Genomic DNA, 72,089 nt, shown 5'->3' with positions numbered 1-72,089 from the left:
TTTTTTGCTAATAGCAATAATATTTTTAATAAGTCTAAAAAGTATTTTCTTTATATGTATAACAATAGTTAAAACTGTGTTTGCAAAGAGTCTTTGAAAACCAAAATGTATATTTGTATAAGTAAATCCATACTTAAAACTGTATTTGTAAAGAATCTTTGGAAGCCAAAATGTATCTTTGTATAAGTAAATCCATATTTAAATTGTTTTGAACGCAACCAAGCCCATGGTTTGTAGTGTGTGAGAGAGAGGGGGAGAGAGATAGAGAGATATTCCAGTTAATGTTTATAGTTAGTCCTATAACCGAACTATGTGACTGAATGTACCCTTACAACGCTTCATTGGACGTTGTAGTGATAATTGTAGACACTTATCACCCACTTCGATTGATCAGTCGAGGTTGTAGCTAGCAACCGCAGGTGGGGATGTCAACCCCGTATAGATCTACGTATGTATCTCGCTCCGAAGATTAATGGTTATAGTAGTGTGGGTATGCTAAGTGTTTAGACTCAACTAATGAATATTGTCTCACTAAAAAGCCCTTAAATAAAAAATATATGAATGACTCTCAGCCTTAACTTAATTGTGGTTAAGTCACTATGCATAATGAATTTCATTGTATAAAGTTTATAAAAGTCGAGTATGCTTGGTATATATATAAAAGTCTAATGTACTCACTTTTATAAAGATGCATGTTTCAAAGTAATGAACATATGTACATGTATAAACTTTATGTATTTAAACATATAAATATACATGAATAGTAATAGCTTGACTCTTTGAAATACTACAAAGTTTTATAACGTGCTTGTTATAATATACAATGTCACATAAAAATCATATATTTTTGTGTCATGCAACATTTGTTGTGTGGACTAGTTATTTCATGATAAAATAATCATAATACGCATACGAAAAGTTTATACTAGTTTATTTGTAACAATATGGTAAATTGTTAAATAATATTTTATAAACTAGATTTATTGTATTTTCGCATAAAGGATAATATATTTATATAAACAAAATATATAGGCACATGTATCCCCCCCCCCAAAAAAAAAAATATTAAAAAGTGGTCGTAAGCACTCATCCTTGAAGCATGAGTTTCATTTGTTCAAATTCGGTTACTTTTGAGAAACTGCAAATCCACGATTCTTGAACTTTGAAATACTCTCGGGATCGTTTCGTAACGAATTTAAACTATTGGGGACTATTTAATAATTTAATTAACCAAAGTAGTACTGCTTTGATTAAAATAATTCAAGGGAGGGACTGAAATGGTTTAAATGGGTTTAATGTTTGAGTCATAGACTAGTATTGTTAAGAAATCTCCATTGGAGGGGCTGTTTTGAATAAATGGTGTCAAAGTTTGGGGTTTGGGAAGATTTCTTAATGTTTTGTCAAATAAGGGTTCATTTTGTCATTTTTAAAGGAACTTAAAAGGGATTAGGGCTTTTATGTAAAGGAATCTCATGGAGGGACTGATTGTGTTTAAGTGGTCCAAACTTAATGTAATTAGGGCTTTATCCCCCCCGTCGTCACTTGCTGCTCGATCAAAAAAGAAACGCGAACGAAAGTAGATAGAACGAAGACGGCAGTTGAGTGGATGGGTGTCGAGTAATCAATCGGTCAAGGGGAAATGAACGAAGCGAAAGCTGCGTCGGCAGATGAACGAAGGCAGTGAGAAGGAAAATGCGAGGGCTCGCAGGCGGGCAGGCCGATACTCCAGGTGTCTTGGCCGATCGCGAGGAGGAGGGACGAGCAGGGGATGCAGGGGACGAGCAGGGGATGCAGGGGTCGAGCATAACAACCACCGAAGGTGTTTGGGGGTTCCGATGAGGTGTCGCGAGCAGCAGCAGTGACGAAGACGAGGTCTTCGGTGTGGTTTGCTCGACGGAAGAAGAAGAGGAGGGTGCGAGGGTTGGTTCGTCGGTCTCAGTGGGTGCTGCCATGAGGCTATTTGCGATCGGTGGTGACAGGTGCGTGGATAGGAATGCTTCAAAAGTTCCCGTGTTCTTTCTTCTTCTTCTTCTTTTGGTGGGAACAATGAAAAGGAACAAAGTATAGCGATCTATTGAGGTTTTTGTTTGATTTCTAACAGGAAAAGGTGAAGGAAGAACGAAGGGGGTTTGATGCTCCCTTGCTCACGGGGAACGCACAAGAAAACTGAAAATCGGGACAGAAGAAGGAAAGAAACAGGAAGAGTTCAAGAGTTTATATATTTATTTTATTTTTTTGTTTTTTAATCCGATCAATTTTTACGTTCAACAGGTTAGTTTTTTTTTTTTTTGAAATGACAAGTAATTATATATTTTTCATCTTTCTTTAGGATTAAACCAAAGACCTACTAGTCCCAACTTGTCAAGAGTTTAATTGTTGTTTGATTGTTTGTGAATCAATTGTTTATGATCAATACTTAATGAGTAGAAGCAATAATACCACATAGTAATTTTCTCATACCCGTGTGTGAGCTGTAGGGGAAGGAAAAAATAGTGAAGTGCAAGAATCCATTTCTTTTTTAGTGTGTCTTTATATAAGATGAGACTTGGAAAAAACTATTACTTTGGCTGTTCATAATTGATTTGATTATTTGATTGACTTTATGTATTATGTGTTTTCTTTGGGTGAAAATTGAAGCAAAGGCTTTTCCCATGTATTATGTGTATAATTTGTGTATTGATTTGTACAATTGATTCAATGGGTATGTGTTTGATTGAATTTGGGCATATATATATATATATATATATATATATATATATATATATATATAGAGAGAGAGAGAGTGAGAGAGAGAGAGAGAGAGAAGTTCAGATGTTTAAAGTAATTATTGTGTTATTGTATGCATAAATGTGGGTCAATCAAAATTTAAAAATAAATAAATAATCAAACAAATAAATACGGGTAATTTAGTAATTTGATAAATAATTTCTACAAATGCACTCCTATAATTATGGTAATTACTTTGACCTACCTTTATCCATTTTTAAAACAATAAACAATACTGTATTCTATCCCATTCGGTCCTCCCTAACCCTAGCTTCAAAACAGAAGATCACCACCACCATCATTTGTTGTTGCCGCCGAATTAGGGAGATTGGTGGGTCGATGGTGATTGATTAACCTCAAGGGTGAGGGGATCCATCGACACCAGCGACCCTTTGTGGGGTTGCCCTTCATCGTCTTCTTCATAGATCAGGAGAGGGAAGAATCGAGCGATCAAGCATCGAACAGAGGTGGTCTTGGTGGTGGCAATCGATCGAACCAAGTGACCATCTCCAGTTTTTGGCCGAACCAAAGGAAGGAAGGCACGAGGCAACGATATTCCGCTCTTTCTCCTCCGAATCAGAGGTGCGAATATAGGAGGAGCGATTTCAATCGGCGACAAGGGAGGTCGTCTCTGTGGTTTGACAAAGTTGAAGGGACGAAGGAAAATGGTGGGGTGTCGCGATCATCAGAAGTGAAGAAGTCGCGGTCCTCGGTGGGTTTGCTTGACGGAAGAAGAAGAGGGGTTATGAGGGGTGTTGCTCCGATCACTAACAGGTTCTCTTCCCTCTTCTTTTTGTTTGACTGTTAGATGGAAATCATTGGGGTGTTTGGGTTTATTTCATTTGATAGAAACCAATGGGTGTTTGGATCGGGTGTTTGACAGGGAAGGAAAGGAAACACAAATGTGTTCTTGTTTGCAGGTGTACTTTAGATTGATTTACTATAAACCAATGAAGTTTAATCTTCAAATGACTTTTTTTTAATTTGATTTGATTTCAATATATAGAATGGATGTTTTGGGTTGATTCTTTGACAGAAATCAAAGAAATTTTGGATGTGTTTAGGTTTATTGTCTAATTCTTTCAAGGTGTAATATTTTTGGTGAATTGAGAATTTGTTCTGATTGTCTAATTTTTACAAGAAAGTGAAAGTTGTTTTGATGCACACCAAACGCTCGCTAAAATGCTTCAACTGAATGATATTTCTTCGTTTATAGTATTCTATCAGAAAAGAATGTTTTTTATGATAACGATGAACATATTCTGTTAGAATTTACCGAATTAATATAATTATTGGTAAATGAATTCCAATTCTATCAGAATGGAATCACGAATTACAATTATGTTGGAATAGAATACGGATATTTTCTCACTAATTTATTCATTATATTTGTTTCTACAGAAGCTGATGCTTGAAGAACATACCACGAAATTTGAACGACGCCTCTTAGCAACATTATTCTATTAGAATGTATTAGTGTATTTGTTAGATTTTGATGTTTTTTTTCCAGGTTTGAAAGTTTTTTTTTTAGTTTTATTCTTTAAAAATAAATGTAATTCTTAGCAATTGTTACATGTATTCTATAAAAAATAATGTAATTTTTGTTTTAATTCTTCAATTGATGGTTCGAGAATTTTGTTATTCTACAAGAAATTTTTAAAGTCATGATCAAAAAATATGTTTAAGAATATTTTTATTATTTTATGGTTCAAGAATATTTTTATTTTTAAACATACTCAAACATATTCTGTCAGAATGTCCAAATTAAAAACCTTATAATTCGTAAAATCGGATTTTTAAAATTAATAGAATCTATGATCCCTTAGAATATGCAAAATTTCCTTTATTAAATATATATTAATTGACTAAAATACCTTTCTAGTTAAATTAGATGGTATTTTTCAATTATATTTAATTCAATAATATGAATTAATCACTTTCTTAAAATAAGTAAAATGATTGGCCCACATTTATGCATACAATAATACAATAATTACTTTGAGTATAATAACCTAAGCCTATATATATATATATATATATATATATATATATATATATATATATATATATATATATATATATATATATATATAGATTTTGTAATATTGTGTGTGTATTTGTTGGAGGCCTTTTATGACAATAGCACGTATAAAATAATCATACACTCATATTATGAGTTTATTATGTGTGTTTGTGAGATATGTAAAGGTTTCGAGATTTGTACATAATCAATGTCCAATTTGTCATATATACTGTTAATTGAGATTTGGAAATTTTACATGACATGTATAAATATTTATATATTTAGTGTTGTTATATAATTTTAATTATATAACATATAAACATTATGATCATTTAATGTTTATTGATACATAAATCATTGTATGATTTATAAAATCTATAACAACTTATCTATAGTTGATCACAAGTTATTAGTTATGTATCAATATAAATGGTTATACATGAAAATAAAATCGACAAATATAATATATAATCTACCCCTAAACTAAGACCTAAATCCACCTACATCCATGATGAGACTTGAACCCTCGACTTCAAGGAGGGAGGACACCACCTGATACCGTTGGGCTAAAGGCCCTTTGGTATAATGTTATCTATATCGTTAAAACTCACATTTGTTGGATTGGATAATAATATATTATTTCTATAATATATTGCCAATAATTGAAATCATATCGAAATCAATAGTTTAAGGTTTCTCGATTTATTGATTCAAAATGTTTGATTTTTTTTTTCTGACTTTTATAAATACTTTTACTAAAAATATTTCAAATATGAAATTAAATATTAGGCTATAGCCGGAGTCCAACAATGCTTTCAAAATTTCCATTTGAGGTGTGTAAGTCCCTCAGCAGATAGAAACGGTTTTAGTGATTTTAAGAAAATCAGTATTATACTGGTTTTGAATTTTTAAAATGGTCGTATCTTTTGCATACGAACTCCGTTTTGGACATTTTTTTTTATATTTTTGGAAATAGGGAAACATGTACTACTAGACTGGAATGTTTGTTTTGCTCACAACTGCTTAATACATAATTTTAGTTTTTCAGACGTATTCTTAGGGTTGCGGTTTGAATTGTTTGATTTGTTTGTCAGACTATATATTTGGAAGAAAGATGTCATCTAGTATCTTATAATAGTTGAAATGAACTCATTTATTTCACATAAGATTCACTAAAACTCAATGAGTCAAATTACCAAAATATTTATTGTGAACTTGACCGTTCACAGTCTTAATTTGACCTAAATTCCTGGATGTCACATAGGTTATTAGCTTTGTTTTAATAGTTTTATGAAAAACGATTTTGATCACTTAATAGCAGCATTAGTTTGCTCAGAAATAGCAATTTAAGCAGCTATAATGGAAAACAGTTTTGGTTTTGTAATTAAAAAATGTTTTTTTTTTTGCTAAAAGACAGATTTTGTCTTGCACAAAAATAGTTTTCTAGCATAAATTCTTGAATCAAGTTTGTGTATATTTAGTTTATGTCTGAGTAAGAGGCATAAATATTTTATCTAAAAATAGTGAGTCTAAACACTTATCTTTGGACTTACAAAACTTCAGAATTTGTACCACCTGTAGTAGCTATGATTTCCGAACTAAACTTTATAGATGCTAACTCTAATGAATGATGGATTGATACGGGTGTTACCTGTAATGTGTGCTCAAAGAGGGAGTTTAAGAACTTTAAAGTTCTGCATAACTATTATTTCTGTCTAAGTTGAGGTAGAAAAATACTCTTAAAATTATGATTCTAAACACTTAAATTTGGTGTTTAAAATATTTCAGAAATGATATGACCTATAAAAGAGAAATCTCCCAATGATGTGTTCCAGAGATTTGGAGGAACTTAGTCTTTGGATGGTTTTGAACAATCATGGATTTTGCTTGGTGTTTGAGTCCAATAAGTTTGTGTTTACCGAAAGGATATGTTCGTAGGCAAGGGCTATGCGGATGGTGGAATGCTCAAATTCCATGTAATGGCTAATAAGCCAAGTATCAATGACAATAACCCTTCCACGTACTTGTTTGATTCTTCTAATGTGTGGCATGCTAGACTTAGACATGTTAATTTTGACACATTAAGATGGTTAATCAAATTTGAACACACACATATAAGTCAAAATATTGATGCAACACATGTGTTAAATCAAAGTTAACATGGCAATCATTCAAGTCCACTGAAAGGACATTGAACCCCTTGGATTAGTTCACACATATATGTGTGATATGAAATCGAATCCCCCTAAAGGTGGTAATTAGGTAATAAGTTCTTAATCACTTTATTAATGATTTCACTAAACTTTGTTATGCTAATTTACATAAAATTAACGATGATGCAATATAAAAGTTGAGAGCGTATAAAAGTGAAGTTGAGAATCAACTCAACAAAAAGATTTAAGTACTAATAAGTTATTGTGGAGGTGAATATGCATCACCATTTGAGTAGTTTTGTGAAAGGCCTGGTATTAAACATGAGCTTAAGTCACCTTATTCACCATAACAAATGGCATCATCGAAAGGAAAATCATATCTTAAATGAAATGATGAATGTCATGTTGTTGCTTATGTTTTAGGTTGCCGCACTCAATGTGAGGGGAAGTTGTGTTATCAACTAATTACCATTTAAATAAGGTACCCCAAAAGTAAACGAATAAAACACCATCCATGTTATGGTCGGGTATAAAACCATCTTAAAAATACATTCAAATGTGTGAGTATCTCACAAAGGTTATTTTACCTAAGGTTGTAAGGATTGGACACTAGATTGTTAATTTGCATATTTATTTGTTATACACAGAACAATAATGCTTAATGTTTTCTTATACATGACTCTAGAATAAAGGCATAATAACTTAATCAACGAATTCACCATACTTTGCAAATGTGTTTCCATATCGTGATAAATAAAGACAAGTGCTCCAAAACAATTGGGCATAAAGAATCCTCTCAAGAAGAAGAAATGGATGAAGAAATAGATCATGATGGAGTAATATGGTACAAGTGAGAAATCATTTAGAGATGCGTAACATCCGGAATTCCATATATCATATTTTAATTATTTATTTTTGTCAAAAGAGGGACTCGACGAGTTGACGTCTAGACTCGTCGAGTAGGATCGTGATTTGCTGACTGGATTAATGAAGGGACTCGACGAGTCCGCGCTGTGGACAGAAACCCTAAATCCTCGGGTCCGTGCCCTATTTAAGGGATCTTATGGCCCTCATTTGCGGCCACCTTCACCCTTGAGAGCACCAGAGAACCTGAGAGCATTGTGAGTGAGAAAAGAAGCCATTTTCATCATTTATAGTAGGATCTTGCCAGAAAGAAGGAAGGAGGGCAAGCTAGGCAGATTGAGGAGCTCAGATCTACTACCATTTGATCAGAAGAGGCTGCTAGAGGTATAAATCTATGCTCATTCTCGTGTATATGGTGATCTACTTGAATCTAGGGTTTTCTTATGCCTTCTTTAGCTTGAATTCGAAGCATATAAGGTCCCAAGGTGGAATTGTTCTTAGATATGGACCTTAAGAGGTCCAGAGAGTCCTATATATCCTGCTTTATGCTATTCCATTGGAGATATGAACCTAGGTTGTCATTTTAGAAGCTATTTCACCAAAAGAAGCCCTATGAGTGTTGCATGAGTGTAAAGGTTGGACCTTTACGTGATTATTGAGCATTGGGAAGTCAGATCTATAGGTTAGAGAAACAGATCTGAGCTCAGAAGGTCATTTGAGTGTGGCTATTGAAGAAACTCGCCAAGTCCATAAGAGAACTCGACAAGTCGAGTCGGGGTTGCCCCGCGATTCATGACCAGTGGTAACCCGTCGAGTGGAAGGTTCACTCGACGAGTCGAGTGAGGCTTTAGAAGGATTCGGAGGACACGCGTGGACTCGCCGAGTCACCCAAGTGCACTCGACGAGTCTGGTCAAAGTTTGACTGGTGACTAGCGTTGACCTTAGGGTTTTGTTCAAGCTGGTTCAAGAGAGGTTAGAGAGGGGTAGAATGGTCTTCTACCCATCCTTTAGAAAGTGAGGACATGAGAGGATTTTGATTAGAGATGTTATCCTGTTGATAGGAGGAGGCTAGGTCGGGATATTCGAGCACGAGAGTTTATCCGACTTCATACGAGGTGAGTCTTCTCACTATACTTTACCTAGAGTGGTAATTATGTGTGACCAGAAGGTCTTATATGCTATGCAGAGTATGTGATATATGTTATTATGTGATATGTATGTGTTATGTTATGTTATGAGTAGCATGGAATGGACCAGAAGGTCATTATGGTATGGACCGGAAGGTCATTATGATATGGACCGGAAGGTCAAGAAATAGGTGACTTAGCTAAGTCTATGGACTGGAAGGTCAAGATGATGAGGACCAGAAGGTCATACGGGTAGGGACGGAAGGTCTACCAGGGTTGGGACGGAAGTCCCCTGATACACATGGACCGGAAGGTCCCATAGAGCTATGGCCTTGAGTGGCGTATGTGTTGTATGTGGTATTTTGGGGAACTCACTAAGCATTTATGCTTACCGTGTTATGTGATATGTGTTTCATGTACTAGCAAGGATCGTGGGAAGGCGCCGAATGATCACTGATGAAGATTTATGTACTTGAGATTTTGGGGTTATTTATTGAGATAATATGCGATGCAATGGATTTTGTTATGAATGAAATTATGTTTTTAAAAATGAAAAAATGTTTTAAAATTTTCTGTCATTACAAGTTGGTATCAGAGCCTTGGTTTGAGGGATTCGGATGCATCTTCGGGTGTATTTGAACTCAAAATGAGGATTTGAGAAAGTTTTCCATAAAAGAAACATTTTTTTATAAAAAGTAAAGGAAATTGAGGAAAGCAGAAAGAAGCAGTGTGTACGATCAACCAGCACCCGAACAGTGATTTCCCAAAATTCCATTATATTATGTGTTATGAGATATGATATGCTATGTTATGCATGCTATAGTAGGCTAGGTATTCCTATTAGGACTAGAGTGGCCTGATTTGTGATACATTAGCCTAGGAGATTACTGATGCTATGAGATGCTTCGAGAGTAAGTAGGTAGCAGTGAGGAGTTTATGAGAAGTCTACCGAAGGGTAGCCTATGCTTAGCAAGATGTAGAGTACTTGTGATCTGGGATCCTAGGAGGAGGACTTGGAATGAATGCTGATGCGGTGTGGAAGGTAGTATAGTGCCCATACTAATGAAAACACCGGATTAGTGCGCAGTACAAGTAAGAATCCTTAGGGTACTAGGGAACAAGTAGGGTTGATTTATCGAGTGCGAGTATACTCGAGCGAGTCTCTGATATTTTATGTTGTATTTCAGAGACATCATGGTTGGGACATGTGACATCCCGAAATCATGGCCAGAAAAGACCAGTTTAATTTATGCTTTTAAAATAATTTCAGAATAATCCTTTGATTAAAAGGGTTGCGGAATTTGTTCCCAAAACAAAATATGATAAAAACAAGATTTACCAAAGCAATTCTTAAAGAAATGTATTTTTGATTATATTACAATACTCGGGATGTCATGTTCCGATAAACAGACCAAAAGCATAAACATTTCAATACACACCTTACAGTAGTTAAATATAACGACAGGTCTATAATCCAAAAATAACTTGACAAGTCATCCAACTTATGCTTTGGCGCCACTACCTGTAATACAAAGAAACTGAGTGGGTCAGGCTTGGGAGCCTGGTGAGCATATAGGGTTTTCAACCCACAATAAGTAATTAATTTTTTTTTCATCAACCAACAATAACCCAATTACTCGTTCCCGTTATTCTCATTTTACATCCCTAAAACAACTAACACAAGGGACCTAGTCTTAGAATATTTCATCGGGGCGACAACACATGCATTCGGGGGTTTCCTAGCAATATATGTCAAATAAGGCAACCATGAGGGGGATGAAGTACAACGAATGAACACCCAAGTTCATTAACACCTACAGGTTGCGAGCCTGCTAGCGTTCCACAAGACTATCTAGAAAAGTCTGTGGTCGTCATCTAAACTCCGCTAGATGAATGAATCAAAAACAACATCGAGGCCTCTCATATGTTTATCACACTTCAACTATCTACCCATGTTATACCCAACATATTAGTAGATAAAAATATATATTTTTATACATAGTTTAAAACCTGTATAGCATTCTCATTCAATACATATTCCAAACAACAGATGAGACACATACACATAACACGTATTTCATAGAGAATAAATCATATCTATGAGATAGAAGAAAGTGAATACACATTCACACATATAACAACAAAATATACACATAACACGTATTTCGTATAAAAAATACTTCATAATTATGCGTTATAAGAAAGTGGCTACACACTCACTTGATCAAAAGATGATCGGACAACACTACGGCTTGTAGAAGTAGTATTCTTCGGTAGATCTTCACAAAACCGAGCTCCTCGCGGGCAGAGCTTCGGCTCGAGAATTTTACTTCTCGGGATCTCCGGGGCTTCGGGACTTGCTTCGAGTCTCGGGAATGATGCCGGGGCTTCGGGATATTTCCTATATGAAAAACGAGGTAAAACGGGAGAGAGAGAGAGAAGAGAAAAGGAGCAAAATGGGCGGCTGCCCTCGCATCCTTTATATAGGGGCAGAAACCTCACATTACGTTGGGTGTAATGCTCAGTACGCGGGGCGTATGCTTCGGATCGTCACTGCTTACGTACTTCGGAGTACTCGAGTGCGAGGCGGGTCATGCTTCGTTGTACGCTGGGCGTACAGCTCTACGCTGGGCATAGTTCGGATAGGATCAGTGACTCCTTCGGATATTATCCGAAATTCTTAATTAAATATATATTTTAATTATTTATAAAACTTCCAAAATTCATACCTTCCTCATACAAACTCTGTTTTTGACGTTTTTTATATCTACGTGTAGGTGAGACTACGCTCTACAACTTTTGTTTAGACTCCGTCGGCTAATTTTGAATTTATTTTTATTATTTATTTTTAGTAGGCCGGGACAAGAAAACTCCGTTATAAACTCATAACTTCTTCATATGACGTCCGTTTTCGCCTGTCTTTTTATCGTTTTACTACTATTAATGAGATCTTTGATTCTCGTTTAGATTCTTTCAGATAAAAACTTCTTGATCTCAAATCGAGTATTCGGGCTGCATACTGCTAAGTCGAAACTTCGGAAAATCATAACTTCGTCATACGAAGTCAAATTTGGGCGTTCTTTTTATGCACACTCTCGGTTTAACGAACTCTACAACCTTTGTTTAGATCACTAAGGCTAAATATCGCTTTATTTCAAATTCACATTTTACGTCATTCAGCGTTGTCGGTTCTGTCGCGAAACTTCGACAGGTCATAACTTCTTCGTTACAACTCGGATTTCGGCATTCCTTATATCTTTGGAATCCTTGTTTCAACCAATACATCTTCATGCAAAGATATCAGGCTTATCTCACACTTTAATTTTGACGCTTATTTTATTCTTAATTCATTAAATTATAATAATTAAGAAAATAAACACATAATTCCCATAATTCACATAATACTCAAATATTTCATCATTAATACTTCAAAAAGAGTTACAAGGGTTAACCTAGACTATTACATCAATGATAATGCCTAGCCTGGAAACGCGGGCGTTACAAGACATGCCACAGACCAGAGACCAGCAGTGTGAGTGACGAGGAGCTTCTATGGATTGGAGTGCTACTGCATGAATTCTACTTGCTTTGTGTTTTGTGGAACTCTCAAGTGATGTAAGTTAGCTATTAAGTGAATCTGTTAAGTCACATGTGACAAAGGTTAAATAATCTCAGAGTGATGGATTTGACCCTATTGCGCAACTTATCACACCCCGAACCAGACGACAGAAACGTCAGAGGGCTCGTGTGACTTAAATTGAATATCATCACAATGAATATACATGAATCATAACATAAGCATCACCATGCATCAATATATTACAACTGACATTGTTCACATCAAGTACATTGTTTTAACATTACAAGTCCATACATAAATTGTTTGATAGTTTTCAAAACTAAAACACACCGACATACTTGGTACTTATTCCTCAGCTTACCTGTTACTTGAGAATACAAGTTATTTTGAAAAATGGTCAACATATGGAATGTTGGTGAGTTCATAAGCATGTTTGATATGAAAATGTTTTGTGTAGTTTGAACGAAAACAACCCAGAAAATCCGATATTTTCTGAAAAGACCATTGTTTATAAAAAGGTGTGAAGATCCGTAAATATATGCATGATGATTTCAAAACATGTATAATTGAAAAACTTTGTATTAACGTACAAGTGAAAATGTTGAACTTCCCCGAAAAACCCGATGTTTTCCAAAATAAAAATATCATATAACTGTTTGAATGGTTGTCCATCACGTGAATGATTTTGAATTACATTGTTTACTTGGTTTATATTGGATTTATTTATGTGAGTCGTTATAACCATGCATGATAAAGACTAGTTCGTATGTCTTGGCACTCTGGTGAACGCCGGAATTGATCTTAAGATTTTGTCACCCTAGACTGGCCGAGTCTAACTGTAGCGAACAACTGAGGTGCGGGGGAGTCACCCCCGTATAGATCTATATACAAACTCTCGCTCTCCCTCCAGGAGACTTTGATTATAACTACAGACTACGACCGGTACACGTTGGTGCCACACGTTATTTCTCACTAAATCCCATTGGACTTTGATTATTATTGATTATCGATCTGTATTTGTTTACTTTGATTACGCATAGGCCTAACAAACGAGGAGAAGAGGAATACAAAGCCCTGCTACTTTCGTGAGTTATTTTAGGCTGTTGGGTATACGAAGGACACGTTGGCCCATTTCGTATTTGATACTTGGACCTTACTAGAAATGATAATGGGCCACTAAGGCCCAAATGGCACTTAAAAGCCATTGAGGGTCCCTTAAATATGAAATTGGGTCATAGAAGGCCCGAAAACATTTATAATGATCCCTTGGGCCCAAAATCATGTTAATGGGTCACAAAGGCCCAATAAGCATGTTTGGAAACTTTCAAGCCCAAAGAATTTAATGTTTACTTGTCTTAGGTATAGTATAGTTGTCGGAATGTTTAATTGAACAATTGTTAAATTTGTATCGTTACGAAACCGGTTGGTCCTTTATAACGATATTTGGAAATTTATGTATATTCATCTTGCCATTTGTCATAAATTTTGGTTTGGTATTTTTGACCCAAATATATTAATGATAAGATAATTGACTCTAAATATTGGTTTGACCCATTTTAGCCATTCTTTAATAAAGATGACAATTTTAGTCTCTTTTATAAAAAAAATGACATTTTAAGTCCTTAAATCATTTTCTAGACACATTCGACCTATAGACTTACTCAATTGATATTTTTAGCCCAAAATTTACTCTTTGACAGTTTCAGCCCTTCCAAAAAAGTATTTTTCGGTCAAAGCCCAAACTTTTGCAACTTTTACAATTTTGGCCCAAAATCCAAAATCTTTACATTTTTGGTCCTTTTTAGTAAAGAAACACATTTTAACCCTTGAAATAATTTTGTTTACCTTTTTATCCCCTGTTTTGAGAAAATTTTCATTTTAGCCCTTTGAAAATCAGAATTTTTGCAACTTTGAGCTTAATGGGCCAAAAAGCCCAAAAATTGGCCCATTGAGCTATTATTTACATTTCAAATCCTTTGAAGAGCATAATTGTCACAAAAACATCTATTTTAACTGTTTTGACTCTTTTGATCCTCAAGAAAATCGTGAATAGCACTTTTCACCCAACTTTTGTTTATTTGACAATTTAAGCCCCAAAGATTTGTTTTATGTTGCAATATGTCTATTTTAAATCTTAGAGGGTATTTTTCTAGACTTGTTTAGTGTGGTATACCTTAGATCATGTTTGTTTTCCTTCTTATGTAGTAGATATCGAGATTTCTTCTCTTTTTGTTGCATATTTACCACATAAACACATACAATCACACATACATGCATAAAATCATACATAGCACACACATACACATAGATCTACACATTTTACTTGTATTCTCCCCCATAAAACTTGTAAAAACCGAAAAAGAGGGGTATGAACTCACCAACATTCCATATGTTGACCATTTTTCAAAATAACTTGTATTCTCAGGTAACAGGTAAGCTGAGGAATAAGTACCAAGTATGTTAGTGTGTTTTGCTTTTGAAAACTATCAAACAATTTATGTATGGATTTGTAATGTTAAAACAATGTACTTGATGTGAACAATTTCAGTTGTAATATATTGATGCATGGTGATGTTTATGTTATGATTCATGTATATTCATTGTGATGATATTCAATTTAAGTCACACGAGCCCTCAGACGTTTCCGTCGTCTGGTTCGGGGGTGTGACAGGTTGGTATCAGAGCTCTGTTTATAGTGAACTAGCATATCTAACCACACATTGATATGCAACTATAAACCAAAGAGGGACAAAAAAACTCTGAACAAAACAAAACAAATAAAACACAACGATAAAAACACTCCTACTCGTAAGACACAGGAAAAATAACATAATACCAAATAAAACAAGATAATGCTAGCATCTCGGTTAAAACGGGGCTGTTCATAGTCATATTAAGGAGTGAATGTAGCATGATCAACTACATTTCCTCTGAGGTACAACTATCACATGCCCCGAGGAAATCGCGATGGTAGGTAAACCTAAAAACATACCCCTTTATTACCAAGAAGAGAACATCAACTCAATTTATACAATAGTTAAAACATATTAGGAGTAATAATAGTTTATTCATCTATCTCCTCTCAGTCGCTATGGAAGGGGAGCAGCATGGATGGTTTCCATCACCCTGAAGATCCTTATTTCCCAAATCAGGGGAATAACGGATGGTTGGAAGAATCCGAAGAAGAACCCGAAGAGGACCCCGAGAAGGAGTCTGAAGAGGAGCCCGAGGAAGACCCCGAGGAGGAATTCGAAGGGGAACCTGAAGCGCAAGTCGAGGGTGGACCTGCTGAGCCAGTGGTGGACCAGGAAGAATAGGAAGTTGAAGGAGGCATCGAGGAGGAACCCAATGATAACGAAGATGGTGATTCGGACGCGGAGTCCGAAGTCATCAACCCCCTTACCCGATTAGGGTGCCCGCTTATCGAATGGGCCCCACTGGTCCTACACCCCCTGGGGTATCGACCTTTGGAGGTGGAGCAGACAGCATGGACAGCGACCCCTGTTCGGCATGTCACGCGAGTTCTATGACTTGAGGGAGGGAGGACCGGCTGATCATGCGCTTCCGGTCATGGTGAGGCGATTGTGGAACACTGACGATCTAGCTCAGAGCACTGCCGATCAGATGCACCAGATGAGGACTAGGGTCGAGCGTGCAGAGCAGGAGACATGAGAGGTTATCCGAGAGTTCCACATGAGGCAAGTAAGGTGGGAGGCTCGACTCCAAGATGCGGAACGACAGGTGGCTCGCCTTCAGGGAGCGTCCACTTCCTCGGCACCACCCCCTGGCACATCCCACCATGACTAGGACTAGTTGTATCCGTCTTTAGTATTATGTTACTATGATCTATGCTATGTACCATCGACTCTATGTTTAAGTCATTACACTACTCATAGAGTCGTTACGCTGCCAAACTAACACCACTTATGTATGCTCTTTCGAGCAAAATTTTCATGTATCAAAGTGCGAATAATATTAATGGAAAATTTTATGTGTTCTATTGTGATGTTGTAATTTGCTATGTGTTATATATCCATGATTGTATGCTAACTTGTGAAATTACTTAATTCGTGCCACACCTAGTTTATAGGACCACAATCTCACAAAAACCATAGGCACTCAACATATTTCCGTTCCATGACAAAAAGATGCCTCAACGACCAAGCCACGGAAACCCTGGGCCAACCCCACCCGAAGTCAACTAAGCTGCATTCCAAGCAACTGTATCTGCTGCGGTCACTGCAGCCATGACGCAAATTCATCAAGGGAACAATGGTGGAGTCAATGTACAAGGGGCTGGAAGTTCAAACAACGAGATGAATCAAGGACCTACCAAGGCATGCTCCTACAAAGATTTCACCAAAGCCAAGCCACGAGCCTTTAATGGCACTGGGGGAATGTTAACTCTGAAAAGATGGATCGAGAAGATGGAATCGGTGTTCGAGATACGCGAATGCCCTGAGGAAATGAAGGTGAAGTTTGCCGCATGCACTTTCATTGATCAAGCTCTCACTTGGTGGAACGGACACGTAGAAGCCATGACTCTTCCCGTAGCCATCTCTATGCCATGGGCGGAGAAGAAAGAAATGTTGATGGCCGAGTACTTCCCGCGCGGCGAAATTCAGAAGATGGAACAAGAGTTGTGGAATCTCACCGTCCGAAATTCCGACATTGACGCATACATATCAAGGTTTAGCGAACTGTCTTTGTTGTGCCCTGGCATGATTACTTCGGAGGGAAAGAAAATCGAATGATTCATCTGAGGACTAACCTCCCCAATCCATGGAAATGTGATATCAGCAAATCACGAAACCTTCGATAGTGCCAAGAGATTGGCCAAGAAACTGTACGACCACAACAACAAGAAGGGTGAGAAGCCGGTGAAGGTTGAAGGCAAGAAGGAGAGTGACAACAAGAAAGGAAAGAACAACAAGAGGAGGGGACGTCAAGGCTCGAAATCGTCCAAGAAGCAACAAACAATGACATTCAATGCTACAACCAACCAAGTTCCCTCCGCACCACATGCTCCAGTCTCAGCTGCTCCAAGTGCTCCTAGACAGTATTCTGGAACTCTTCCAAAGTGCAACAAGTGCAGTCTCCATCATAATGGAGAATGCAGAGAGATGCATTGCACCAACTGCAATCGAAAGCGTCACACAGCAAAATATTGCAGGACCTATACTCCCTATAATCAGCAACAAGGAAACAACAACAGTAACAACCGAAACAACAACAATACCAACAACAGTGACAACAATGCAGGACCGAGCCACACCTGCTATGGATGTGGAAAGACTGGGCATTTTCGTCGAAAATGCCCCAAAAACATCAACCCTGGGAATGGAGGAACAAGAAGAGTGCTGACCATGGGACAGGGAGAAGCGATTCAGGATCCTGATGTTGTCACCGGTACGTTTCTCCTAAATCACACTTATGCATGCATCCTATTTGATATCGGAGTAGAACGAAGTTTTGTGAGCAATAAATTTAAACACTTGTTAAAAAAAACAACCCCAGAAGCTTAATGAAACCTTTACGGTGGAAATGGAAAATGGGAAAACGGAATCCACTGGGGAAATCTATATCGGATGTACCCTAGCCTTAAACCAACACGTCTTTCGAATAAACTTAATGCCTATTTCCATTAGGAGTTTTGATGTGATTATTGGCATGGATTGGTTAAGCCCCCACCATGTTGAGATCATGTGTCACGAGAAGGCCGTTCGCCTCCACCTTCCAAATCGTGAAACTCTAATTATATATGGAGACAAACCTAGCACAAACCTTCGTCTTATATCGTGCATTAAGGCACATAAGTACCTGTGAAAGAAGGACTGAACGTTTCTGGCTCATATAGTGGATAAATCCAAGGAAGAGGTCAACATTCAAGACATCACAGTAGCTTGTGAGTCCCCAGATGTCTTTCCTGAAGATCTTCTGGGGATACCCCCAGAAAGAAAAGTCGAGTTTCGAATTAATCTTGTGCCAGGAGCTACTCCCATCGCCAAATCGCCTTACAGATTGGCTCTTACGGAGATGCAAGAGTTGTCCAGCCAACTCAGCGAACTTTTGGACAAAGGATTCATCCAACCCAGTTTCTCACCATGGGGAGCTCCAGTTCTCTTTGTTAAGAAGAAAGACGGATCTTTTAGGATGTGCATTGACTACAGGGAACTAAATAAGCTCACTGTAAAAAATCTCTATCCACTCCCACGAATCGATGATCTATTTGACCAACTTCAAGGCGCAAGCTATTTCTCTAAGATAGATCTGCGATCTGGGTACCATCAACTCAAGGTCCGAGAAGAGGACATCCCTAAAACCGCTTTCCGAACTCGTTATGGACATTATGAATTTTTCGTAATTTCGTTTGGTCTAACGAATGTCCCTGCTGCGTTCATGGACCTAATGAATCGAATCTGCCGACCATTCCTCGACAACTTTGTCATCATTTTCATTGACGACATTTTATTCTATTCTCGAAGCGAAGAGGAGCATAGCCAACACCTCCGGCAAATCCTGGGAACCCTGAGAACCGAAAGGTTATATGCGAAACTCTCTAAGTGTGAGTTCTGGCTCCGTAGTGTGAACTTTTTGGGTCATGTTGTTAGTCAAGAAGGGATACAAGTGGATACTTCTAAGGTCAAAGCCATCAAAGGATGGGCAATCCCAACGACACCCACATAAATTTGCCAATTTTTAGGCCTCGTAGGTTATTACAGGAGGTTCATCCAGAACTTTTCTAAGACAGCCAAGCCACTTACCATGCTTACACAAAAGGGTGTTCCCTTCGAATGGATAGAAAAACAAGAGGTTGCATTTCGAACTCTAAAACAAGCACTCTGCAGTGCACCAATACCATCACTACCAGAAGGAACAGACGACTTTGTAGTTTACTGCAACGCGTTGAATCAGGGTCTAGGTTGCGTACTTATGCAGCGTGGGAAGGTGATAGCTTATGTATCCCGACAACTAAAGACACATGTAGTGAATTATACAACCCACGATCTGGAATTGGGAGCTGTGGTCTTCGCCTTGAAAATTTGGAGGCACTACCTTTATGGTACAAAGTGCACCATTTTCACGGACCTCAAGAACCTCCAACACATCCTAAATCAAAAAGAGTTGAACATGAGGCAACGAAGATGGGTTGAGCTGCTAAACGATTATGAGTGTGAAATCAAGTACCACCCAGGCAAGGCTAACGTGGTAGCTGATGCCTTGAGTAGGAAAGAATACTCGAATCGTCGAGTGAAAACTCTCTCAATAACCATCCAATCCCACCTGACCTCGCAAATTAGAACAACCGAGTCAGATGCCATGAAGGTGGAAAACAGAACGAGCGAAGCGTTACATGGAATGGAAAAGAATCTCGTAGTGAAAGAGGGCGGAGCATATTATTTTATGAATCACATTTGGGTCCCTAAACTTGGGGGATTCAGAGAGGTAGTTATGAATGAAGCCCACAAGACACGATACTCTATCCATCCGGGTTCAGACAAAATGTACTTGGATATTAAGCAACACTATTGGTGGCCCAACATGAAGGCAGAGATTGCCACCTATGTTAGAAAATGCCTTACTTGCGCTAAAGTAAAGGTGGAATATCAGAAGCCCTCAGGATTATTACAGCAACCAGTAATTCCCGAGTGTAAATGGGAAAGGATTACCATGGACTTTGTGACCAAATTACCCAAATAAACAGATGGATTGGACATCATATGGGTAATAGTCGACAGATTGACGAAATCCACTCATTTCCTGCCAATAAAAGAATCCTACAAGATGGAAACGTTGACAAGGCTGTACATCAAGTAAATTGTGAGACTCCACGGAGTGCCAGTATCTATCATCTCGGATAGAGATAGTAGATTCATGCTTTTGGCAATCACTTGAAAAAGCGCTGGGAACACATCTCGACATGAGCACTGCTTATCATCCTCAAACGGATGGTCAAAGCGATCGAACCACTCAAACGCTTGAAGACATGCTTCGCGTATGTGTGATAGACTTTGGAAAGTCATGGGATACCCACTTACCCTTAATCGAATTCTCGTACAACAACAATTATCACTCGAGCATCAAAGTTGCTCCTTTCGAGGCATTGTATGGGCGCAAATGTAGATCACCGTTGTGTTGGGTTGAGGTAGGTGACACCCAGCTAGCAAGAGGACTGACATCAGGCAATGTGTTAACAGGACCGGAGATCATACGTGAAACGATGAAAAAGATAGTTCAAATAAGAGCTCGATTACAAGCATCACGCGACCGACAGAAGAGCAACGCTGATAAACAGAGGAAGCCCTTGGAGTTTCAAGTCGGGGATCGGGTGTTGTTAAAAGTCTCTCCCTGGAAAGGGGTTTTTCATTTTGGAAAACGGGGAAAATTAAATCCATGATACATTGGACCTTTTGAGATTCTTACCCGAATCGGTCCAGTGGCGTATAGATTGCAGCTGCCCGCTGAGCTCAGAAGTGTACACCCTGTATTCAATGTTTCATATTTGATAAAGTGTTTATCTGATGAAACCCTCGTCATTCCCCTTGAAGAAATAGAAATCAACGAGAATCTCATGTTTGTCGAAGAACCAGTCGAAATCATGGACATAGAGGTGAAGCGTACTAAGCAAAGTCGCATTCCGATTGTGAAGGTATGGTGGAACGCGAAGCGTGGGTTGGAATTCACATGGGAACGCGAAGACCAAACGAAGTAGAAGTGCCCTCACCTATTATCACATTCTCAAATCTAGCCTTCAAAAGAATTTCGGGACGAAATTCCCTCTAATGGGGGGATGATGTCACAACTAGGAATTTGATGCTTTGTAACAACAACAATGATAACAAATGTGAACCAAAAATGTGAAAGCTGCATGATGCTTATTCAATAACAACAAAACTCCCATCAAACACTTTATGCAAGCACATCAAATAGTCAACAAAGAATTGGGAACCCTAGAAATCCCGGTTTAAGTCCATTTTGGACTAGGACTTCCTTATTGGGCCGAATGGGCCAATAAGTTTCCAATTTGACTATTTTGGGCTTAGAACTCTTAAATGGGCTCTAATTGGACCTGCTTTCATTTATTTTAATAATTTGGGCCATATTGGTCCTAGAATGAAATAAATACCCTAATGGACCTTATTGGGCCATAACTAACCTAATTAGCCCTAATGAACCCTAAAAAGCATTTCTTGATTTATTTTGGACCGTGAACCCTCTCTCAAGACCAATTGGGCCAAAAATCATTTAATTGGGCCATAAAATAGACTTAATCACAAAAAGCCCAAATTTCTTTTCTTCCTTCTCATTCTCTCGGCCCAACCACACAAATGAAGGAGGGAGAGTTGACTTTTCACTTGCCACCTCACCATTATACATGGGACATCCATGCAAATATCCCATACTTCCAAGCACCTATCCTTTCATCTCTCTCTCTTCTCCTCTCTCTCTTTTTCTTCTTCGGCCGAGAACCACAAGGGGAAAGACACACACACACAATTCACTCAAACACTCTCAAAGAAACACTCTTGCTTGTTCATCCAAAAATTTCAAGATTTAAGGTCTCTTCAAGGAAGTTATTCTACAAAAATCATCATCTTAGGTAAGTTCATGCTTGGATCCATGGTCTAGATTCTTCGTTTTATCAAAAATCTCTTCTTAACTCATTTAAACTCATGATTCCCATCTTAGAAACCTCTAAGTTCGAGATCTTCCAAGAAGGCTTGCTAGGGCCAAATTTTCTTCATTTCTTCCTTCTAAATCAAAAACAACAAGCAAAGGTGAGTTCATACCCCTCTTTTTTGGTTTTTACAAGTTTTATTGGGGAGAATACAAGTAAAATGTGTAGATCTATGTGTATGTGTGTGCTATGTATGATTTTATGCATGTATGTGTGATTGTATGTGTTTATGTGGTAAATATGCAACAAAAAGAGAAGAAATCTCGAGATCTATGACATAAGAAGGAAAAAAAATATGATCTAAGGTATACCACACCAAAAAAGTCAAGAAAAATACCCTCTAAGATTTAAAATAGACATATTGTAACATAAAACAAATCTTTGGGCTTAAATTGTCAAATAAACAAAAGTTGGGTGAAAAGTGCTATTCACAGTTTTCTTGAGGATCAAAAGATTCAAAACAGTTAAAATAGATGTTTTTGTGACAATAATGCTCTTCAAAGGATTTGAAATGTAAATAATAGCTCAATGGGCCAATTTTTGGGCTTTTCGGCCCATTAAGCTCAAATTTGTGAAAATTCTGATTTTCAAAGGGTTAAAATGAAAATTTTCTCTAAACAGGGGATAAAAACATAAACAAAATTATTTCAAGGGTTAAAATGCGTTTCTTTACTAAAAAGGACCAAAAATGTAAAGATTTTGGATTTTGGGCCAAAATTGTAAAAGTTGCAAAAGTTTGGGCTTTGACCGAAAAATACTTTTCTGGAAGGGCTGCAACTGTCAAAGAGTAAATTTTGGGCTAAAAATATCAATTGAGTAAGTCTATAGGTCAAATGTGTCAAGAAAATGATTTAAGGACTTAAAATGTCATTTTTTTTTATAAAAGGGACTAAAATTGTCATCTTTATTAAAGAAGGGCTAAAATGGGTCAAACCAATATTTAGAGTCAATTATCTTATCATTAAGATATTTGGGTCAAAAATACCAAACTACAATTTATGACAAATGACAAGATGAATATACATAAATTTCCAAATATCGTTATAAAGGACCAACCGGTTTCGTAACGATACAAATTTAACAATTGTTCAATTAAACATTCTGACAACTATACTATACCTAAAACAAGTAAACATTAAATTCTTTGGGCTTGAAAGTTTCCAAACATGCTTATTGGGCCTTTGTGACCCATTAACATGATTTTGGGCCCAAGGGATAATTATAAATGTTATTGGGCCTTCTATGACCCAATTTCATATTTAAGGGACCCTCAATGGCTTTTAAGTGCCATTGGGCCTTATTGGCCCATTAGCATTGCTAGTAAGGTCCAAGTAATCAAATGCGAAATGGGCCAACGTGTCCTTCGTATACCCAACAGCCTAAAATAACTCACGAAAGTAGCATGGATTTGTAATCCTCTTATCCTCGTTTGTCAGGCCTATGCGTAATCAAAGTAAACAAATACAGATCGATAATCAATAGTAATCAAAGTCAATTGGGATTTAGTGAGTAATAACGGGTGGCACCAACGTGTTTCGGTCGTAGTCTGTAGTTATAATTCAAGTCTCCTGGAGGGAGAGCGAGAGTTTGTGTATAGATCTATACGGGGGTGACTCCCCCACACCTCAGCTGTTTGCTACAGTTAGACTCGGCCAGTCTAGGGTGACAAAATCTTAAGATCAATTCCGGCGTTCACCAGAGTGCCAAGACAGACGAACTAGTCATTATCATGCATGGTTATAACGACTCACATAAATAAATCCAATATAAACCAAGTAAACAAGGTAATTCAAAATCATTCACGTGAAGGATAACCATTCTGTGACAACCCAAAAATTTCCATTCGGTAAAACCATCCACTACAATTGAAGTCAAATCTGTATCAACTAACTATCAAACTTTTGGGATAAGTTTGAGTGTTTTAAGGTTAGTGCTCCAGAGGATATTAGGAGAGAGGATACACTAGGGTTTAATATGTTGCATTAAGTGCCCAAACGTTCAAGAGTTTGGAATATTACAGTCGAAAAATGGTATTCGGACCAAAAACCCTCAAGGCTATATAAAGAAAATTTAGCCATTTTGGATTCATTTGTTACATTTCTAGCTAGAGAAAAGTCGATTTTCTCTCTCAAGGATCTTCACCCGATCACCCCCAACTGTGAGTACTTCAACCTAGAGTGTATATAAGTGTGTTATATGCCTTCATAACATGAAAATCAAGCCAAAACAACAAGATTTGGGAGTTTACCGCCCAAGAACATCTTGGAGAGTAAACTCCTTTATAAGGGCCAAAGTGTGCCCAATGTCCCTCCAAGCCTTGGGACTAAACCTAGGGACTACCATTACTTGTTTTAGACCCCCAAAACATTAAGAAACAAGGCAAGAAGTGAGTTCACGGCCAAGGAAGTTCTTGGGCCGTGAACTCCATTTTAGGGTGCCAAAATGCCCTAAATGCCTTCCACAAGCCAAGAGACAAGAATAGCCCTTTACCATGATGTGTCTAGGACCCAAAACAATCAAAATATCATCACCCATAAGTGTTTATGGCCGCAAACGCATGACCAAATGGTCCATGGGCCGTAAACTCAAGATAGAGGTGTTTTGATGCCACAAACACTTCCAAGGGCTTAGGCATGAATTTATAATGCTTCTTTATGACCTTTAGGACCCTCATAAGTATATTTGGCCATGAGTTTACGGTAGTAAACTCATTTGGGCGCTGAACTCCCCAAAAGTGCCAAAGAAGTGGTCTTTCTCATCCTAGGTTAAAGCTAATGTCCCTAAAACATTCCCTGGCTTTCAAACTTGCATTCCCACATGAGTAACCATGAGTTTACGGCTGTAAACTACCTTGGGCCGTGAACTCATGGTAGTAAACTCATATGTGTGCCTTATACCTTCTTATGTTGAATCACATGTGATTCCAACACCTAGCCAAGGTGTTTCCTAGTCCCGGAAGGTGTTATCTTTCATATAGTTGTTTATAAACACTATATTCATGTCATTATGTGTCCTTAAATATCATTTAGGACTTATTGTGTCTCAGAACTTCATTCGTGGAACTTCTCATCCGTACGCGCATACTCGTTTGAATCACCCACATCAAGTGAGTTCATACCTCGTAATGAATCTTTTAACTATTTTAATTGTTTTAAGGGGGAATACAAGTTGAACACAATGATAATTGTGTAAATGGTTGTTATAAACATATTTTGGTAATTGGTGAGGGGACTCGGCGAGTTGGAGCCTAGACTCGCCGAGTATGTTCACGGATTTGGACGCGGGTTCGCGTCCGGACTCGACGAGTCCACGCTGTTTAATGAAACCCTAATTTCTCGGGTTTGAGGCGTATTTAAAGGGCCTTATGGCCGTCATTTTCACTCATCAGTCCCCAGAGTGAAACCCTAGATCGTTTGAGTGATTCAAGTGAGGGAAGGAGCCATTATTGATCTTGGAGTTGTTGTCTAGCAAGGAAAGAGGAGATATAGCCAAGAGGAAGCAAGAGAGGGGTGGATTCTTGAAGATTTGAGGTCCAGAACATCACATCTGAGGTACAATCTCGAATCATTCTTTGTTTTTGTGATGTTCTTGTAGATTTAGGGCTTTTGGACCCATTTGTGGCTAGATCTAGTGTCCTCGTGGTCCCATAGCGAGTTAAGTTCCTGGATCTGGACCCATAGAGGTCCAGAGCACCTCATTGCCAAAGCTTTATATGCATCCATGGAGGTTTTGGCTTGGGATCAATGTATTTGAGGCTAAAACACCATTCATGAGCTATTCAATGCTTGATGAGCATCAAGACTTGGACTTTACGTGGTCAATAGGCTTTAGGAGACTGGATCTAGGAGTTAGTGAAGCGGATCTGACCTCAGAAGGTCGTTTAGGGATGTGCATGGAATGCACTCGCCGAGTCCATTTCCCAGACTCGGCGAGTTGGTGCGAGTTGTTCGTCGATTACGAACCAGGGGTTGAGTAACCGAGTCGGGTGAGTGACTCGGTGAGTCGGAAGAGATTCAGAGGGATCGATTTCCCGTAGGAACTCGGCGAGTCCACGCCAGACTCGGCGAGTCGGGTTGACCGTTGACCGTTGACCTATGTTGACTGGTTTGACTTCGTGGTATTAGTCAGCCAGAGTCAAGTAGTATTAAGTAGAAATACACTCGTGTTGTAGGAGGACGATAGCTCGGGAGATCGAGCACTAGTGGTTGAGAGCTTTACGAGTTACCGAGACACGCGAGGTGAGTCTTCTCTCTATACGTTACCTTGAGTGGCATTATGAGTTGACCAGAGGGTCTTATGTGCTATGTATGAGATTATGTGCTATCTATGAGATTGTATGCTATGTGTTATTTGTATGTTGTATGACTATATAGACCGGACCGGAGGGTCCAACGATTCAGAACGGGCCAGAGGGCCCAATGAGCTATGACTGGACCAGAGGGCCGACGAGCTGCGGGAGTGGAGGGTCCCGCTGAGACATCTTGACCAGAGGGTCGGGTTAGCCTCGAGTGGCGTATTTGTGGTATGTGGTATTTTAGGGAACTCACTAAGCATTTATGCTTACAGTTGTTATGTTTGATGTCTCAGGTACCAGCGAGGACCGTGGGAACTTGACACGTACACACACACTGATGGAGATTTATATGTGTAGAGATCTTGGGATTTGTTTTTGAAAACAGAATTGATTATGGATTTTGATTTGTGATGTGAAACATTATGTGGTTTTAAAAATGAAAAATTATTTTGAAATTTACGGTGTTACAAGTTGGTATCAGAGCCTTGGTTTGAGGGATTCGGATGCACCTTCGGGCGTATTTGAACTCAAACCGAGGATTTGAGAAATTTTCAAATAAAACAAAAATTTTCTAAAAAGAAAAAAAAGGTTTTGGGAAACGAGCAGAGTGGAAGGTGTGTACGGTCAGCCAGCGCTCGAACGGTGAATCCCTAAAATACCCTTACATTATATGTTATGAGTTATGAGATATTATGTTGTGCATGTTAGAGAGGCTAGGTATTCCTATTAGGACTAGAATGAGCCTGATTTGTGATGCCTTAGCTTAGGAGATCGCTGCTGCTATGAGATACTTTGAGAGTGAGTAGGTAGCAGTGAGGAGCTCAGGAGAGGGCTATTGAGGGTAGCCAGTGCATAGCGAGAGTAGAGTGTTTGCGATTTGGGATCCTAGGAGGAGGACTTGGGTTGTATATCGATTCGGTGTGGACGATAGTATTGGTCCCGTACTATTGAAGGCACCGGATTGGTGCGCAGTCCAAGTAAGAATCCTTGGGGGTACCAGGAGAGAGGACGTTTGAGTTATCGAGTGTGAGTATACTCGAGAGTATTCCTGATATTTCTTATGTTGTATTTCAGAGGTTGATCATGGTCGGGACACGCCATAACCCCGAGAGCAGTGGGGTGAGCGATGAGGAGATCCGTCAGATCATCCATGAGGAGGTGGCTGCTGCCATCAGAGCCGAGATTCCGGAGATGTTTGGGTCTATTAAGACCACACTGATCGAGACGTTTGACGAGCGTTACGCTGCTTTGACTGATGCTACTGTTGCTGCAGCCACCGGAGCTGTTGCTGCTGCGAGACCCCAGGGTGGTGATTCGTTGCTGTACCGAGAGTTCAGCAACACGAAACCACCGAAGTTCGATGGTACATAGGATCCGATCACCGCTATGAGGTTGATCTCAGACATGGAGGGGTGTTTCTATACGTGCTCCTGTCCAGAGCACTTAAGGGTGCGATTCGCACTCAACCAGCTTCGCTTGGGGGGGAAGGACTGGTGGAAATTCGTGACCGCGAGCTATTCTACAGCTGAGCTGACTGCAGTGACCTGGGAGAGGTTTACTGCGATGTTTCGTGACGAGTATGTTCCCCAGGTGGAGAGGGAACGTTTAGCTCAGGAGTTTTTGACCCTCAAGCAGGGGACCGAGTCGGTGACAGTGGTTACGAGGATGTTTCATGAGCGGGCGCTGTTTTGCCCAGAGTTGGTGTCCACTGAGCAGGCTCGCATGAGCCGTTATCTGAGTATCTTGAGGAGGACATTCGTGAGTTCGTGGTGAACTCGACTTATCAGACATTTGTCGAGCTCCAGGAAAATTCCAGGAAAAGGGAGATCGAGCTTGAGACACAGGCGAGGGAGGAGACTGAGTTGCAGAGGGGTGGTCGGCGACCGACGCAGTCGCAGCCGGCCGCCAAGTGGGCAAAGCCCGCTGATTCGAGGACAGGCAGTTCGAGGGGCCGCACTTGTGGTAAGTGCGGAAAGAGCCATGACGGGCTGTGCAAGACTGGGGTATGCTACAAATGCGGGAAGGAAGGACATTTTGCGAGGGACTGTCTGAAGGGGTTCTCGGTTTGCTTCCATTGCAACCAGACCGGCCATCGGAAGGCCGAGTGCCCCCAGCTTTAGAGATCAGCGCAGGGATCTGCACCTGTGGTTCGAGCTGCCGAGACCCGGCCAGTGAAGGCCGAAGCACCGAAGGCTAGGGGGAGAGCCTTCCAGCTGATTGCGGAGGAGGTCCGCGCAGCACTTGACGTCGTGGCGGGTATGTAATCTTTATCTATTTTATGTTGAGTTTATGCTATTGTAATTGATATATTAGGTACTTTTCTTGTGAGTTTTGTACCTGAATTGGTTTTATTCGACTCGGGTGCGAGTCGGTCATTCATATCTTTGGCTTTTAGTCGGCACATTAGTATTCCGAGGGAGACATTGAGTCGACCTCTGCGGGTTTCCATAGCAGATGAGCGTGAGGTATGTGCTACCGAGGTGATACGTGGATGCATGCTGGAGATCTTCGGGGTGGAGTTCCCGATCGATTTGATTTTGATCGCTATGGGGGATGTTTGTGTCATAGTAGGAATGGATTGGTTGAGCCGTTTTGGGGCTGTCATAGATTGCGAGCGTCAATTGGTGACGATCCGAGATCCTAGTGGGGGAGCTCTGAAGGTTTACGGCGAGGGGACTCGTGGTGGTTCGGTTTTATGTTCGGCCGCTAGAGCGAGGCGGAGTTTGCAGCAGGGCTGCAAGGGGTTCGTAGCCTATGTGACAGATGTGCGAGAGGCCGCTGGGAGGCCAAGTTCAGTGGATAAGGTGCCGATAGTGCGTGAGTTCCCGGACGTGTTTCCCGAGGAGTTATCGGGTGTGCCTCCCGAGAGGCAGGTGGAGTTTCGTATCGATTTGGTTCCTGGGGCTGCGCCTATCGCCAAGGCGCCGTATCGGCTAGCACTGCCAGAGATGCAGGAGTTATCCTCACAACTGCAAGAGCTGTTGGGGAAAGGGTTCATCCGTCCCAGTAGCTCTCCATGGGGAGCGCCGATCCTTTTTGTCAAGAAAAAGGATGGTTCACACCGGATGTGCATTGATTACCGGGAGTTGAACAAGTCGACGGTCAAGAACCGTTATCCGTTATCGAGGATCGACGATCTATTCGATCAGTTGCAGGGGGCATCTTGGTTCTCCAAGATTGACTTGAGATCGGGATATCATCAGATGAGAGTTCGGGATGAGGATATCCAGAAGACGGCGTTTAGGACTCGTTACGGGCATTACGAGTTCGTGGTGATGCCATTCGGGCTCACCAATGCACCAACGACATTCATGGATCTCATGAACAGGGTGTGTAGGCCAATGTTGGATCGTTCAGTCATTGTATTCATTGATGACATTCTGGTGTATTTGAGGACCATAGAGCAGCATGAGGAGCATTTAAGGGAGCTCCTCGGAGTTCTGAGAGCGGAGAGGCTTTTCGCCAAATTCTCCAAGTGCGATTTTTGGTTACGAGAGGTCCAGTTCTTAGGGCGTCTCGTTAACCAGGATGGGATTTTGGTTGACCCGGCCAAGATTAAGGCTGTGATGAGTTGGGAGGTGCTGAGGTCACCTACGGAGATCAGGAGCTTCTTAGGGTTGGCAGGCTACTATCGGAGATTTATCAGAGATTTCTCCAAGATCGCCGTGCCACTTACCAAGTTGACCCGGAAGGGTGTTACTTTCTCATGGGGTCCAGAGCAGCAGACCTCGTTTGAGACCCTTCGCCAGAGATTGTGTGAAGCCCCTGTGCTCGCACTACCGGAAGGGATGGAGGATTTCGTGGTGTACTGTGACGCATCGATATCGGGGTTGGGAGCGGTGTTGATGCAGAGAGGGCATGTGATCGCGTATGCATCGAGGCAGTTGAAGCCTCATGAGACGAGATATCCCACCCACGATCTGGAGTTGGGGGCTGTGGTGTTCACCCTCAAGATCTGGCGTTACTATATGTATGGGGTTCGGTGTACGATATACACGGACCACAAGAGTTTGAAGTACTTGATGGATCAGCCCAACCTGAACATGCGGCAGAGGAGATGGCTGGACGTGGTAAAGGATTATGATTGCGAGATCCTATACCACCCGGGCAAGGCTAATGTGGTAGCTGACGCCCTGAGTCGTAGGGCAGAGGGTGCCCCGATGCGAGATATCTGTATGAGGTTGACGGTGATGACTCCGGTATTGGATGCTATCCGAGGGGCCCAGGCCGAGGCGGTGAGACCGGAGAACCGTAAGAGAGAGCGAGTTATCGGGCAGGTGTCAGATTTTGTTACCGATAGCCGTGGGCTTATGACCTTCCATGGACGGATTTGGGTACCGTTTGTGGGTGGGACGCGTACCATTTTGATGGAGGAGGCGCATCGATCGAAGTTCTCGATCCATCCCGGGGCTACCAAGATGTATTTGGACCTAAAGAAGGAGTATTGGTGGCCCTGTATGAAGAGGGATGTTGCTTGGTTCGTCGAGAGGTGCCTAACTTGTCGCCAAGTTAAGGCCGAGCACCAGCATCCGCATGGTAAGCTGCAGCCGTTGGAGATTCCCGAGTGGAAGTGGGAACAGATTACCATGGATTTCATCACCAAATTGCCAAGGACTGCGAGAGGAGTCGATGCAATTTGGGTGATTGTGGACAGGTTGACGAAGAGCGCTCATTTTCTTGCTATCAGTGAGAGCTCTTCTGCTGAGAGGTTGGCAGAGTTGTATATGAGGGAGGTGGTATCGCGGCATGGGGTTCCGTTGTCGATCGTTTCAGATCGAGACGTGCGATTTCATTCCAGATTTTGGAAGAAGTTCCATGAGGAGTTAGGTACGAGGTTGCATTTCAGTACCGCATACCACCCGCAGACGGACGGACAGAGCGAGCGGACGATTCAGACGCTTGAGGATATGCTCCGAGCATGCGTTTTGGATTTTGGAGGGAGTTGGGACACCTATCTACCCTTGGCAGAGTTTTCGTACAACAACAGCCATCATTCGAGCATCGGTATGCCACCTTTTGAGCTGTTGTATGGGAGGAGATGTCGTACCCCTATTTGCTGGGGTGAGGTAGGGCAATGCATGATGGGTAGTACGGAGATAGTGCTTCAGACGACTGAGCAGGTCCAACAGGTCAGGCAGAGGTTGTTGACCGCTTAGAGTCGCCAGAAGAGTTATACAGATAGACGTCGAACCGAGCTCGAGTTCCAGGTCGGTGATTATGTTCTCCTGAAGGTATCTCCTTGGAAAGGAGTGATCCGATTCAGGAAGAGGGGCAAGCAAGGAACCCGGTATATTGGACCGTTTCGGGTGGCCGAGAGGGTGGGCAGGGTAGCATATCGCTTGGAGCTACCCGCGGAATTGTTGCAGATTCATAATATCTTCCATGTGTCTCAGTTGAGGAAGTGTATAGCCGACGAGTCGACGGTAGTGCCGTTAGAGGACATTCAGGTGGATGCGAGCCTGAACTACGCGGAGAGACTAGTTGCGATTATGGATCAAAAGATCAAGGTTCTACGGAACAAGGAGGTGCCCTTGGTTTTGGTTCAGTGGCAACATCAGAAGGGGTCCGAGATGACTTGGGAACCGGAGCGTGAGATGCGTGAGCAGCATCTGGAGTTATTTGCAGAGCGAGACTTCGAGGGCGAAGTCTAGTTCTAGTGGGGGAGAGTTGTAACAGCCCGGATTCCCAGGTATTATTTATTTATTTATTTTGGTAATTGGTGAGGGGACTTGGCGAGTTGGAGCCTAGACTCGCCGAGTATGTTCACGGATTTGGACGCGGGTTCGCGTCCGGACTCGACAAGTCCACGCTGTTTAATGAAACCCTAATTTCTCGGGTTTGAGGCGTATTTAAAGGGCCTTATGGCCATCATTTGCACTCATCAGTCCCCAGAGTGAAACCCTAGATCGTTTGAGTGATTCAAGTGAGGGAAGGAGCCATTATTGATCTTGGAGTTGTTGTCTAGCAAGGAAAGAGGAGATATAGCCAAGAGGAAGCAAGAGAGGGGTGGATTCTTGAAGATTTGAGGTCCAAAACATCACATCTGAGGTACAATCTCGAGTCATTCTTTGTTGTTGTGATGTTCATGTAGATTTAGGGCTTTTGGACCCATTTGTGGCTAGATCTAGTGTCCTCGTGGTCCCATAGCGAGTTAAGGTCCTGGATCTGGACCCATAGAGGTCTAGAGCACCTCATTGCCAAAGCTTTATATGCATCCATGGAGGTTTTGGCTTGGGATCAATGTATTTGAGGCTAAAACACCATTCATGAGCTATTCAATGCTTGATGAGCATCAAGACTTGGACTTTACGTGGTCAATAGGCTTTAGGAGACTGGATCTAGGAGTTAGTGAAGCGGATCTGACCTCAGAAGGTCGTTTAGGGATGTGCATGGAATGCACTCGCCGAGTCCATTTCCCAGACTTGGCGAGTTGGTGCGAGTTGTTCGTCGATTACGAACCAGGGGTTGAGTAACCGAGTCGGGTGAGTGACTCGGTGAGTCGGAAGAGATTCAGAGGGATCGATTTCCCGTAGGAACTCGGCGAGTCCACGCCAGACTCGGCGAGTCGGGTTGACCGTTGACCGTTGACCAATGTTGACTGGTTTGACTTCGTGGTATTAGTCAGCCAGAGTCAAGTAGTATTAAGTAGAAATACACTCGTGTTGTAGGAGGACGATAGCTCGGGAGATCGAGCACTAGTGGTTGAGAGCTTTACGAGTTACCGAGACACGCGAGGTGAGTCTTCTCTCTATACGTTACCTTGAGTGGCATTATGAGTTGACCAGAGGGTCTTATGTGCTATGTATGAGATTATGTGCTATCTATGAGATTGTATGCTATGTGTTATTTGTATGCTGTATGACTATATAGACCGGACCGGAGGGTCCAACGATTTAGAATGGGCCAGAGGGCCTAATGAGCTATGACTGGACCAGAGGGTCCGACGAGCTACGGGAGTGGAGGGTCCCGCTGAGACATCTTGACCAGAGGGTCGGGTTAGCCTCGAGTGGCGTATTTGTGGTATGTGGTATTTTAGGGAACTCACTAAGCATTTATGCTTACAGTTGTTATGTTTGATGTCTCAGGTACCAGCGAGGACCGTGGGAAGGCGGCGGCTTGACACGTACACACACTGATGGAAATTTTTATGTGTAGAGATCTTGGGATTTGTTTTTGAAAACAGAATTGATTATGGATTTTGATTTGTGATGTGAAACATTATGTGGTTTTAAAAATGAAAAATTATTTTGAAATTTACGGTGTTACAGCTGCAGTGGCCGAGGCTATGGCCACAACCATGGCACAATATCACTCCACCAGTACAGGTGGAGGTGAAGCATCTACCGATTCTACTCAAGGTGAGGTCCTTGTGTGTCAGGGAGAGTTCTCCTACAAGGGCTTCACCAGATGCCAACAACTGTCCTTTAAAGGGACTGAAGGAGTCATTGCCCTCCTGCAATGGTTCGAGAAAACAGAGTCGGTCTTTGAAATCTATTTATGCCCTGAAGGAAGCAAAGTGAAGTTTGCTTCCTGCACCTTCGATGGCAAGGCCCTAAAATGGTGGAACAACCATGTTAAGTCACTAACCCTATCAGTGGCAAACTCCATAGGTTGGGAAAACCTAAAGGAGTTAATGCGGGAAGAATATTCCCCGTTAGGCGAGATTCAAAAACTGGAACAAGAGCTGTGGGATCTCACTATGGTCGGCTCAGACATAGTGACCTACGCAGACCGGTTCAACGAACTAGCAGCTCTATGCCCCGGGATGATTACCTCGGAAAAGAAGAAGATATAGAGATACATTTGGGGTCTGACTGCTCCGACCCAAGGAAATGTGTTATCTTCTAACCCAACCACGTTCGATAGTGCTAAACGCTTGGCTCAGCGACTCATCGATCATGGAGTCCACCACAGCGTAAAAGTCCCTATTCCTGAGTCGTCAAGGGAAGAGGACTATAATCAGGAGCCAGAGAAAAAGAGAAAGAAGAAGCGGACAACACAAGACATCCCACAAGAGCAACAAGCGAGCATTATGTACGCCGCAACGACACCTACTGCTTCAGCATCTGCTAGTCGTTATGCTGGAAACATTCCAAAGTGTGGAAAGTGAAACTCTCACCACACTGGAGTGTGCCGAGAAATGCAGTGTCTAAACTGCCACAGAAAAGAACACACAGTCCGTTACTGCAGGGCACCGGCTCAACCGATCTCCCAAGTCCTCGGAGCTGAAGTAAACCGAGCCTATTATGGCTGTGGTGAGAATGGACACATTAAGAGGGACTGCCTAATAATCAAGAACTCAGACGCGGATGGACGTATTCTGATGATCACCGTAGGAGAATCTACCCCGGAGTCGTCGACGAGTAGTGGTACGTTTTCAACATAGTACTTACTTTTAAAAAAAATTATTTATAATCATATAAGATTAAAATTAGGGATGACACTTAAAAGTAACAATAACAACTCACATGATGAAATAGGTCGTAATATTCAAGAGAACTAAAAGATCCCTTAGAGAAGCTATTATGACTCACCATATACATCTGGGTTGTGCGCAACTGAGATGCCGCAGACTTAGAGTGAGTGACTCCGCTTAGGTCCCCTTTTCCTTAAATTGGTTGAGGATTTGAGGCAGAGATGCTGAGTCGACTGCCTGGCTCATATTAAGTATTCACAACTTGTATATGACGGGCAGTAGTAGTGGTACCATAGGGGATCATGGCATAAAAGTATCCCTTCAGTAAATAAAGCACTTTTATTTGTATGTATGCGCACATAGCGGTACGATACATAGGAGTGTTGATTTCAAATAGAAAACAGGAAACAAGAGAACAGTTACAAGGAGTACATTGTTGAACATACTAGGAGTACAGTACAAACCATACCAGGGATACATCGTCGTATATCAGACGTTTCTTTCATTTGACCAAAACTTTGTTCGGTATAGAGTCCGTTGTTTTCTTTCGTCATGAGTTGGCGTGGTCCTCACCATACTGAGTTCATATGTTTCTATCGCCTCGATCGACAAGTTCTCGAAACTTTCGACATTCGTATCGAAGTTCCGACCTAAACCTAAACTTTATCTTTCGCATTCTAAAACCCTCGAAGTACTTGTGCGAAGAGTACTTTGTCCTCCGAAGGCTTATCGTCAGACGTCCGCAGACCGGCACGAAATACCACTCGTCCAGTAGACCAATGTTCGAGCATAGAGACTATGGACGAATACAGCCTGCCTATTATTTCCGAATGTATACGGAAGGGTGGTATATGAGTGTGATTACGCAGACCTAGTATGTGTGTTTTCGCCCTATCTCCTGTTTTCCCCGTGGGTTGTAGACCTGGGGCAGAGTCATACATCCGACAGTCATACTAATCTTAATCATATACGGCTTGTATACGCAAGGTAATGATAGATGGACCAAGTATGAATCCTATCAAGAACACCAGGGCAAAGTTGCCAGGTCTACGAGTAAGTATTCTACAAAGCAGAAGAGCTCAACCCCCAGTAGTAACGTTAATAGAGAGAATTTCGGGACGAAATTCATTTTAACGGGGGGATGATGTGACAACCCAAAAATTTCCATTCGGTAAAACCATCCACTACAATTGAAGTCAAATCTGTATCAACTAACTATCAAACTTTTGGGATAAGTTTGAGTGTTTTAAGGTTAGTGCTCCAGAGGATATCAGGAGAGAGGATACACTAGGGTTTAATATGTTGCATTAAGTGCCCAAACCTTCAAGAGTTTGGAATATTGCAGTCCAAAAATGGTATTCAGACCAAAAACCCTCAAGGCTATATAAAGAAAATTTAGCCATTTTGGATTCATTTGTTACATTTCTAGCTAGAGAAAAGTCGATTTTCTCTCTCAAGGATCTTCACCCGATCACCCCCAACTGTGAGTACTTCAACCTAGAGTGTATATAAGTGTGATATAAACATTAAAATCAAGCCAAAACAACAAGATTTGGGAGTTTACCGCCCAAGAACATCTTGGAGAGTAAACTCCTTTATAAGGGCCAAAGTGTGCCAAATGTCCCTCCAAGCCTTGGGACTAAACCTAGGGACTACCATTACTTGTTTTAGACCCCCAAAACATTAAGAAACAAGGCAAGAAGTGAGTTCACGGCCAAGGAAGTTCTTGGGCCATGAACTCCATTTTAGGGTGCCGAAATGCCCTAAATGCCTTCCACGAGCCAAGAGACAAGCATATCCCTTTACCATGATGTGTATACGACCCAAAACAATCAAAATATCATCACCCATAAGTGTTTACGGACGCAAACAAATGACCAAATGGTCCATGGATTGTAAACTCAAGATATAGGTGTTTTGATGCCACACACACTTCCAAGGGATTAGGCATGAATTTAGAATGCTTCTTTATGACCTTTAGGACGCTCATATGTATATTTGGCCATGAGTTTATGGTAGTAAACTCATTTGGGCCGTGAACACCCCAAAAGTGCCAAAAGAAGTGGTCTTTCTCATCCTAGGTTAAAACTAATGTCCCTAAAACATTCCATAGCTTTCAAACTTGCATTCCCACATGAGTAACCATGAGTTTACGGCCGTAAAATCCCTTGGGCCGTGAACTCATGTTAGTAAACTCACATGTGTGCCTTATACCTTCCTATGTTGAATCACATGTGATTCCAACACCTAGCCAAGGTGTTTCCTAGTCCCGGAAGGTGTTATCTTTCATATAGTTGTTTATAAACACTATATTCATGTCATTATGTGTCCTTAAATATCATTTAGGACTTATTGTGTCTCGGAACTTCATTCGTGGAACTTCTCATCCGTACGCGCATACCCGTTTGAATCACCCACATCATTTGAGTTCATACCCCGTAATGAATCTTTTAACTATTTTAATTGTTTTAAGGGGGGGAATACAAGTTGAACACAATGATAATTGTGTAAATGGTTGTTATAAACATCTTTCAAAATGTTACTTATGTTATTTATAAGTTGTTAAAACACTTCAAAACTCTTTTAAAGGTTATGTTACTTTATAGTTATACAAAACTCCATTTTTAAAGTATAAGCATAACTTTGTAGATAAATGAGTCTTTTCAGTAACAGTCCAGTTAGAGCATTAGTAAGCTATTATAGGTATAGTTTAAGAGAATGTCATTCATTACTTCCAGTACAATGAAGCACACACAGAACAGAACAGAACAGAACATAATAAGGTGCTATAGCATGGAACAATTTCAGGATCTAACTATACCAATGAATCACAACGCATTGTGGTAGTTATATTGGGTATACGTGATCACATAACTTTAATATGGATAATGTGTCCTAGCAACTCGTTGCGAAAGTCAACCTTGATTCCCAGAATCTCTCGTAGGGAGAACGTTTAGTATCGGAATTTCTTATCACATTATGACGTAAATAAAACACATATGTTTTTAGGTTGTTAGTACCTCCGTATGTCATTATAAACGACATCAGGGTACTTACTTCTCCCATTACTTTCATAAAGTGTCGGTAACACTTGAAGGTTAATCTATTCTCTATTCGAGATAGGTTATAAACTAGGGAGAATGTACTTTTCAGTTGACAAAGGAACAGTAGAGTCTTGGTAGAAGACTGATTTCATAACAGCAGAATCTTGGTAGAAGACTGCTTTCATAACAGTAGAGTCTTGGCAGAAGACTGCTTTCAAAACTGTAGGGTCTTGGTAGAAGACTGCTTTCAAAACAATCGAGTCTTGGTAGAAGGCTACTTTAAAAAGTTAGGACCATGATGCTAACCTTATGATTCCGTAATGTATACACTATATGATACATATATGCTAAGTAGATTCCGACAGCTAATAGGATGTGTGTTCTTCGTTGTACGTCCTGTTCCCGTTGGATGTGGGTTTACACCGAGGTCACCCAATCTATTATCTACCCGAATCTATATATATTTATGCTTAGTATACATTAAGTCATCATAAGGGTACCAAGTATGGATCAGGTCATAGGACACTAGAGTCAATGCACAATTTTTCTAGTACAAAACTTTCCTTTCAAAGTCAGTACTTTTGATATACAAAACTAGCGATTTCCTAGTTAAGGGCTTAATCCATTTTATTAAGCCAGTACAGTTTTAAAGACTTTAAGTGAGTTAACTCTATAATACCTTAGTTTATACACCATGTTTATATATAAGACTAGTATCCGACCGCTAGTAGGATGTGTGCTCTTCGCTGTACGTCCTGTTCCCGTTGGATGTGGGCTTACACCGAGGTCACCCAATCTACTATCTACCCGATATCAAATTATATATATAGCAGTATAAACAAAGCTATTATAAAAGTAATCACCATAGTCAATATTTTATTATAAGAAATATAGGTTTTCTTAAAAGGAACTCTCCATTAGATATAAAGGAACCATTACAAATAACTCCATGAGTAACAAGTGAATACACCAAGGTTATATATGACAACTATCTAACAACCAATGGAATATGTGCTATCCGCCTTACTTACTGTACCCCGTCGGGTTGTAGGTTGAGGGCAGATGCACATAATCGATTTTTTGTTTACTCCAAGTATTTATATCTTGTACCCACTTATTACGCATAGAAAGGCTTGTAGTGTCATTTTACTCAACTCCCGTTTTAAGTAGGAAATATATGATTTTCTAGAGGAACAGGCAAACTTTACAAAACAACACCTTATAGCTTACACCACTTTACATATACATTTTCAATCAAATTTTTATAGCTTACTCACATCACTAAAATCTTATGAACTCACCAGCTTAATTGTTGATTAACTCTTTCAAATAACTTGTATTCTCAGGAGACTATTAGACAGGTGCTCGTGCTGGGACTTCAGAAGATGGAGCATTATAGCTTCAAGTCTTGTTTTGTTATTTGTTTATGACTTCTATGTTTTGTGAACACATACATTGTAAACACTTTCTTTCTAAATGAAATGGTTGTTCATTACTTGCTTACCATATGCATATCTCGTGATACTTGACATGACGTCCTCCACCCTCGAACGTTTCCGCCGTTCCGGTTTTGGGGTGTGACACATTCAAACCGTTATATGATATTTTTATTTTGGAAAACATCGGGTTTTCCGGGGAAGTTCAACATTTTCACTTGTACGTCAATACAAAGTTTTTCAATTATACATAACTTATATGATAACTTAAAAGACCCTTGCGGATAGGTCTATAATCTTACAGGGTATATTCATAAAGTTTTATATATAATCAAGATCTTATAGACATAGAATCTGTGACCGACGTTTCGCTATCCATTCCTTTTAAGGAGGTAGTGTTGAGGTTGGATCAATTGTTCGCAGGTCTATTTGATCTTCAATTATATACAATACCAACTGGTATACCTAGTATAATTATAGGAAGATTCCGTAAGGATCACCCCATAAAGTTACCTTAAAGCTCATAGGTTCTTTAGTCACTTTCATTCTCGCACGACAAGCCCAGATGAACGTAACCATTTCCTCATAGTAGACAACAGAAGAGTTCAGGAGGAACAAAGACAAACCAATGAGAAGATTTCAAGGAAAGATCAGTCGAAGTAACCAAAAACGTCTTACGCGTCACACTAATAAATATTAATTAGGTTAATTTAGCGAGCGAGTGGAAACACTGCTCACATTACATGTGTTAGAATTATTTTCTTACATGAAACTGGTAATAGTTATTCGGGAAACAGATATTCATTCGAGGATAGTTATTTCAAATTCATAGAGTTTATTTGGTATAGACTCATTTATGAATTGTTTCTAGAACCCTGTGGAAGTCAGGCCCCGATACATCCAGAACTAGGATAACCTTGTCTTTTTAGCTTTCGGCTTGTGTCCGTTGCTATAGACTTATTCCGTCTCATCTTTGTTTTCTTTTAGCAAAGATGCCTCCTCGCAGATCACCCAGACACGCTACTCCGATAACTCCCATACCATCTCCACAAATCGATGCAGCAACTTTGAACGTTGCAGTGGTCGAGGCTATGGCAATAGCCATGGCACAATATCACTCCACCAGTACAGGTGGAGGTGAAGCGCCTACCGATTCTACTCAAGGTGAGGTCCCTGTGCGCCAGGGAGAGTTCTCCTACAAGGACTTCACCAGATGCCAACCACTGTCCTTTAAAGGGACTGAAGGAGTCATTGCCCTCCTGCAATGGTTCGAGAAAACAGAGTCGGTCTTTGAAATCTGTTTATGCCCCGAAGGAAGCAAAGTGAAGTTTGTTGCCTGCATCTTCGATGGCAAGGCCCTAACATGGTGGAACAGCCATGTTAAGTCACTGACCCTATCAATGGCAAACTCCATAGGTTGGGAAAACCTAAAGGAGTTAATGCAGGAAGAATATTGCCCGTTAGGCGAGATTCAAAAACCGGAACAAGAGCTATGGGATCTCACTATGGTCGGCTCAGACATAGTGACCTACACAGACCGGTTCAGCGAACTAGCAGCTCTATGCCCCAAGATGATTACCTCGGAAAAGAAGAAGATAGAGAGATACATTTGGGGTCTGACTGCTCCGACCCAAGGAAATGTGTTATCTTCTAACCCAGCCACGTTCGATAGTGCTAAACGCTTGGCTCAGCGACTCATCGATCATGGAGTCCGCCACAGCGTAAAAGTCCCTATTCCCGAGTCGTCAAGGGAAGAGGACTATAATCAGGAGCCAGAGAAAAAGAGAAAGAAGAAGCGGACAACACAAGACATCCTACAAGAGCAACAAGCGAGTACTATGTATGCCGCAACGACACCTACTGCTTCAGCATCTGCTAGTCGTTATGCTGGAAACCTTCCAAAGTGTGGAAAGTGCAACTTTCACTACACTGGAGTGTGCCGAGAAATGCAGTGTCTAAACTTCCACAGAAAAGAACACACAGTCCGTTACTGCAGGGCACCGGCTCAACCGATCTCCCAAGTCCTCGGAGCTGAAGAAAACCGAGCCTGCTATGGTTGTGGTGAGAATGGACACATTAAGAAGGACTGCCTAATAATCAAGAACTCAGGCGCGGATGGACGTATTCTGATGATCACCGTAGGAGAATCTACCCCGGAGTCGTCGATGAGTAGTGGTACGTTTTCAAAATAGTACTTACTTTTAAAAAAAATTATTTATATTCATATAAGATTAAAATTAGGGATGACACTTAAAAGTAACAATAACAACTCACATGATGAAATAGGTCGTAATATTCAAGAGAACTAAAAGATCCCTTAGAGAAGCTATTATGACTCACCATATACATCAGGGTTGTGCGCAACTGAGATGTCGCAGACTTAGAGTGAGTGACTCCGCTTAGGTCCCCTTTTCCTTAAATTGGTTGAGGATTTGAGGCAGAGATGCTGAGTCGACTGCCTGGCTCATCTTAAGTATTCACAACTTGTATATGACGGGCGGTAGTAGTGGTACCATAGGGGATCATGGCATAAAAGTATCCCTTCAGTAAATAAAGCACTTTTATTTGTATGTATGCGCACATAGCGGTACGATACACAGGAGTGTTGATTTCAAATAGAAAACAGGAAACAAGAGAACAGTTACAAGGAGTACATTGTTGAACATACTAGGAGTACAGTACAAACCATACCAGGGATACATCGTCGTATATCAGACGTTTCTTTCATTTGACCAAAACTTTGTTCGGTATAGAGTCCGTTGTTTTCTTTCGTCATGAGTTGGCGTGGTCCTCACCATACTGAGTTCATATGTTTCTATCGCCTCGATCGACAAGTTCTCGAAACTTTCGACATTCGTATCGAAGTTCCGACCTAAACCTAAACTTTATCTTTCGCATTCTAAAACCCTCGAAGTACTTGTGCGAAGAGTACTTTGTCCTCCGAAGGCTTATCGTCAGACATCCGCAGACCGGCATGAAATACCACTCGTCCAGCAGACCATTGTTCGAGCATAGAGACTATGGACGAATTCAACCCACCTATTATTTCCGAATGTATATGCAAGGGTGGTATATGAGTGTGATTACGCAGACCTAGTATGTGTGTTTCCGCCCTATCTCCTGTTTTCCCCGTGGGTTGTCGACCTGGGGCAGAGTCGCACATCCGACAGTCCTACTAATCTTGATCATATACGGCTTGTATATGCAAGGTAATGATAGATGGACCAAGTATGAATCCTATCAAGAACACCAGGGCAAAGTTGCCAGGTCTACGAGTGAGTATTCTACAAAGCAAAAGAGGTCAACCCCCAGTAGTAACGTTAAGAGAGCGACCTTCAGGACGAAATTCATTTTAACGGGGGGATGATGTGACAACCCAAAAGTTTCCATTCGGTAAAACCATCCACTACAATTGAAGTCATATCTATATCAACTAACTATCAAACTTTTGGGATAAGTTTGAGTGTTTTAAGGTTAGTGCTCCAGAGGATATCAGGAGAGAGGATACACTAGGGTTTAATATGTTGCATTAAGTGCCCAAACCTTCAAGAGTTTGGAATATTGCAGTCCAAAAATGGTATTCAGACCAAAAACCCTCAAGGCTATATAAAGAAAATTTAGCCATTTTGGATTCATTTGTTACATTTCTAGCTAGAGAAAAGTCGATTTTCTCTCTCAAGGATCTTCACCCGATCACCCCCAACTGTGAGTACTTCAACCTAGAGTGTATATAAGTGTGATATAAACATTAAAATCAAGCCAAAACAACAAGATTTGGGAGTTTACCGCCCAAGAACATCTTGGAGAGTAAACTCCTTTATAAGGGCCAAAGTGTGCCAAATGTCCCTCCAAGCCTTGGGACTAAACCTAGGGACTACCATTACTTGTTTTAGACCCCCAAAACATTAAGAAACAAGGCAAGAAGTGAGTTCACGGCCAAGGAAGTTCTTGGGCCATGAACTCCATTTTAGGGTGCCGAAATGCCCTAAATGCCTTCCACGAGCCAAGAGACAAGCATATCCCTTTACCATGATGTGTATACGACCCAAAACAATCAAAATATCATCACCCATAAGTGTTTACGGACGCAAACAAATGACCAAATGGTCCATGGATTGTAAACTCAAGATATAGGTGTTTTGATGCCACACACACTTCCAAGGGATTAGGCATGAATTTAGAATGCTTCTTTATGACCTTTAGGACGCTCATATGTATATTTGGCCATGAGTTTATGGTAGTAAACTCATTTGGGCCGTGAACACCCCAAAAGTGCCAAAAGAAGTGGTCTTTCTCATCCTAGGTTAAAACTAATGTCCCTAAAACATTCCCTAGCTATCAAACTTGCATTCCCACATGAGTAACCATGAGTTTACGGCCGTAAAATCCATTGGGCCGTGAACTCATGGTAGTAAACTCATATGTGTGCCTTATACCTTCCTATGTTGAATCACATGTGATTCCAACACCTAGCCAAGGTGTTTCCTAGTCCCGGAAGGTGTTATCTTTCATATAGTTGTTTATAAACACTATATTCATGTCATTATGTGTCCTTAAATATCATTTAGGACTTATTGTGTCTTGGAACTTCATTCGTGGAACTTCTCATCCGTACGCGCATACCCGTTTGAATCACCCACATCAGGTGAGTTCATACCCCGTAATGAGTCTTTTAACTATTTTAATTGTTTTAAGGGGGGGAATACAAGTTGAACACAATGATAATTGTGTAAATGGTTGTTATAAACATCTTTCAAAATGTTACTTATGTTATTTATAAGTTGTTAAAACACTTCAAAACTCTTTTAAAGGTTATGTTACTTTATAGTTATACAAAACTCCATTTTTAAAGTATAAGCATAACTTTGTAGATAAATGAGTCTTTTCAGTAACAGTCCAGTTAGAGCATTAGTAAGCTATTATAGGTATAGTTTAAGAGAATGTCATTCATTACTTCCAGTACAATGAAGCACACACAGAACATAACAGAACAAAACAGAACAGAACAGAACAGAACATAACATAACATAACATAATAAGGTGCTATAGAATGGAACAATTTCAGGATCTAACTATACCAATGAATCACAACGCATTGTGGTAGTTATATTGGGTATACGTGATCACATAACTTTAATATGGATAACGTGTCCTAGCAACTCGTTGCGAAAGTCAACCTTGATTCCCAGAATCTCTCGTAGGGAGAACGTTTAGTATCGGAATTTCTTATCACATTATGACGTAAATAAAACACATATGTTTTTAGGTTGTTAGTACCTCCTTATGTCATTATAAACGACATCAGGGTACTTACTTCTCCCATTACTTTCATAAAGTGTCGGTAACACTTGAAGTTTAATCTATTCTCTATTCGAGATAGGTTATAAACTAGGGAGAATGTACTTTTCAGTTGACAAAGGAACAGTAGAGTCTTGGTAGAAGACTGCTTTCATAACAGCAGAATCTTGGTAGAAGACTGCTTTCATAACAGTAGAGTCTTGGCAGAAGACTGCTTTCAAAACTGTAGGGTCTTGGTAGAAGACTGCTTTCAAAACAATCGAGTCTTGGTAGAAGGCTACTTTAAAAAGTTAGGACCATGATGCTAACCTTATGATTCCGTAATGTATACACTATAGGATACATATATGCTAAGTAGATTCCGACAACTAATAGGATGTGTGTTCTTCGTTGTACGTCCTGTTCCCGTTGGATGTGGGTTTACACCGAGGTCACCCAATCTATTATCTACCCGAATCTATATATGTTTATGCTTAGTATACATTAAGTCATCATAAGGGTACCAAGTATGGATCAGGTCATAGGACACTAGAGTCAATGCACAGTTTTTCTAGTACAAAACTTTCCTTTCAAATTCAGTACTTTTGATATACAAAACTAGCGATTTCCCAGTTAAGGGCTTCATCCATTTTATTAAGCCAGTACAGTTTTAAAGACTTTAAGTGAGTTAACTCTATAATACCTTAGTTTATACACCATGTTTATATATAAGACTAGTATCCGACAGCTAGTAGGATGTGTGCTCTTCGCTGTACGTCCTGTTCCCGTTGGATGTGGGCTTACACTGAGGTCACCCAATCTACTATCTACCCGATATCAAATTATATATAGCAGTATAAACAAAGCTATTATAAAAGTAATCACCATAGTCAATATTTTATTATAAGAAATATAGGTTTTCTTAAAAGGAACTCTCCATTAGATATAAAGGAACCATTACAAATAGCTCCATGAGTAACAAGTGAATACACCAAGGTTATATATGACAACGATCTAACAACCAATGGAATATGTGCTATCCGCCTTACTTACCGTACCCCGTCGGGTTGTAGGTTGAGGGCAGATGCACATAATCGATTTTTTGTTTACTCCAAGTATATATAACTTGTACCCACTTATTACGCATAGAAAGGCTTGTAGTGTCATTTTACTCAACTCCCATTTTAAGTAGGAAATATATGATCTTCTAGAGGAACAGGCAAACTTTACAAAACAACACCTTACAGCTTACACCACTTTACATATACATTTTCAACCACATTTTTATAGCTTACTCACATCACTAAAATCTTATGAACTCACCAGCTTAATTGCTGATTAACTCTTTCAAATAACTTGTATTCTCAGGAGACTATTAGACAGGTGCTCGTGCTGGGACTTCAGAAGATGGAGCATTATAGCTTCAAGTCTTGTTTTGTTATTTGTTTATGACTTCTATATTTTGTGAACACATACATTGTAAACACTTTCTTTCTAAATGAAATGGTTGTTCATTACTTGCTTACCATATACATATCTCTTGATATTTGACATGACGTCCTCCACCCCCGAACGTTTCCGCTGTTCCGGTTTTGGGGTGTGACACATTCAAACCGTTATATGATATTTTTATTTTGGAAAACATCGGGTTTTCCTGGGAAGTTCAACATTTTCACTTGTACGTTAATACAAAGTTTTTCAATTATATATGTTTTGAAATCCTCATGCATATATTTACGGATCTTCACACCTTTTTATAAACAATGGTCCTTTCAGAAAATATCGGATTTTCTGGGTTGTTTTCGTTCAAACTACACAAAACATTTTCATATCAAACATGCTTATGAACTCACCAACATTCCATATGTTGACCATTTTTCAAAATAACTTGTATTCTCAAGTAACAGGTAAGCTAAGGAATAAGTACCAAGTATGTCGGTGTGTTTTACTTTTGAAAACTATCAAACAATTTATGTATGGATTTGTAATGTTAAAACAATGTACTTGATGTGAACAATGTCAGTTGTAATATATTGATGCATGGTGATGCTTATGTTATGATTCATGTATATTCATTGTGATGATATTCAATTTAAGTCACACGAGCCCTCTAACATTTCCGCCGTCTGGTTCGGGGGTGTGACACAACTCTAGTTTGATTATAACCGTTGTAGGGATGAGTCTTTTACTCGAAGGATTATCTAAGATTTGTTGCATGTGATTGTATTCATGAGGTGGTTAATTGACATTATGGGGAGTTCTTCAGTAACTAATGGAAAGGTGAGGTCAAAAACCTAGGAAAGCCTAGGAAGCACTTCAGTGGGTTTAACTACGCTGTTTAGCGAGTACTTGGAGTATCAGTTTGAGATGGTGACTTGGAGGATTCGGGATGATTCATGAGCAAAGTATGGATATGTGTGGAAGGTAGTATTGGGCTCGTACTACTAAAAACAAAGGATTCATACTCTAATCGAGGAGAGTCACGGAGATTCTAGAGAGCCTGTTGGATAAGGATTCATGGTTAGGTTCTGATCATTTGCATGGTTGTTTTTTAGAATGGTGATGAGCACTCAGGAAGGAGGTTCAGTTCAGGTTCGGGCTTAGGTGCAGGTATTGAGTCGATCGATGAGAGGATGCGAGAGTTCATCTCGTCGAAGATTACCCACGGTATTTTGAAGCAGACTCCTAATCTTTGGTATGGTCAAGGAGGGGATTTTGGAGATTTTAAATAAGCGTCCGGGCGCATTCCGCATTGAGATTATGACTATTGTTATAGCCGCACTCCTTCTTTCCGTGAGTTCCGTGATTGTGGAGCTCCCGAGTTCTTTGGGGAGAAGGAACCCATTACCAGTAAAAGATGGTTAGTGATATGGATAACGCTTTCCAAACGAGTTTCTTCCTCGAGGAATCAAAGGTCAGATTTGCCTCCTATCTTCTAAAAAACAGAGCCCGTGTGTAACGTCCCAAAAATACGAGCCAAAAATTTCATTTTTAAAACATGCACTTGGCAAAACATTAAGGATAAAACGTTCAACGATAATATCATTTCACAAGATACTGCATGTCTAGAAAACATTTTTTTATAAAACATTAAAGTGTCAGAGTACAATTTCCCAGGAGGATCTCGTGATGCGGAAGGCAAGGCATGTGTGTGATGTACTGCTACCGCACCAGCTCCTTCCCCTTCGACGAAGAGGTACCTGAAACCGAAACTGAAAACTATAAGCACGAATCTTAGTGAGTTCCCCCAATATACCACATACCATACAATCACATAGTATACATACTGTCGGGCAATTATGGGGTGCTCGACCTACCCGTGTCAAGCCATTCTGGGGTGCTGACCTACCCGTGTCAAGCAATTATGGGGTGCTGACCTACCCGCGTCAAGCCATTCTGGGGTGCTGACCTACCCGCCGGTCCTAACAACCGACTCTCGGGGACTAGTCCCCTCCTACCACCTCTATCACATATAACATAACCAGCCAGCATGCAAACATATCATCAAATATTGTCAGACGCATCTGGGGTGTCTGACTACCCTTCGGTCCTAACAACCGAACTCTACTACTATCATATTTACATTTCATGCTAGCATATAACATATCAGGTAGCAACAAACCTAGATGACATCACAAAGACAATCATCTATCATACGTCTCCTACTGGTGGGCCGGCATTGTGGCCTTAGACCCACTGCTACTGGAAGGTAACTCACCTCGAAATAGCTGCTGATCGGTGTGGGAATTGATTGTCTGCTGCTACTGCCACTCCGGAAATCCTCCGGCCATAATTCCCACAAAATACTCAGTCAAACACCGCTAATTGCCCCTTGGGTAAAATGACCATTTTACCCCTGATCAAGTCCAAAGTCAAAGTGAGAGTCAACTTCCAGTTGACCCGACTCGCCGAGTTGGCTTGCCAACTCGTCGAGTCCCGTCCATTCGATTGTCCTAAACCCCGTCTTTACTCGTCGAGTTAGGCATTGACTCGACGAGTTCGCCTTCTAAACTGATGTCCAAGTTTTGCAACCTACTCGCCGAGTTGTATGAACAACTCATCGAGTTCATCTTCATCCGATGAACACTTTATGCTATGACTCGCCGAGTTGTATGAACAACTCGTCGAGTCTGTTCTTGATCTAAGAAGGTTGCCTTGAACTCGCCGAGTCAGGGAATTGACTCGCCGAGTTCCCTCATGGATGAGTTCGGCTTCCAACTCACCGAGTCCACCCAGGACTCACTACTCTACTCAACATAAACGAAAAGGGGGGAAAAACTCGGGGACTCACGGCTCGTCTCGCCGAGTCCGATGAGCGACTCGCCGAGTCTGCCACATGCAAATACTATACACTCGATCTTGTTCGAATCCAGTTCATGCCATTTACAGATCTGGGTTCTTAGGGAAGGATTTTCACTTAAAGTTTCCAACTTTACGTGTAGAAATGCATAGAATGGGGATTAAAGGCAAAATAAGGATTAAGAAGATAGATCTAGGAAATTCAAGCAATTTACTCCCATAAAGGTTATAGATCTGAGCTTCTGGAGCTCAAACATGACTAGATCTAGTGGATAATCAACCTATTATGAATTCTACTTCATGCACAAGCTTGGAAAAGGTTCAAGAAGAGCTCAAAATGTGCTCTAGTGGGGTTTTAAGCATATAAACAGAATGGAACAGAGATATACCTCAGAGAACTCTGAATTAGCACCAAGATATCTGGTCTCCTTCTTCTCTTCTTGATCCACTCTCCTTCTTCTCCTAAAATCTTCAAGGAATCACTATAATCACTTCAATCTCACAAGAAACGAGTTAGGGTTTGATGTAGGGTGCTCTGAGGGTGAAAGGGGGCGAGCTTGGGCCGCACAAGCTAGCTTAAATAGGGGCAAACCCTTGGAATTAGGGTTTCATTAGACAGCGGGGACTCGCCGAGTCCGGAATATGGACTCGCCGAGTCGCCAACTTAAACATGCTCCGGATCCCGTCTCTACTCGGCGAGTCGGACCTAGAACTCGCCGAATCCAAGGCTAAAAAAATGAAAAACACTAAGATAAATTTTACGTACCAGGAACTAGGTGCTACACCGTGATTGGTGGGAGGAGGTAGACTTCGCTTTAGGAGGCGAAGCCTTGGAGACGATGACTTGGGATGAGTTTGTTACCCGATTTAGGGCTGAGTTTGCACCAGATATTGATGTGCAACAGTTGGCGAGGGAGTTTCAGGACCTTCTCTAGACGCCTGAGACTGTGGCAGAGATCACTGCCAAGTTCTAGGAGAGGGATTTGTTGGTTCTATAGTACGCTGCGGACGAGGAGATGAAGAAAGTGAGATATCATGACATGTTGAGAGATGAAATCAGGGAGTTTGTGAGTTTTTCAGGGTGCGAGACCCTGAATTATACGACTGCTTGAGCCCAAGAGCATGAGATTGGTTTGGAGCACCTCGGGAAGAGGAAGTCAAAGCAGACTCAGATTTCAATGGGCCAGGAGGAGAGTTTCAAGACTCAGGATTCCTGTTTGAGAGGCCATCAGAGTCAGGGTCGTTGTGCTAAATGTGGAAGGACCCATGAGGTAGGATGTTGGGACACAGTCCGAGGATGTTTCAACTATGGTCAGATGGGTCATTTTAGTAGGGATTTCCCTGTGGGTCGTTTCTGATGTGTTTTCACAGCAACCAGGTGGACCACAAGAAAGCCAACTATTCGGTATTGAGGAGTGGATATGTGAGTGCACCTGGTCCAGTTACTTTGAGGATCGCTGATGGTCATGAGGGTATAGCATGAGCCCCAACAGCAAGGAGCCAAGCATTGCAGTGTCAGTTAGGGGAGGTAAGAGTTTCATCAGATGTTGTTGCGGATATGTTATCTTTTGCTTTCCTCATGCTTATTATTAATATTATTATTTGCCATGGAGTCTTGTATTGGTATGGGTAAGTATGATCTTTGGTTCAGTTCTCTGTTATTGTCAGGGTTATGTCATCAAGAATTGTTATATGCCATTTTTGCATGCCAAGAATTATTTGAGGGTCGTATCTTGCTGAGCGGGATTCAGTTTGTTCGGTTGATGTTCCGGTTCTTTGATGGGGCCAATTCAGGGGCATCGTTAGGAAGGTTTATGTACGGATTAGCTGGATTAGTTCTTAAATGAAGTAAGAGTTCAGTCGTGTTAGCATTTGTTCAGATAGGAGCGACAATCGTCTATGGAAGGACCTTTAGGTCTGATCACTACCGTTACTAGGGAAGGAGCGATAGCAAGAAGATGGTGGTGGCAGTCGCATGTGTTTGTTTTCTCATTAGAAGTGCCAGGGGAAATTTCATAATCGCAAGGGTTGAAGATGGTTAGGTTGCAGAGATCCTTCTGAGGATGGGAAGTTGGAGTGGAGATTCGACAGTTCAGAGCACAGATTATAGCCTTGTCTCCAGCATAAGGACTTAAAGATGTGATGCTGTATTATCGGGAACGTTTGGGTTATCGGACTTGCTAAGGTTTCGGGTGGTGTTCATCTGGATTTTGGGGGTTTGCGCGATCATCGAGATTGGCTAGTAATGAAACACTAGTTTTGTTAGGCTTTGGTTGTCGACAGCTGGGACAACCCGAATTTTTTTTATCTTGTAAGTCCAACCAATCAATCGAGAGTCAGATTTGTTTCTGTTACCTTTTAGCCTTGTTAAGGGTCATTTTAGGAGTTCTAAGCCTAGTACACTCAAGGTTTGTGTGTTAGGAAGTGAACCAAGTAAGAACCAAGAGCCTAGAACAACATATGAGCCATAAAACCCCAACAAGTGAGGTTCACGGCCAAGGTCCATGTTCACGGACGTGAACCCTTATTAGGCCATGAACCCCTCCTATATGGATGAATTTTTGTCACTTTTCCTTCACTTCTTCTCCTCTTGGCCGCAAACACTCCATTCTCTCTCAAGTATCATCCAAGAAAAGCTCTCATTTCACTCCAAAATCGTAAGTGTCTCATCCCTTTACTTATGTATAGTTAGAAACCCCTTTGATTACATATTGATTCATCTCTTTTCCTTCAAGATCTTCAAATAACCATCTTTTCCACCAAGAACATATACTAGTTCTTGGGCCGTGAACACCTTAGAGACTTCCAATAAGTAAGTATCTCATTCATCCTCTTGTTGTCCATTAGAAACACTAGCATCCCCATGAAACAAACACCTCTTTGGCATGATCTTCAAGAGTTCACAACCGTGAACCCTTCATAAGATCATGATAGGACCGTAAACCCTTCATAAGATCATGCTTGGGCCGTGAACACATCATGTGTTCCATGGCCGTGAACCCTCCCAAGGTCGTGAACACTTCGTGTATGGTCGTGAACTCCCTTCAATCAATCATATGTGATTCTAACACTCCATTGAGAGTGTTTCCAAGTTCCTAAGGTTGTTTCCCTTACATTTTAGTTGTTATATACACTAATTATATACATATATGTATCAATATATGTCGTTTAGGACTCGTTTGTGCCTTAGGACTTCATTCATGGAACTTCTCATCCTTACTCGAATCTTCAAGTTGAATCACCCACATAAGGTGAGTTCATACCCCTATAATCAATCTTTTAAATGTTTTTAGGGGGGGGGGGAATACAAGTTGGACACAATTGTATTGTGTTAATATTTATTTGTGATAACCATCACATTAAAGGATTTCTTATGCTTTTATAAGTGATCAAATCAATTCAAAAACTCTTTTAAAAAGATGTTAGATTGTTGTTTACAAAACTCCGTTTTTAAAACACATGCTTAACTTAGTAGATGATTGAGTCTTTTCTACCAGTCAGTAGCAATTCAAAACAAACATACTAGTAAACTATAATAGGTATAGTTTAGGGGTTCAGAACACACTATAACAAGAACAGGAAGGAACATACTATAACAAGAACAAGATAACAATAATGTGAAACCACTACTTCATGACTTATCAATATAATTGTTATGTCACATTTTGTAACCAGAGTCTCCTGGAGAGAGAGCGGGCATTGTGTGTATAGATCTATATGGGACTGACAATCCCACATCCCGACTGTTCGCTACAGATTGACCGGCAGGCCAAGGGGTGACAAATGTCAGATTAGTTTCGACGCCATCCGGTCGTCGTGTTAAATACTAGTCAATCAACAAGGTTATAACCTCATCACATTTTAACCTTAATTAACAAATTGGTTTTAAGGTGGTTAGTGCTTCAATGGTTACTTTAAGCAAAATTATTGTACACTTTCATTTTCCCATTACATTCATATAGTGATATTATCACATAAAAGGTAATGCAAACTATTTTCTAGTAAAGAGAATCATAAACTTTGGAAAAAACATACATTATTACAAAAGTCAAACAAACAGAACAGTCGGGTCTTGGTACACTCAGTTAGAAGGGGGTCTATAATGCTAACTTTATGATTCCTCGGTGGATACATTAGGGATATATATTAATCGGATCCGACAGACAATAGGATGTGTGCTTACCGCTTCATTTCCTATTCCTTGTTTGGTTGTGGGCTTAGGGCAGATTCACACAATCTACTCTCTATTCGATCTTAGCTATATATATATATATATATATATATATATATATATATATATATATATATATATATGCTGTATACACCTAGAAATCATAGGGAGTAACAGGTATGGGTCAGGCCATAGCATACAAGTTTAGTACAATGATTTCTAGTACAAAAACATACTTTTCGGATAGAACATTAAGTAGGAGAAACTAGAAACTTATATGTAAAAGGTTTGATACGCATTATTAAACCAGTATAACTTAAAGGAACTTTTGTGGTTAATTCTATAATACCTTAGTTTATACTTCATGGTTATATATACTTAATATCCGATAGGCAGTTGGATGTGTGCTTTCCGCCTTACTTCCTGTTTCTTGTTTGGTTGTGGACTTAGGGCAGATTCATACATTTAACTATCTATTCGATATTAGATTATATACAGCTAGTATAAACTAAGTGATTATAGAAGGAACTATTGTGGTTACCATTTTTACTAAAGGAAATATATGATTTTCTTAAAGAATGTTTTCATCGAATATAAAGAACTATTACAGTTAACTCCGTAAGTACCAAATGAATAAGCCAGGGTTATATAAAATGAAGATCTAACAAACCATGGGATGTGTGCTTTCCGCCTTACTTCTTGTTCCTTTTTTGGTTGTGGGCTTAGGGCAGATTCACACAATCGATTGTCTGTTTACTCTGGATTGAATATAACTTGTATCCATTTAGTACTCATAGATGGAATTATAGAGTCATTTTTACTTATCATTCATCACATCAGAAAATATAGGATTTTCTGGAGGAACAGGCGAACTTTTCTAAAGAACTTACAGTTTACTTTTCATAACTAAACATTCTTATGAACTCACTAGCTTAAATGCTGATCTACTCTTTCAAAATAACTTGTACTCTCAGGAAACTAGTAGACAGGTACGCGCTCTGGGATTCAGAAGATGGAGCATAGTAGCTTCATGTCTTGTTTTGTTATTTACTTTTGGAGTCAATCTTTTGTGAATCACATACTTTGTAAACATTTTAATATTAATGCAATGGTTGTTTGTTACTTTGATTACTATGATGCATGTGTTGTGATACTACATATGACGTCCTCCGCCCCCGAACGTTTCCGCTGTTCCGGTTTGGGGGTGTGATAACAGTTGAATCATAAGGATGCGAGATGGATTGGAAATCCATCAAATATTGAGGATTGGAAGAGCACAATCGAACCCAAGTGGGGGAGAACCGTTGGTCTAAGTGGTTGCTCAGGAAAGGATATTCGGGGTTCGTTGCACATTTGTAGTGACGCATGGCGGGTATGTGGATGATCCAGGTCGAGGGTGGTGTTAGGGCCTCTCTTCATGTTCGTGTCTGATTAAGGCTTTGGGGTTCGAATCATGACTCGAACACCTGATTGGGAAATATTCAGATGCAGGTTCGACTTAGGATGATTTTAGTAGATTTGGTAGAGGAATGGTAAGACCATGGTGGAATACTAGTGTCGTAAGACTGCGGGGTGGCCGCAACATTCACTAGGATAACAGACAGTTGTGGAAATATTGTAAGACTGCGATGGGGTCGTAGTATTCTCTAGATTGTGGTGGACCATTTTTGGGGTGGTCGACGGTATGAAAGGGGTCAGGGGGATCAGCTCAAGCCTAGGGCAGGCAGACCGTATTGTCATATAGAATCTCCATGTTATGGAGGAGGACCATTGGGGTCTAAGGCAAGGTTAGGCCTGAACAGCTCTCGATTGGGTGAGACCCGTGGGTGAGGCCGTGTGGTTATTGTGGGATGGATATGTGGTTATTGAGTGGCACAAGTATGGTGTGTAGGCTAGGGTAGCCTTATTAGTTGAACTTTCAGAAACCTAGTGGTTGGACCTGGTGTGAGACTGGCAGTCTCCGCGACGGATTGGGAATTTTTATATCCCGATTTAATGAATGGTTGTCGTGAATCAAAAGATTTTGGGTGACATGCAAGTGTAAATCCTTGGATCTCAGGTTATAATTTATGTACCGAGTTGGCTTTTGGGTCAAGATTCATGTTGGGAATCGTTAGTGTTTATATGCAAGATCTTTACTTCAGCAAGTTATGGGTTAAGGGATCTATATGCCAAGGGTATCAGTTGAAGGGTTTAGGGTCAAAAGGATGTTTTTAGTTTTGATGGTGGACAAAGGCTCTTGTGATTGTGTTTTGAATTGGTTCCACCTGTGTGGAGGTCAGGCAAGTTATGGGATTTCATAATTCTAGCAATAACATGTTGGTTTGACAGTTAAAGGAGCAGTGACAGGTTTAGCAGTTGGAGGTTTTGTTCAGAACATTGGTTCCCAAGAGGGTGGTAAGGAGTGATTTCGAGGAAGAAATCTAATTTAATTGGGGGAGAGTTGTAATACCCTATTCAGGATCGTTTCCTAATTTGGGGTTGTGACCCAAAGATCGGGTATCATAAGGCATAGGGCCTTTGGAAAAGGGATATTTAGACCCATTTGAGTGTGGGTAACATATGTTAGATGATATGGGATGTGCGTTTGTGATTTGGAGCACAATGGTATAACCGTAAAATGGCAGTTTAGGATATTTTGAATATTGGATTTTAGTTCGGGAAGTTTTAAGGCAAGAATGAGTTGGTAGAAGTGTAGAGCTTCTCGTTACCTTTCTATGGTTATAAGCGTCGAAATTGGACTTAGAACGAAGAAGTTATAGCCTTCGGAAGTTAGTGGTTAAAAGTTTAAGCCTTTTACGTAGGGCGTACTAGGCAGAAGGGATCGCGACACTTCACATAGTATGTTGGGCGTACTGGGAGTACGCGAGGCGTACTCCAGCCAGATGAAAACCCTAATTTTTAGGGGTTGCACCTTATTTAAGCATCATTATATCATCTTTTGGACATTTTAGACCAGCCTCCATCTCCCATTACCCTGAAATCGAAACCCTAGAGTGATTTGGTGATTTTTGAGCTTGGAAGAGTTTTTCTTGGTGGATTGTGAAGTAGAAGAAGAAGAAGAAGAAGAAGAAGATCACTTGAGGGGATAGCTAGATCCAAAATCTTTTTCTCATTTGCAAGCATTTTGAGGTAAGAAGCTCTCACCTTGATGGTCTTTGGTGTTAGATCTAGTTTATGGTGTGTTTTGTGCATTTTTGGATACTTTTGAGTTAAGGTGAGCTTTTGATCTACTCCAAAAGCTATGGATGCTAGATCTTGGCTCCATTTAGTCCCCATGTTCATAAAAATGTCAACTTTATGGAAGATATTGGTCAATGCAAGCATTAAGACCTTTATTAAGCTTTTTTGAGCCTTTGAATCCCTTTAATCCATGCATGAGTGTAAAGTTGTCAACTTTACGTGATAAGTTACCCTTTAGAATCAGACTGGACAGTTTGGCTTAAGTTCTTAACTGGATAAGTGCTTAATGAAGTGGTTTGGTGATCTAGGGAGTATGTTGGGCGTACCAAGCTGGTATGCTACGCGTACTAGCCCCAGAGGGTGTACGCTAAGCGTAAGAGCTGAGTACGCCCCGCATGCTCAACAGATGGGCTTGGCGATTCTCGGTATTGGGCCATGCTTGTACTTTTGAAGATTGGGCCTTGTTGGGCCATTAGACTTCCGATTTTGGGCTTTGCTAGTAAATTGGGCTCCTTTAGACTTAGGCATGATGGGTTTGGGCCCAATTTGGAAGATTGGGCCATATTGGGCTTTTATTGTTATTGGTTTGGACTTCAGATTTTTTGGCCAAGTGAGGAAAGGGTATAAGTAAACCTTCCGGTCATACTCGTATTGACCTTCCGGCCCGTAACCTCTTGACCTTCCGGTCCATAACCTCTCGACCTTCCAGTCCATAACATACATAACATTCATAACACATACATATCACATAAAAACACACAACTCATACATCTCATAGCATAAAAGACCTTCCGGTCACACACGGGTACCCTTCCAGGTATAGTATAGTGAGAAGACTCACCTCAATGAAGTCGGATAAACTCTCGTGCTCGACGTCCCGACTTAGCCTCCTCCTATTATTCAAATAACATTCTGATCAGAATTCTCTCTTGATCTTATCTCTACAACTGGGTAGAAGGCCATTCTACCCTACCTTGAACTCTCCTGAATCAGTCTTGACCAAAACCCTAAAATCAACGAAAGTCAATGGTCAAGCTTTAACCCGCCTCGTCGAGTGTACATGGGCGACTCGGCAAGTCCATGCGGGTTCTCTGAATCCTTTCAGCCTCTCTTGACTCGTCAAGTCATCCTTCCACTCGACGGGTTACATCTGACACGAATCGCGGGGAAACCCCGACTCGACTTTTCGAGTACACTTATGGACTCGGCGAGTTGCCGCCATGCTCAAACTCAAATGACCTTTTGAGGTCAGATCTGTTCCTCTAATCCATAGATCTAACCTCCCCAAGCTCAATAAACACGTAAAGGTTCGAACTTGATACTCATGCAATGTCCAAATGACACTACATGATGATTTAGTCCCAAATACAACACTCTAAGTCCATTTCTTCCATAACCCAACATAAAGCAAGATGGATAACATCCTCTGGACCACTATGGGTCCAGATCTAAAGTCTAAACATGATAAAGGACCTTATTCTCAACAAATCAACCCAATAAAGGGTATAGGAAACCCTAGAGTCATGGATTCTTTAACAAAACAGAAAGAGGGTCGACATGCTACTTCAAAGATGATTCCCTCTGCTTGAAATCCACAAATATGCACCCTCCTTGGCCTCCTCTAAGCTGGAATCAACTTCTTCTTGTAAAACAAACCCACAAAGGTCCAATAATGGATTCTTCTCTCTCACAAACGCTCATGCACTATTAGGGTTTCTCTCAAGGGTCTGGTAGCCGCAAATGGTGGCTATAAGGGTCCTTAAATAGTTCCCAAACCTGAGAATTTAGGGTTTCATTAAACAGAGTGGACTCGTCGAGTCCTTCATTAAATCAGACCAAAAATGCGCAATCCCACTCGGCGAGTCAGAGCGCCTACTTGCCGAGTTCCCCTCATAAATTCAATATAAATACTTAACATAGGATACCTGGGAATCCGGATGTTACAATTCTCCCCCACTAGAATCATACTTCGCCCTCGAAGTCCTGTTCAACAAACAACTCTAGATGCTGCTCCCGCATCTCCAACTCCGGCTCCTGGTTCAGCTCGGACGCTTTCCGATGTTGCCACTGCACCTGCACCAGTGACACCTCCTTGTTCCTCAAAACTTTGATCTTCTGATCCCGGATCGTGATTGGCCTTTCCGTATAATTCAGACTCGCATCCAGCTGAATATCCTCCAAAGATACCACCACCGACTCGTCGGCTATACATTTCCTCAACTGCGACACGTGGAAGGTATCATGAATCTGGATCAACTCCGTAGGTAGCACTAACCGATATGCCACCTTGCCCACCCTTGCGGTCACCCTGAATGGACCGATTTACCTGGGCCCCAGCTTGCCCCTCTTCCTGAATCGGATCACTCATTTCCAAGGAGATACTTTCAGGAGTACAAAGTCCCCCACTTGGAACTCCAGCTCGGATCGTCGTCGATCCGCATAACTCTTCTGACGACTCTGAGCCGTCAGTAACCTCTGTCTAACCTACTGTATCTGCTCTGTCGTCTGAAGCACTATCCCAGTGCTACCTAGGGTGTTAAACGAGTAATTTTTTCGGGTTTCGGGTAATTCGGTTTGGGTAATTCGGGTTTTTCATGTTAGAAAAATTACCCGTTACCCTACCCAAACTAAATTCGGGTTTGGGTAATTCGGGTATTACCCGAAATATATAATTTTTTTTTGAATTTCACCTGAAAATAAATAAATTGAATGAAATAAATACTTCGTGCTTTATTAGTCTTGTTTATATAAACAAACGAGACATAAACGAAGTTACTCAAGCTTTGAACATTGAAATTTTTTAGTCAATAATACATGAGATATCAAGTAATTTTTTAACAACTTAATCTAATCTAATAAGATGTTAAAAAAAAACAAATACCTAAAGATCTTAATTTAAAAGTTTAAAATGTTTAAGATAAATGTAGCCATAAGTTTTGCCATGTTCTGAAGGTTCGTCAAGATAATGAGTTTGTTAGTTGCAATAAAAAACTATAATCTAGAAACAGTTAAGTTTTAAAGAATGTGATGATATATAAAAATCACTTTTAATATTGTTAGTGTCGTATTGTCATAATAAATATATTTATGTTTTACAATATTGATAGTTAGTTTAAGCGTGATCAAATACCTGTTATATAGTATAAGCTCTACAAAAAAAGGAATTTTTAAAATAGTTTGGGTAATTCGGGTATACCCGAAACCCAAAAAATATACCCTTTACCCGACCCGAAAAAAATTGGGTAACCCGATTACCCGGAAAATTTTACCCGATACCCGAAAAAATCGGGCGGGTAATTCGGGTATCGGGTATTTTTGACAGGGCTAGTGCTACCCATCACACGCTGCCCTACCTCTCCCCAACAAATGGGATTCCGACACCTTCTCCCATACAACAGTTCGAAAGGAGGCATACCAATACTAGAATGGTGGCTGTTGTAGTACGAAAACTTAGCTAACGGCAGATACGTGTCCCAACTTCCTCCGAAGTCCAACACACATGCTCGGAGCATGTCCTCGAGCGTCTGAATCATCCGCTCACTCTGTCCGTCCATCTGTGGGTGGTAGGCGGTACTGAAATGCAACCTCGTACCCAACTCCTCGTGGAACTTCTTCCAGAACCCGGAAGTGAAACGCACATCTCGATCGGATATAATCGATATCGGTACCCCATGACGCGATACCACCTCCTTCACATACAATTCTGCTAACCTCTCGGTAGAAGATCTCTCACTGATAGCAAGAAAATGTGTGCTCTTTGTCAGCCGGTCGACGATCACCCAAATTGCATCGACACCCCTCGCGGTCCTCGGCAATTTGGTGATGAAATCCATGGAAATTTGTTCCCACTTCTATTGGGAAACCTCAAGCGGCTGCAACTTGCCATGCAGACGCTGGTGCTCGGCCTAAACCTTGCGACAAGTCAAGCACCTCTCAACAAACCACGCGACATCCCTCTTCATACAGGGCCACCAGTAATCTTTCTTCAGGTCCAAATACATCTTTGTGGCCCCGGGATGGATCGCGAATCTCGATCTATGCGCCTCCTCCATCAGAATGGTACGTGCCCCGCTTGCGTATGGCACCCAAATCCGATCTTGAAAGGTCATCAGCCCTCGACTATTGGTAACAAACCCAGGTATCTGACCAATCACCACTCCCTCTTGCAGTTCTCCAGTCTCACGGTGTAACGCCCGGGTTTCAGGGCTAAGCATTTTTGTCAATGTAATAGTCTCGATCTATGCGCCTCCTCCATCAGAATGGTACGTGCCCCGCTTGTGTATGGCACCCAAATCCGATCTTGAAAGGTCATCAGCCCTCGACTATTGGTAACAAACCCAGGTATCTGACCAATCACCACTCCCTCTTGCAGTTCTCCAGTCTCACGGTGTAACGCCCGGGTTTCAGGGCTAAGCATTTTTGTCAATGTAATAGTCTAGGTCAACTCTTGTAACTCTTTTTGAAGTAATAAAGATGAAATATTTGAGTATTATGAGAATTATGTGTGTTTATGTGTTTATTATCTAATTATAAATGTATAATTAATAAAGAATAAAAATGAGCGTCAAAATTAAAGTGTTAAATAAGCCCGATATCTCTATATAAAGTTGTAGAATATGTCTCAAGGTTTCCGTGCATATAAGGAACGCCAAAATCCGAGTTATAACGAAGAAGTTATGACCCGTCGAAGTTTCGCGACAAAACCGACACGATACCGGAGAGCGTAAATAGTGAATTTACGATAGAGCGAGATTTAGCCTTAGTGATCTAAACGAAAGTCGTAGAATATGTTAAGCTAAGAACATCGATAAAAAGAACGCCCAAATCTGACTTCGTATGAAGAAGTTATGATTTTTCGAAGTTTCGAGTTAGCAGTATACAGCCCAAAATTCGAATATTAGATCGAGCGGTTTTTAGCCGACACGACCTAAACAAGAATCGAAGATCTCGTTGAGAGTAGCGTAACAAGAAAAAGATGGGCGAAAACGGATGTCGGATGAAGAAGTTATGAGGATTTAACAGACCAATCCTGTCCCGGCCCGTTAATAATATAAAATTTAAAATCGAGCCAAAATTAGCCAACGGAGTCTAAACGAAAGTTGTAGAGTACGTTCCCACCTTCGCGTGGATATAAAGGACGTCGAAATCGGAGGTCGTACACGAAAGTTACGAATTTTTAAAGTTGAAGTATGAAAATGTGAAACCTGGTGCGAGACTGATGACGTGGCGCGTTGTGGGCCATCCGATGAAGGTCTCAGATCTCGCTTCGGATCATGCCACGAAGCCTCGCCCTACGCCCCGCGTACGAGATCTGGAATGCCCCACGTACCCTCGGTTCTTATCCGGTCCGAAGTGGCTAATAGCTGGAGTCGATCTGGTGCTCTTATCCGATGGTTACGCCCCGCGTAGGTCCGAGGTACGCCCAGCGTACCGAGGCCTCGCAAGGCTATAAAAAGGGGCCGAGATTTCTTCATTTTTCACACCAAAATCACTTCTCTCTCTACAATCTTTCTCTCTCTAAGTGCTATAAATTCCCCTAAGCCCTAGTTAAGCCCCTTAACACCCTAGGGAAGCCCCGAGGCTCCCGGAGTCCCGAGAAAAAGGAGTTTTTCGGTTTCGAAACGCTGCTCCTATTAAGTCCCGGTTTTCGATAAAATTCGCTGTAAGTGTGCTACGCTTACGCAATTTTTAATATAGCTTTCAAATAATTATAGGAATGTTACTAGGTCCTTAAAAAATTATTTGGGCTATTATTATGAGTTATATCGAGTATTATTAACGCTTAATAATACTCGGACTAATTAATTTGTCGCGGTTATCGTTAAACTAAACCCTAGTGGTATCGATACTAGGTTTTATCAAAGGAATATCGTTTTGAGAGTATCGAAGCGCTGTCCGAGTGCTGAGTCGCCACCTAATCAGGTGAGTGCATAGTTACTTTCAGCTTACACATAGATATGAAGTATTTTATATAAATTACGTGCTATGTGTGCATATTATCTAAATACTTGCTATCTATGCTGGATGCACATTGTTATACATGTTTTCAATGATTTAAACTGTATATGTATTTTATATCTACAAAAATGTTGGGGTAAAACATGGGTAGATGTAATAGGTGATGTGTGATAAAATGATGAGAGGCCTTGATGTTGATGTTGTTGATTCTGTCATCTAGCGGAGTATGGATGACGACCACGGACTCTTCTAGACAGTCCAGTGGAACACTAGCAGGCTCGCAACCTGTAGGTGTTTGTGAACAATGTGCTCACCGGTGTACTCCATCCCCCACATGGTTGCCTTTAGGACATTTATTGATGAGGAATCCCCTTAGCAGTAGTGTCCGTCCCAATGATGATCCTTAGGATAGGTCCCTTATGATAGGTGTTTAGGGACGTAAAGTGAGGATAACGGGAATGGGTAATCGGGTTATTGTTGATCGATGAAATTAATAAACTTATTTATTGTGGGTTGAAAACCCTATGTGCTCACCAGGCTCCCAAGCCTGACCCACTCAGTTTTATGTATTACAGGTAGTGGCGCTTGAGCATAGATATGATGTTGGACGAGGGATTACGGATATAGGCCTGTAGATATGAAATAATGTAGTAAGGCTTATATTGTACTGTTTATGCTTTTGATCTGTACGAACATGACATCCCAAGTCTTTTAATGAAATACATTTCTATGGAAATGCTTTTGATAAATCTTTATCATATTTTGTTTTGGGACAAATTCCGCAACACTTTCATTTAAAATGTATCTCTGATTTTTAAACAAAGCATAAACAAACCGGTCTTTTCTGGCCGTGATTTTGGGGATGTCACACACGGCCTCAGCCTGGGCCTCCCGAATGGTGTCCAACACCAGAGTCATCACAGACAATCTCATACAAGTGCCTTGAATCAGGGCACTTTCCGCCCTTCGGCTTAGCGCATCAGCTACAACATTGGCTTTGCCCGGGTGGTACAAGATCTCACAATCGTAATCCTTTACCATGTCCAACCATCTCCTCTGACGCATATTCAGATTGGGCTGATCCATCAAATACTTCAGGCTCTTGTGGTCCGTGAATATGGTACATCAAACCCCATATAGATAATGACACAAAATCTTGAGGGAAAACACCACTGCCCCTAATTCCAGGTCGTGGGTGGGATACCTCGTCTCATGAGGCTTCAGTTGCCTCGATGCATACGATATCACATGCCCCCTCTGAATAAGCACCGCACCCAAAACCGATATCGATGCGTCACAATACACCACAAAATCCTCCATCCTTTCCGGGAGAGCTAACACTGGGGCTTCGCATAATCTCTGGTGAAGTGTCTCAAACGAGGTCTACTGCTCCGGACCCCATGAAAAAGCAACACCCTTCCGGGTCAACCTAGTGAGTGGCACGACGATCTTGGAGAAATCCCCGATAAATCTCCGATAATATCCGGCCAATCCTAAAAAGCTCCTGATCTCGGTGGGCGATTTCAGCACCTCCCACCTCATGACTGCCTCAATCTTGGCCGGATCGACCAAAATCTCATTCTGGTTGCCGAGATGCCCCAATAACTGGACCTCCCGTAACCAGAACTCGCACTTGGAGAATTTGGAATAAAGCCTCTCCGATCTCATAACTCTGAGGATCTCCCTCAAATGCTCCTCATGCTGCTCTCTAGATATCGAATACACCAAAATATCATCAATGAACACGATCACGGACCGATCCAGCATCGGCCTGCACACCCTGTTCATGAGATCCATGAATGTTGTTGGTGCATTGGTGAGCCCAAAAGGCATCACCACGAACTCGTAATGCCCATAACGAGCTCTGAACGCCGTCTTCTGGATATCTACATCCCGAACCCTCATCTGATGATAACCCGTCCTCAAGTCTATCTTGGAGAACCAAGACGCCCCCTGCAACTGATCGAATAGATCGTCGATCCTCGGTAACGGATAACAGTTCTTGACCGTCAACTTGTTCAACTCCCGGTAATCAATACACATCCGGTGTGAACCATCCTTTTTCTTGACAAAAAGGATCGACGCTCCCCATGGCGAGCTACTCGGTCGAATAAACCCCTTCCCCAGCAGCTCCTAAAGCTACGAGGATGACTCCTGCATCTCTGGCGGCGCAAGGCGATAAGGCGCCTTGGCGATAGGCACGGCTCCCGGAACCAAATCGATACGAAACTCCACTTGCCTCTCGGGAGGCACACCCGACAATTCCTCGGGAAAAACATCTGGGAACTTACACACTATCGGAACCTCATCAATCGAACTTGGCCTCTCAGAGGCCACTCACGTGTCCATCACATAGGCTACAAACCCACTGCAGCCCTGCTGCAAACTCTGTCTCGCCCTGGCAGCTGAATAAAAAGCTGACCCACATCGGGTACCCTCGCCGTACACCGTAAGTACTCCCCCACTAGGGTCTCGTATCGTCACCAACTGACGCATACGTCCCCCATCACTCCAAATCAGCTCAACCAATCTATACCCACTATAACACATACGTCCCCCATCGCAATCGGGAACTCCACACCGAATATCTCAAGTATACATCCTCGAATCACATCCGTAGCATACACCGCTCGCTCGTCAGCTATAGAAACTTGAAGAGGTCGACTCAATGCCTCTCGTCGGATACTAAAGTGCTGACTAAATGCCAATGAAACAAATGACCGACTCGCACCCGAGTCAAATAACACCAAAGCAGGTAAAAATTCACAAGAAAAGTACCTATGCATATCATCATATAAGCACAATATCTCGACTCAAAAAAATAAATAAAGAATACATACCAACCACAACATCGGGCGCTGGGCGGACCTCCTCCGCTGTCAACTGGAAAGCTCTCCCACGAGCCTTCGATGCCTCGGCCTTCACTGGACGAACCTCAGTAACCCTAGCAGCAGGTGCAGATCCCTGTGCTGATCCCTGATGTAATTGCGGACACTCGGCCTTCCGATGGCCAGTCTGGTTGCAAACTTGCAATGGAAGCAAACCATAAATCCCTTGGGGTAATCCTTGGCGATATGCCCCTACTTGCCACATTTGTAGCAAGCACCCGATCGACAGACCCCATCATGTCCCTTACTTCCCACAACTGCGGCCCTTCTGGCCTCCAGATCTCGTATCAGCGGACTTGGCCCGCTTGGCTGTCGGCTGAGACCGTGTCGGTCGCCGATCCATCCTCTGAGACTCGGCCTCCTCCCTGGCCTGAGTCTCCAACTCAATCTCCCTCTTCCGGGCATTTTCCTGGAGCTCAGCAAATGTCCGGTAAGTCGAGTTCGACACGAACTCCTGAATGTCTCTCCTCAAAACGCCCAAATACCGACTCATACGTGCCTGCTCAGAAGACACCTGCTCAGGGCAGAACATCGCCCTCTCATGAAACTTCCTGGTAACCACAATAACAGAATCAGTACACTGCTTGAGGGTCAAGAACTCCTGAACCAACTGTTCCCTCTCCATAGGCGGAACATACTCATCTTTGAACATGGTGGTGAACCTCTCCCAGGTCACCTCTGAAATCTCTGCAACAGTGAAGTTTGCCGTCACGAACTTCCACCAGTCCTTCGCTCCCAAGTGAAGTTGGTTCAATGCGAACCGTACCCTCAGATGCTCCGGACATGAACACGTGTAGAAGCATCCCTCAATATCAACAATCCATCTCATCGCAACGATAGGATCCTCGTCCCATCAAACTCAAGTGGCTTCGTGTTGCTGAACTCCCAAAACAACAACGAGTCACCTCCCTGAGGCATGGCAGCAGCCACAGCTGCAGCAGCTGCAGCCTCAGTCACCGCTGCATAACGCTCGTCAAAGGTCTCAATCAAAGTGGTCTTGATAGACCCAAACATCTCTGAAATCTTGGCCCGGATCGCCACTGCCACCTCATCGTGGATCATCTGACGAAGCTCCTCTTCACTCACACCACTCACCTCAGGTCTGTGGCGTGTCCCAACCATGGTGTCTCTGAAATACAACATAATAATATCAGAGACTCGCTCGAGCATGCTTGCACTCGATAACTCGACCCTACCTGTTCCCTAGTACCCAAAGGATTCTTACTTAGAGTGCGCACAGCTCCGGTGTCTTCAGTAGTACGGGCCCTTATACTACCGTCTACACCGCATCAGTATTCACCCTAAGTCCTCCTCCTTGGATCCCGGATCACAAGTACTCTATATCTCACTGGCATAGGCTACCCTTCGGTAGGCCTCTCATCAGCTCCTAACTGCTACCTACTCGCTCTCAAGCATCACATAGCAACAAAATCCTTCCTAGGCTAAGGCATCACAAAATCAGGCCACTCTAGTCCTAATATGAATACCTAGCCATCTCTAGCATGCATATCATATCATAACATATCTCATAACACATAATGTATGGGTATTTTGGGAAATCACCATTCGGACGCTGGCTGATCGTACACAATGCTTCCTTCTGTCTTTCAAAATCTTTTACTCCCTTAGAAAAATTGTTTGTTTTATGAAAACTTTCTCAAATCCTCAGTTTGAGTTTAGATTCATCCAAAGATGCACCCGAATCCCTCAAACCAAGGCTCTGATACCAACTTGTAACGACATAAATTTTCGAAACAATTTTTCACATTTTAAAAACATACTTTCATTCATAATAGTTATAAAAATGTCATTGTATCACATAACAACCCTTAACATTACATCCCAAGATCATAACATGTAAAATTCCTCGTGTGTGTACTGATCATGCTGACGCCTTCCCACGGTCGTCATTAGTACCTGAAACACATCACACAACACTGTAAGCATAAATGCTTAGCGAGTTCCCCAAAATACCACATACACACATACGCCTTTCTAGGCCATAACTCAGCAGGATCTTCCGATCCATATGTCTCAGGGGACTTCTGTCTCGAATCCTGGTAGACCTTCCGGTCATACACGTATCGACCTTCCGGTCCGTAACCTCTTGACCTTCCGGTCCATAACCTCTCGACCTTCCGGTCCATAACATACATAACATTCATAACACATACATATCACATAACAACACACAGCTCATACATCTCATAGCATATCAGACCTTCCGGTCACACACATGTACCCTTCCAGGTACAGTATAGTGAGAAGACTCACCTCAATGAAGTCGGATAAACTCTCGTGCTCGACGTCCCGACTTAGCCTCCTCCTATTATTCAAATAACATCCTGATCAGAATTCTCTCTTGATCTTATCTCTACAACTGGGTAGAAGGCCATTCTACCCTACCCTGAACTCTCCTGGATAAGTCTTGTGACAACCCGTAATTTATTCCGTCACTGTAACCCGTTTCCGTTAATAAAACCGTTTGTATTTCCTATTTTTCCGTTAACTTTTGGGTTAGGTTAATTAAATTTAGACCTTTATTATAATCTCATGAGTGTCCAAACCCATTAGAAACAAATGAAAACACCCCAAATTATTATTTGGAAAATTTTTAGTTTCGACCACATCGGGTTACGACAACTAAATCGGGTGCGACCATAAGCGTCGTTTAACGTCGGTATCGGGTAGATTTCCACCGAGCCTCAAACTCAAAACCTATATAAGGGTGAGTGGACTTCATTTGAAGATTTTCCACTCTCTCACTACTCTCTCTCTACAATCCAAACTTTGATCCAAAATCACCCCTTTCAAGCTCCAATTTGGTAAGTGATCAATCCTAGCTTATAGTTTAGCATGTTTAGCTTTCAAATTCAGGTTTAAATCATGAAATAGGACCAAGAACTTGTGTTTACGGCCCAAGAACAGCCCCAAGCCGCAAACACACATAAATGGGGTTTTGGAGCCCCAAAACCCTTCCAAACCACTTCTAATGCTTAGATATGACTTAGGGGCTTACAAGATTGGACTTAGAACACCACAACCTTAACATTTGAGGGTTAAACATGAGTTTACGGCCCAAGAACATGCTTGGACTGTAAACACCCTTTCTTAGGCCGCAAACACCTTTTAAGGTGTTAAGATGCCCCTTAAACACCTCCTAAGCCTTGGAATAATGTCTAGAACCATCCACCTTTGTGTTAGGGACCTTAAACATGAAAGAAACCATCCCCTTAGGAGATTACGGCCGTAAACCCCCCAAGTAATGGTTCCTGGGCAGTAAACTCTTATAAGGTGGTCAAATGGTGCCCTAACTTCCTTCCATGGCTTGTACTTTGGACTAGAACCACTTATGCTTAAACTAGGACCATCAAAACACACAAGGAAGGTGCATGTGTGAGTTTACAGTCGTAAACTCCTAGTTTACTGCCGTAAACTCCTTAAAGTGGTCCCTTTGATGGTTAAACCCCTTCCAATGCCCTAGAACTAAACCTAACATCATCCCTCAAGTGTTATAAGGCCATTAAGCACCTAAGAACACCCCACCCCATGAGTTTACGGCCGTAAACTCATTGGGATATGGTCATTGGGCCAAAAACTCCCTTAGGAGTTTACTCTTGAAGAGCAAACTCCATGTCTAGGCCTTACACATCCATAGATGCCACCCGGGTCACTCCTAACACTTGAAATAAAGTGTTTTCGCGTCACGGAGTGTACTATCTTAATTAATTAGTGGTTCAAAGTCTAATTAGATACAATTGTGTATCTCTTCATATTACATAGGAACCTCGCGTGTAATCAAACCCCAAACTGACACATAGCATCCTAGCCGACACATTTCTCGTCTGGTGAGTTCATACCCCTACACCTTTTTCCGTGTTTTCAATGATTTCAGAGGGGGAATACAAGCAAAAGTACAAGAAAATCTTGTACTCAAACTTATTATTTCATTTGAAATGTTTCATATTTCGTATGCTTTTAACACTGGAATCCGTATTAACCAACTGTTTAACTTGCAGAGTTAGTTTTCAAACTGTTTGTGAAACCCGTTATAAAATGTTATATATTATATTTCACAAATGATTTTCCACAACTTTTCTGTTAAAAGCATTAGCTTAGAACTTTCGATACGTCCTCGGTAACACTCCATAGAGATACGCGAGTGGAGGATCGCCTTTATAGCTAGGATTTAGATAACAGAGATTTACTTGTTAGTAATAATGAACCTAGTAATTGGTTTATTTCCTATTTATTAGTTTTATATACGTGTTAAAACTAATGCACTTTACAAGGACAACTAGGCTTTCAGAAGACTTCTCATAACGCCACAAGTATGGTAGATACTTGTACACTTCATTTCGGATCGATAACCAACCACCAACTTTTAGGAAAATAAGGGTTTTTCCTGGGATAACTTGACTGTTCTTAACCAAACTGTGTAACATTGGATAACTAGACTTTTCTTATAAGAAAATATGGGATTTTCTTGGATAACAACTGTTTCAGAAAACTAAAAGAAACTTGTTCATTTTCAGAAAACAAACCGCTTATGAACTTGTGACATCCCCAATTTCACGGCCAGAAAAGACCGATTTCATTTATGCTTTTTAAAATAAAATCAGAGTATTTCATTAAAAGTGTTGCGGAATTTGTTCCCAAAGTCAAACATGATAAAAATTTATCAAAACCTTGCTTTAAGAAATATATATTTTTATTTCATAACAAAACCTCGGGATGTCATGTTCTGATACAGATCAAAAGCATAAACAAGACATTATAAGCCTTACAACAGTTATTTATAACTAATGGCCTATAATCCAAAATCACTCATCATCATCATCCGACTATGCTCGGGGTCCACTACCTGTAATCATAAAAAGCTGAGTGGGTCAGGCTTGGAAGCCTGGTGAGCATATAGGGTTTTCAACCCACAATACATAAATTTATTATGTTTAAACATCAATCAGTCAACCAAATTACCCCAATTACCCATTCCCGTTATCCTTACGTTACGTCCCTAAAACAACTATCACAAGGAACCTAGCCTAAGGATTTTCATTAGGGGTGACAACATTGCTTTCTCAGCAATTTATCTCAAATAAAACAAACACCGAGGTGACAACATTGTTTTCCTTCAACAATTTATGTCAAATAGGCACGAAGTCACATTGTCGCCAAGATTTATCTAATCGGCACGACGTCACATCGTCACCAAGATTTACTCAACAGGAACTAACAACATCGATCCCCACATACTAACTTTATACAGTGATCTTACTAGATCTAACCTAAAGAATCGATATGAACAACTAACTAACTAAACTGCTTCAGAAATCCTCTAGCAGTAAACAAGGATCGATAAAGATATTGAATGAATGGACTAAGTTTAACTACGAACCTTTGTTCGTAAAAGAAAGAACCACAAGACAATTAAGTCAGGGTGTAGTTATCAATGCCTAGGCTGTGGTCTGAATATCGTGAGGTATATAACCCCCAGACGCACCCTATCCAGCATCGAACTTTGCCTAGGCTGTGGTCTGAATATCGTGAGGTATATAACCCCCAGACGCACCCTATCCGGCAATGGAAACACTAACTAATGCCTAGGTTGTGGTCTGAATATCGTGAGGTATATAACCCCCAGACTCACCCCTATCCGGCATCGGAAATGAAAACACTAACTAATGCCTAGGCTGTGGTCTGAACCCCCAGACTCACCCCTATCCGGCATCGAAAAGGAAAACACTGACTCATGAAGCTCGTCCGATCACTTCACAAAAGAAACGAAGACTCCAAATCTCTTCAAAATAAAAGCATAGGGAAAATACTAATAAAGTACTCCCGTACCCCGACACGTAATAGTGTCAAAAAGAAGAATTTACGGATGAACACATAGTTCAAAAACTCCTAAGGAACATATAGTTCAAGAACACTTTATGAACATATAGTTCAAACATATGTACCGATTACGAGTCTACTAACGTTCCACTGGACTATCTAAAATAGTCTGTGGCCGTTGTCTATACTCTGTTAGATGACTAGATCATCTTAAACATCGATACCTCTCATCACTTTATTTTATCACACACCAACTAACTACCCATGTTCTACCCAACATATTTGTAGATAAAAATATATATACAGTTTAAAACTTGTATAGAATATCAACACAACAGTCACCTCAAATAAACAATTAACATATTTACACGTAACACGTATTTTAAGGTAAATACTTCATATCTATGTGTAAATTGAAAGTGAATATACACTCACTTGATTTGATGATAATCGGGCAGCAATTCGTTTCCTAAAACGATCGTTTTTAATAAAACCGGGAGTTTTATTAAGAAACTGGGCTCTGCGAAAGGTCGGGCTTCGAAACCGAAAAGATAAATTTTCCGGGCTTCTCGGGCACTTCGTGGAGTATTCCGGGCTTTACAATCGATACCGGGGCTTTGCGGGATGTTAAGGTGAAGAAAATATGAAGAAAGGGGTGAAAAATGGCAAATTTCCAAAGTTACCCGAGAAGGCTCGCAGCCTTCTATTTATAGGGAAGACCTTCTGATCGGACGGTCAGGAGTCTTCTGATCCGACGGCTGAGAAGGCTCGCAGAGGGGGAGGCTCGCATGAGGGCTGCGCGTGTGAAGGAGCTGCTGGCGGCCTGTGATTGGACCGAAGTTCGGATCCGATGAGGGAAGCACGTGGCTTCTGCGAGGGCTCGGACACGAGGGAGAAGGCACGCGTCGGATCTTCACTGGACCACTTCGGATAGGGCCATGTGCTCGGATGACTCAGCAGCTTCGTGACTCAGCAGCTTCGGTGACTCAGCAGGACACGTGTCACATGCGAGGCGAGGGTGACGTGGCAAAGTGTGACTATGCGAAATTTCTCGGTTTTCGCGCCAAAACTTCTAAAATCCATAACTTTCGCA

This window comes from Lactuca serriola, chromosome 9 (assembly GCF_051521515.1).
Source record: "Lactuca serriola cultivar US96UC23 chromosome 9, Lser_US96UC23_V15, whole genome shotgun sequence".
NCBI classification, from domain to species: domain Eukaryota; kingdom Viridiplantae; phylum Streptophyta; class Magnoliopsida; order Asterales; family Asteraceae; genus Lactuca; species Lactuca serriola.
Note: the sequence above shows the minus strand (reverse complement) of the source record.